The sequence below is a fragment of the Myotis yumanensis genome, unplaced genomic scaffold (genome assembly GCF_028538775.1).
Source record: "Myotis yumanensis isolate MYYU_CA2020_CCGP unplaced genomic scaffold, mMyoYum1.0.hap1 SCAF_13, whole genome shotgun sequence".
NCBI classification, from domain to species: Eukaryota; Metazoa; Chordata; class Mammalia; order Chiroptera; family Vespertilionidae; genus Myotis; species Myotis yumanensis.
The window spans coordinates 6,350,608-6,422,696 of record NW_027223764.1 but is presented as its reverse complement, the minus strand read 5'-3'; the positions used below and the strand labels follow the sequence as shown (position 1 = coordinate 6,422,696).

General features: G+C 41.3%; 1 protein-coding gene across 2 annotated transcripts; it reads right to left on the bottom strand.

The window, feature by feature from the left end:
* Window positions 1-12,622: 12,622 nt before the first annotated feature.
* CACUL1 (CDK2 associated cullin domain 1) lies at window positions 12,623-60,557 on the bottom strand. Of its 2 annotated transcripts, XM_070432175.1 has the most exons (9): window positions 60,000-60,557; window positions 48,660-48,786; window positions 47,689-47,791; window positions 33,800-33,895; window positions 31,689-31,791; window positions 29,692-29,781; window positions 24,232-24,370; window positions 17,431-17,474; window positions 12,623-17,023 (listed from the first exon to the last, which is right to left on the bottom strand). In XM_070432175.1, exons 1-9 carry the CDS (start codon window positions 60,352-60,354, stop codon window positions 16,983-16,985), a joined length of 1,098 nt encoding a protein of 365 aa, XP_070288276.1. In that variant the 5' UTR covers window positions 60,355-60,557; the 3' UTR covers window positions 12,623-16,982. The 2 variants fall into 2 exon arrangements, with proteins under 2 accessions (XP_070288276.1, XP_070288277.1); XM_070432176.1 differs by lacking the exon at window positions 33,800-33,895.
* Between the last annotated feature and the right edge of the window lie 11,532 nt (window positions 60,558-72,089).

Genomic DNA, 72,089 nt, shown 5'->3' with positions numbered 1-72,089 from the left:
GAAGGTGGGCTTCTAAAGACACGGTTGGGGTCACATGAGGTCATGCGGTGGTGCTCTGAGAGGACTGGCGTCCTTATAAGACGAGACAGCAGAAAGTACCCCTCCCTACACCCCCTCCCCCCACACAGAAGGAAGCCAGGTGAGGACCCAGCAGGAAAGCAGCTGTTTGTAAGCCAGGGAGTCCCCACCCGAACCGACCCTGCAGGCACCTAGGTCTGGACCATCCGGCCTCCAGAGTGAAGACAGTAAATGCCCGTGTTGAGGCCGCCCAGCCCGTGGTGCTCTGTGTGGCGGCCCGGGCAGACCAAGACGTCCTCCACCCGCTCATTTACAAATTCCTTTTCACCGACTAGTGTATCGCAGGCAGCTTTGGGGTCCTTCTGTGTCAGGGCTCCCTCGCCATGTTCAATGCCTACTTCCAGCTTCTGCAATGGAGGCTTCCGTGTCCGAGCCAGGCCTCCTCTGCGTCTGGGAGCAGGGACTCCGGAGAGCAGCAGCCTGAGCCCCGCAGCCCCTGCAGAGCCCACACCCTCGACAGCTTCGTGGGCAGAGAAGCGAAGGCGCCAGTCATCCCACCCGGGACAAGCCCCCTCTCACAGGGCACCTGCCAGGGGGCCAGGGCTGTGAGCTCCCCCTCCCCCAAGGGGGATCCAACTCAGAGGCGCTGCCACGGGAACTTGTAGGCAGAGGTTAATGCACTCTCAACGTGATTAGGGATAATGGCTCTGAGTCAGATGGGAGGTCTGACTTTTTCAGCTCAATTTTTCAAATTAGGGCTGGAAAAGCGTGACGACGCCACCCAGGCTGGCTGCCTGCAGCTCCCGCACCTCCACCCCCACCTCCTCCCGGGCACAGGATTCTCAGAAATAGGAAAATCCCACGTCTAATTAAAAGGCGCGAGACCCCCTCCCTTCACTAGTGCTGTTGACAAAAATCTGCCTGCGCTGAGCAGGATCGTTGAGCGCCCTGCCCACCAGCTTTCAAAGCCTGGGTGTCTGTGCCTGGCCCCAACTGGAGAGTGGGGGGGAGGAGGGGTGCTCTGGGTGGGGTCTCCTAGACAGGAGGGCAGGGCCAGCCTGGACAACCACGATGCAGGCCTCTTGCTACCCCCTCCAGCAGGTCCCTCAGTCCTCCGGATGTAGCTGAGACAGCAGCCCCAACCCCTCCCCTCCCCCGGGGCTGCCTCTAGGATCTCCCCTTCCTCCCCATTCCCAAGACCCTGTGATGGCAAAGAACCACTCTGTGTGCCAGGCCCGGTCCTGAGCCTCGTACTCAGACCATCTCACTTAATGCTCAGTCTGTCTGCGTGTGGCAGGTCCTAATACTGCCCCTCCTCAGACAAGGGGCAGAGAACTTAAGGAAACTCCGTGGGAAGCGGTGGCAGTGGGCTTTGGGCCCAGCCCGCCTGCTCTCCCAGACGGGTGGGTAAAGAGGAGGAGGTCCTAGGTTGTGGGGCAGCGCTCTCTGGGCTGGGAATGAGCAGCACCTAGATTAGATGCTGTTCTACTGTTCTCACGTCTGACACTTGGATGGGGTCAGTGGTCATAGGAGGGAGGAGCCTCGTTTTCAACTCTCAGAAGGCACAGGACGCCGGGCAGGCTCTACCTATAAGTTCTGACAAGGTAAGGCCTGGAGCACCTATCTGGTCTACGGCCTGGCTGTGCAACCTCAGGCAAGTTGCTTAACTTCTCTGAGCCTCATGTTTCTCAACTGTCAAAGGCAGCATTTAGATAAAATTAGATCCAGTTTTCAAACACTTTTAGCAGCAGATTCTTTTTTAAAATATATTTTTATTGATTTTTTACAGAAAGGAAGGGAGAGGTATAGAGAGTTAGAAACATCGATGAGAGAGAAACATCAATCAGCTGCCTCCTGCACACCCCCTACTGGGGAGGTGCCCGAAACCAAGGTACATGCCCTTGACCAGAATCGAACCTGGGACCCTTGAGTCCGCAGGCCGACGCTCTATCCACTGAGCCAAACCAGCGAGGGCTAGCAGTAGATTCTTGAACTGTAAGACAAGTAAAGGCCCAGCCTGATAAATTTGGGGGTTCTGGGATAGTCAGAATGCTCAGCCAAAGACCTAGCTGTGCGGTTCCTCTCCCAGGCTGGCCAAGACCCCTTCATGGACACCAAGTGCAGCCCATTCACCGACAATCATTTTGCAAAACAGAAATTTATTCAAAAGAACTGAAAACATACATGAAAAATTAGCATAAACACTAAAATTCTCTAATGAAATGCTGGTACTGTCTTTCTGTTGATGAAATATCTTAAGCAAAAGTGAACTTTCCCTTAATAGGATACTAAGTACTACATGGACCAAATCACACCAGAAATCGGTGATGTAGACAAATGGATCGGTGAGTATTTCAAACCCTAAAGCTCCATTCCACACCCACTGAGTCAGGGCCTGAACTGCCCACAAGCTCTCCAAGGGATTCCTAGCGCCCTTCAAGTGTGAGAAGAGCAATGGCTTCCGGTCTTGGCCACATTAGAATCATGGCGTCCCCATCTCCGGGATGTTCACAGCAGCATTAGTCACAACAGCCAGGACATGGAAACAACCTAAGTGTCCGTCAATGGAAGAACGGATAAAATATGGTGCGTGCGAGAGAGACAGAGAGAGAGAGAGAGAGTGTGTGTACACAGTGGAATGCTACTCCGCTATTTAAAAAATGGCAGGAAATCCTATCATTTGTGACAAGATGCATGAACCTTGGGGGCATTATGCTAAGTGACAATAAGTCAGAGAAAGATACATTCTGTAATATCTCACATGTGGAACCTATAAAAGCCAAACTCATAGAAACAGAGTAGATTGGTGGATGCCAGGGGCTAGGGGGAAAGGAAGAGATACAGCTCCAAGGGTGCAGACTTCCAGTTATAAGATGAGTAAGGTCTGGGACTTAGTGTACCCCATGATGACTGTAACGAACAATACTGTATTGTACATTGAACGTTGCTAAGAGACTAGGTCTTAAATGTTCTCACCGCCACCACCACAAAATGGCAACTGAGTGTTAGCCAGTCTTGTGGTAATTCCTTCGCAATGTATGCACACATCCAATCAACACAATATACCCCTTAAATTACACAATGTTAAATGTCAATTGTATCTCCATAAAGCTGGAGGGGGGAAGGAGAAAGAATCATCCAAGGAGCTTTTAAAAACCATCAGGGCCCAAGTGCCACCCGGGATCTGATTTCCATGGCTCGGGCTCCCTGAATCCAGGCTCCCAGGTGATGTCAGAAGCAGCCAGGGCCCTGAGCGCACACCTGTGCACAGCTGGTCTGCGGCTTACCTTTCCCCAAGGTCTCTTCCCCTTCGGTTCTCTTGGGGACCTGGGAGCTCCGGATGTGGCGGATGCTCTCGCTGATGGCTGTCATCCGAGGCTGACGACCAGTCACAACAAGCCATCAACCTGGGAGATGCATCCCTTTCAAAACAAGTGGGCAGCAGCATCCGGTCCACACCACTTTCCATGGGGCTCATTACTGGAAGGGTAACTGTCTGAAAGGCAACCCCCCGAGATTGCAGATTAATGATGCCCAACCGGGAGGCGGGCCAGCAGCAGGGCGACGGAGGCGGGCAGCCCTCACTGACCACGTGCTTCTTGGCCTACTCAGGTCACGAGCAGGTCTGGAGGGGAGGGCCCTGTCCAGGCCCAGACCACAGGGCGTCCAGGGCGGACGAAGGCTGCTGGGCTAGGGAGGGAGTTGTGTGGGGCCAGGACAGAGCAGGGGCTGCTCGAAGCTAATTCTGAAGGCCCTGCGAACTATGCTCCAAGCCCTCTCCTGCCCGAGAATCACCTGAAGGGCTCGTTACAACAAAGATTGCTGGCCTTACCCCCAGAGTTTCTCATTGTTGTTCCAGCGTGGGGCCCAAGAATGACACCCCTCTTCATGGCACCCCGTTCTCCACCCCCATGAACTCACAGACCGCAAAGTAGAGGGCAAGAAAGGAGATCCTATCATGTTCATGTCCTCCCCTGGATAATGAATGGAGCCAGGCCTGGTTGCCCCAGTAACCATTTAAAATCCATGTATTTGAGGAGATCAAGAATCCTGTCTGTGCCCATTAATCTAGATTAATAAGCTTTGACTGCAGCGGGCTCTGGGTGGGTCGGGGGTGGGGGGGGCTCCCTGTCCCCATCCCCTGCTGGCTGGATAATCAGTTCGCCCTAACTGGGCCAGCAGACAACGGCCCCCAAGAACCCTGCTCCTGACCAGGACTCAGTACCAAAGGTCGGGAAGAAAACCCAGCAGAGCTAACACAGCACCAGCTCGCACACTTGTCTGCCCAGCCACATGGAAGGGGACAGATGACAAGGCCTCGAATATCACCCCTCCCTCCAAGTGGACCCCATGGTGCCACCATGCCTGGGGCTGGCTGTGCAGAACCCAAGACCAAACCTCATGTGGAAAATGAGATGAGTAACAGTGTTCTCACAGGGCTGAGTGGGGCACCTGCCTGGCACTGCGTTGGCACAGAGCGAGGATCTCGCTAAGTGGCTATTCCTCAATGGCCTCGTTTAGCGGTGGGGGTCCTTCCAGGTATCATGTGCTGGATGAGAGGGCCACCCTCGCCCCTGCTCACCCCCAATCATTACAGCCGATATGTGTGGGGCCCACCCACTCCCTCCCTGTGCTCCCACTCGAAGCCCAGGAGACCAGCGCCGAGGACCAGGCTGTCAGGTTGGCCCTGGGAACTCCTGCTGCCTGGAGATTGTTAATGCATTTTCACTGTCGGCACCAGGGCCAGAGCTGTTTACAAATGGTCAGCCCGAAGCCACGGGGTTTTGCAGGTCATTAAACAGTGTTGGCCAGCGCTTCCTACGCACCAACGACCCTGCAGAGGCTGAGTAGAGGCCCGGCCGTGCCCGACAGGGCTGGGGTGAGCGGACCCCTGGCTTTCAATGCTGGTGGGTGAGCAAGGATGAAGCTTAGGGACTATTTCCTTGCTCCCGCCAACCTGGGAACCTTGGTTTGGGCAGAGAAGAAACCAGCTCGTCTCCATCTTTTAAATGTGTTAACTTATTGGTTCACTACCTTGTTTCAGAAAAGCTCGGAAGTGGGTAACAAAGATGCGATTTGTGAGGAAGGGGTCACAAGGAAGAGCCCTAGAGGTCTCGCAGGGGTCTTACAGCAATAAAGGGACCTTCACACTTCAACGTGAAGGAAAGGCCACGATGGGTGAAGGCAGAAGGCAGAGCTGAAGAGCCAGCCCTGAGGACAAGCACCTGCAGCTCCACAGTCTCTGCAGCAGGAACCCTGGCCCAGTCCCAGGTGTGTCTGCACCTGCCCGTCCTTTTCAGATTTCAAACTGCTTCACAGACAATTTCACCTCCAGGGGAGAGAGCCGGGTTGGCTTGGGTCCTGTGCCCATCGATCGGTGGGGCAGGTGAGACAACTTCACCAGCAGCGCCCCAAGACTGTCCAACAGGGAGGAGCAGTTCCCTGAAATAAATCCTGTGAAGAAGGGCACGGAGGCTGAGCACACAACAGTGTTCGCCACCATGGGCCACTATTTTGTTTTACAGACGAGGAGGCTGAAGGTCAGAGTGGTTCGGTGACTTGCCTGACGAGTTCATGGTGGAGCCTAAATGCCCAGTCCGGTGCAGATTCTAGGACAAGCTCTCCCTACAACTGGGTCAGCCTCCCCTGAGTATGTTTGGCCTTGGCCTACAGTAGTGGTCGGCAAACTGCAGCTTGCGAGCCACATGCGGCTCTTTGGCCCCTTGAGTGTGGCTCTTCCATAAAATACCAACTTCTGCGCATGGGCCACAAAGTTTCAATCGCACTGTACGTGCGTGCCCGCACGTGGTATTTTGTGGAAGAGCCATACTCAAGGGGCCAAAGAGCCACATGTGGCTCTCGAGCCACAGTTTGCTGACCACTGGCCTACAGCATCCTCCCTCCGAATCGCATACAATGATTAGCCACTCACTGTGCTTCCTTGATGTGCTGGCAGGACATTCGTTCTAGTTTGGGAGTCTCTGGCCCTGCTGGAAAGAGCCTACTCTTGACAGCCCTGCGGAGCACCCCTCTCTCCGTGTGCCCCGAAAGTCTGGTCTTCCCGTGCACTGGCAGAGCAGAAAGCTGGAAGAAACCGGGGCCCCTGCGGTGAAGGAGCTGCTGTATTTTTCAACCCTGGAACTGCTGTGAGACAATAAATTCCCCATAATGCTTAAACCAGTGGTCTCGAGCAAGCAAGATCCACAGAGGTGCAAGAAGGAAACATCCTATATAATAAAGAGCTAATATGCAAATGGTTGTCACCTTTTTGTGCCATAATGACTCAGACACTCAACACTGGGGAGAGAGGAATGGGGACCAGCCAGGCACAAATGAGCTCGCAAGAGGGATGAGGACTGGCCAGGCTGTGGCCTGGGAGAGGGACAAGCTGCCCACCCCATGGTCCCGGGCGTCTGCCGCTGCGGCCCAGGCGAAGTCGGCCCGGGTTCTGGGTGCCTGCGGCCGCCAGAGGGAGGGAAGCCTGGGTCCTGGGGGACTGCAACCGGCCGGAGGAGGGAATCCTGGGTCCCAGGTGCTGGGTGAGGCAGAGGTGGTTAGGGGTGATCAGGCCAGCAGGGGAGCAGTTAGGGGCGATCAGGCAGGCAGGCGAGCAGATAGGAGCCAGCGGTCCCGGATTGCAAGAGGCAGTCGGACATCTCCTGAGGAGTCCCAGATTGGAGAGGGTACAGGCCAGGCTGAGGGCCCCCCTGCCTGTGCACGAATTTTGTGCACTGGGCCTCTAGTGAGTTTTATATGTTCTTAAGAATAAAGAAGCGTGGCCCATCATACACACTGCACGTGGTCAGGTAGCACGTAGACCTGAGGGGTCCCGAAAGCACTGGGAGGGGGGACGCTGGTCCATTCTTTTAGGACACTGTCATTGGTGTGCCCCCCACAAGGCACTCTTTACAAGAGTTTATGCGACGGGAAAATTTAAACCCCAAAAGTGGTTTGCTGGTTATCTCAACACCAACATTCTTGGTGCTATTAAAGATGTATTTTTTATTGAAAAAAAGACAAATGTTTGCAATTTGCCAATCTTTCTGGTGGTGATGACAAGTGCTTAACAGAAATATGTAATCTGGAAAGTATTAAGAAAAAAAGAAAAGAACAGATTTTATCTGATGTTTCAAGGTAAAGATGATAGACTAACAGTAAGTAGCTGTTTCTAAAAAAACTCACGTTAAGTGCCTTGTGAAAAGGGTTAGCCATGCTTCAAGCTTTGTGAAAATGTCCTGCTAAAGATTGTTGCCTTCTCAAATTCCCCTAAGTGCACACTTAAGCTTGGGAAGTGAAATCCCAACATGATTTCGGTAGGTCCTGAACCCCTTCTTTACCAACAGTGAACATGCTGCACCCCAGTTACTGAGCAAGAACAAGGCCTGACCGTGAGAGAGATGGACATTTATTATAAGGATTTTAGCAAACACTTTATGAGACTAGCGGATGGAATTGGAAATGAGCTGTTTTTCAGCAGAGCAGTCATTTGGAACCACAGACTGTAATGAAGTCACTTTTTCAGCTACAACAGCCATGAAAATAAACTTACCTTGGAACCAGACATTAAATTGTCTTTCTCATAAAGTGTTAAAACCAGGAGTTGCAAAAATAATGAGGCATATACTAGTATATATTTGATTTCAGAGAGGAAGGGAGAGGGAGGAACAGCAATGAGAGAGAATCACTGATCAGCTGCCTCTCTTGCATACCCTCCAACTGGGGATCAAGCCCGCAACCTGGGCATACGCCCTTGACTGGAATCAAACCTGAGACCCTTCCGTCCACAGGCCGACATTCTATCCACTGAGCCAAACTGGCTAGAGCAATAATGAGACATTTTTAATCATAAGGCTCTCACTAAAAGGAAATTTTTTTATAAAGAGCAAAAGGTGCTTTTACAACCATAAATACACACAAAAATATTTTAAAACATTTAACCTCGTCCTTTTTCTATTTTCTTACATATATTAGCATAGTACGTAGACATTAATTTTAAAAGGTCCATGTACATGTTACATACACATACATACTGGGGGCGGCGCTCAGCGGCATGTGGTCAGGTGACTGGTTTACGCGGAGTTGTTTGTCATTGCGTGTATGCATGGAACAAACTTCTTCAGCCCCAAGAAAATATTAACTACATTGTCTCCTAGCTTTTTATAACTTAATTGGCTTTCGTGAATGGTGCAATAGGAAATCAATTTAATTTTCTCCAGTTCTACTAATGCCTTTTCCTGAATAATCCATCATGGCTGCAATTATTTCAAAAAGCCATCTTAAAAGTATTTGGGTCTATTTTTAAAACCGTTTTCCATTAACTTGTCTATTTTTGCACCAGTGTAAAAAATTAATGTTTCTTTTAAAAACATTATTCTTTTGTTTTTGGTACAGCTAAGTTCCTTTTATTCCCCTTTCAATGAAGGTTTTCCTACTTTTATGTTTATACTTCCATATGATTTTTAAAGTCATATATATTTGCTTAAAACACATAACAATGATCTATTTTTTTGAAGCCATTCTGTGCATTCCTTTCATAATATTCATCCGATAAGTTCATTATGCAATCTTCTACAAGACCATTTAATGCCACCATTATATGGGCACACTACAATCTAATCAATCCCTATTGTTGGGCATTTAGGTTTCTAATTTTTTTTTTGAGGTATAACTGACATATTACATTAGTTTCAAATGTACATGGTGGGTTTTAATTGATATTGAAATACTTGTTGGTATTTGTTTTGGCTCTGCACTGAATGCACCGCATTAACTCAAGAACTGACATGTCATAGTGTTCCAATTGTCAAGTGCTTAGAGGCCCCTGTGCTCTTCAGCTCACCCCTCACCCCCCACCCCTCAAGGAAACCAAGATCTTGAATGCTGTTCATTCTTTTCTTTACTTTTACTACAGTGGGGCCTTGACTTACGAGTGTCCTGACTAACGAGTTTTTCGAGATACGAGCCGTCTCTTGGCCGATTTTTTGCTTTGAGTTGCAAGCTAAAATTCGGGTTACGAGCCAGCTTCAGATACCCCACCGCTAGTTGGCGCAGCGAACGTCACAGTGAACGCCACAACATCAGCCCAGCATCACGTGTCTCACTCATTCACTTTAAGATTTGACATACGAGTTAATTTGAGTTAGGAGCTCCGTCATGAAGCGAATTAAACTCGTAAGTCAAGGCCCCACTGTATTTATGAATCCCGAAGCTGTAAGTTTCTCCTGTTTGGGAACTTGAAGCAAAGGTGCCCATGCTGGCTGTATTTCTCCGACATGATTCTTTTACTCAACGTGATCCGAGACTCACCTGTGCTCGTGTACAAAGCTCTCAGCTGCCCTGACTGCCCCATAGAGTTCCATTGCACGCATATACTTCATTCACTCATTATACTGTAGATGGCATTTGGCTTTCTCCTTCCCTTCTTTTTGGTTATTACAAATAATGGTGTTGTGACCACTCCCTACACGTGTCCTGGGTATATACACCACACAGGAGTTTCTCTAACAGCATAAATCCTGTACTGTAAGATATGCCTGTGTCCAATGTCATAGAAAATACTGTTTTCCAAAGCAGGTAGTGCCAATCGACACGCCCACAGTAGCAGATTAAAGTTCCTATTGGCACAATCTCTCCGATTGTTGGTATTTTCTAACATTTTAGTTGCTGCCAATTTGGTGGCTAGAAAATGGTATTTATGGCTTCAATATGCATTTCAATGTGCAACTAATGAAGCTGGACATCGTTTCCTGTTTAGGGGCCATTCCCTGTCTTCTATGAAATGCCTGGTGTTATTTGCTCATTTCTCTCCCACGCTGCTTACGTTAGATTTGCACTCAGGTGCTCTCTGTTATGTCCGTATGTGATGATCTGTCTCCTACTCCAGTGTGGGCTCATTTTTTCACTCTGTGGCATGTTTGGTAAACCAAAATACTATCAACGTAGCCCAAAAATTATCTTTGAGTTAACGATTTGCTTCTCTATTGCCTTGTAAAAGTTTTACAAATTTACGTTTCCTATGTAATCCTCTGATCCACCTGACTTTTGTCCCTGGTGGAAGGTCAAGGTCCAATTCGTTCTTTTCCTTTGTGAAGAATTTCCTTTCTTCCTCTTCATCTACTCATAATATCTGTGCCATCTCCATTGTTTTAACCACTATATTTGATGTTACGTTTTACTGTTGAGGGGAGAGCTAGTTTCCTTTCACTCTTTTTAAGGAATGTCCTGGATATCCTTGGTCCTTTGTCTTCCATTTATATTTTAGGAACAACTTGTCAAGTACCACAATGAAAACCGTTGGAATCACTTACGGAATTGCATTGATTTATTACCCAATTTGTAGACACAGGTGAGACCTACATGATCTTATCCACCACAGTCTCTCCATCCATTTAGGCCAGTAAAGGTGTTTTTTTTTTTTAAATAATCATTTTCATATTAAAAGGCTATACCTTTTATTAAAATTCATTCTTAGGTACTTTATATTTTGTTCCTACTGTAATTTTTATTAATTATGTTTAAAAAGTTTAAAGCCATTATTGCTTGTAGCTGGTACATGAAAACATAATTGCCATTTGCATGTTGCTTTTCTTCTAGCAACTTTGATAAAGTCTCAAGTCTTCTAATTTGCCTTGTAGGCTCTTTGGATTTTCATAGACAATCTGATCATGCAATGTTAATCCATTAATAGATGAGACACGTTAATTGATTTCCTAATACTAACCAATTTGCATTCCTGAGATAAATCCAATTTGGTTATATTTTAAATACAATGTTAGATTTGGTTTTCAAAAATGCTTATTTTCTTTTAGAGGGTACAATGGGATATATATAATATATGTATATATTATATATATATCAAATCAAATTTAATAACTATGCTATTTAAATCTATGCTTAAATCTATCTATTACCATTAATTTTATCTTCTGCGTGATCTATTAATTATAAGGATGTGTGTTAAAAACACCCTTTATGTTGGTAGATTACTCTATTTCTCCCTGTAGTTGTGGTCATTTTTTTCTTTATATGTATTTTGAGGTATATTATTAGTCACTTAGGTGCATACTTTAATAAGCTTAGAACTGTTATATCTTCTGGAAAATTAAGCCCATTGCCATATATAGAGGCGCTATCACTAGCAATCTGGGACGGGGGGGAGTGGACTTTATATAGAGAAAACTTAAGTTCAGAAAAATAACCTACCCAAGAACATACACAACTAGTTGAGACTAAACTCTTGTTCTCAGATTATATATGTGATATTCTTTCTACTATATCATGTTTTTTGAAATTCAAACATTTTAGAATTTTGGATTATTGAGAAATAGGCCAATTGAGAAAATAAACAAACATGAATATATACTAAAAACTGGTTCTAGTAGAAAAGTTTTATGCTCAGTTAAAAAAAGAATGCTCATAGAAGAGAGGACTTAAACAGCTCCCTATTTGGGGGGAAAAAACAAAACCTGAAGGAAAAATGTCAGGTGACTTAAATGTAGAGAAAAAGAAAATGTAAAGTCACCGAATCCAGCTCTGCGTGGCCATCAGAAGCAGATACCATTACAGCACAGCCTAGGTTATTCACAAAGAGGGCAAGAGTCGGCATCTGAGAAGACTAGGAAAGGACACTTGCAAAGGGACAGCGAGGGAAACAAAACTGTAAAGTAAGATTTCAAAAAACCTTAGGGGAAATAACTGATTTCATAGCAAGAAAACACAAAGGCTTATTTTTTAAAAAGCACGGTATAATCAATGCAAAAAAACCCAATCAGAAGTTTTGATTAAAAGTCCACAATGGATCCAGTGTCTAAAAAAGAAAAACTACATATATATATATATATATGCACATCTGTACATATACTATATATGTATATAGCTAAATACACACACACTGTTTTCCATCGCTGGTACGGAGGTCAAGATGGACACTCACTGCAGGCTAATGAACATGGCAGAACAGACGTGTGTTGAGTGTGGTTATCACTGAGGAGGCATGATGAATGTGCTGTGAGCAAAACCATGAAGTTCTATACTGTAACAAAGTTCCGGTGAACCAGGTATCAGTAGAACAAGGCCACGGACATCTGTACAAGATTTCATTAACCACAATGTTTTAGAGTGACAGTCTACACCCTAACACAGAAGGACTGATTCAAAGCAACCAAGAGTTAAAGGTCAGAACCCAGGTCAGTGGCTTTGAACCCCGGTCAACGGGAGCGTCACCCACCATTTCGTTTTGCTTGATCTATAAAGGAGCTGATGTGCAGGACATCTTGTTCTAAGCTCTACCACGTTTTCCAACCAACAAGCACCACCAGGGACTAGATGTCAATGCTTCACCCTCGCTCTGGCCATGCTGGTGGGCTGCACAGCCCCCTGTCTGCTTTGACCTTCCATTCATCATTAGCGTTCCCGTTTCCAGTCAGATCTCCCCACCACTTCACATGTGAATAATCTCCCCTGGACTGCATGGCTGCAACAGTGACAAACAGGACTAATGACCCAATTACACTGCCATCTGTTCAACAAAACGTGCCCTTCTAAGAGAATATCCGCAGTCTTACTGCGTTTAGTACACAGTCACGAAATTAAATGACATGTGGGAATCAATACAAAATATTTATTTTTTTCAAACCACAGAATCCACCCCAGAGCCACACCATAAATTTCCCAGAATTGAAAGCTGTTGACATGTCCCTAAACAATCCAGTCCAACCAGAAATGAAGATCATTCCCAACCAGCAGAGGTGCAGGGTCTTAATGTGCCTCTGATCAGCATTGTCTGTAATTCTCCCACAGCCACATCAACATAAGCAGAAATAGGGTATGCACTTATGCCACTCGGCTGTGGAGAGATTCAAAACAGGGGCTTGGGCCAGTGGAGGAGGGAACATGTCAATGACTTAGTTCATGAACAGTAGGGACAGATGAGGAATCATTTTCCTTGGAAAATAATAGGGGTTCTTTCACATACAGGTGGGGCAAAAGCAAGTTTACAGTTGTGAGTATGCGAAACAGAATTTATTTATAATTAATTATTGTAGTATTTACTAATTACTGTAGTATTTTACATACAAACAATGGTAAATCTACTTTTGTCCCATCCTATATTCTGGTGGCCAGAAACTGAGGCAAATGTCAACAAGGTAATAAAAATAATAAGAAATCCATTTCTCCATGAACTACTATGTTTAACTTCCAATAAACATAAACTTCATCTTATGCGATTATATTGAAAACAGTAACACAACGAAAAAGGTCCTATAAACCTCTTACAGGTGTCAGTCACGGAATTCACATTCTGACCTTAAACTTCAAAGTCCCCTTAAGAGGCCTAGACTTGGAGTAAAGTAAACATAATACTCTGAAGCTCAATGAGACACCATAAAAAAATCAACTGAAAACATCCTAACAGTGACTGGATAGCTAATGTGGGTTGTCTTGTGTTGGTTTTTTAGTTGTAAAGTTTTTTAATATCTCAGATTAGTGTACACTCCTAAAACAATGTTCAGTTATTTTAACAACAGCTGCTTACTAAACAATTTGGCTTAAGGGCAATAACTCTTGCATGATAATCACGAAAATAATTGTGATAAAACAGAATAAATACAGAAGAAATTACAGCCAGCCTCCATAAGATGATGACCAACCCGGGTGAGTAAAGGTTTTATTAAAGACTATGATACAAGTGCTCCTGCTCACTGCATACCTGCAGAAACCATCGTGTCCCCTGGGTTACCATACCTCTGGCTAGCGCGTGTGCACCGATCGCCACTCCCAAGTTCTCTTTGTGCTGAAGGACGTTCGAATCCCTGTGCAGTCAGTACAGAATATTGCAAGGTGATGTATGTGCAAACTCTTCCTGAGGAATTCTTTGTGTGTGCAAATCTGCAACCCGACGAGAAGCATGGAGCAAGAGGACCGGCAGCTTGAGGGGGCTGCAGTGCTGGGGACGCACGTGCAGTGGTCACCGCCTTGGGCGTCCATTCTTCTGCAATCTCTCTTACTCACAAATAGGTTTTCATCCTGTACCCCAAAGAAATGGAGGGGAGCTGCCTCAAACTTGTAAGAGGAATAGGAAAAATGTAAAATGTAGTAATGCACAACTCCTGCATCCAGGTTGGTGTTTCTTCTCACGGATTCTACATAAGAACTATGTATGTCAGGGTTTGCTTTCTGCCCCACAAAAAAAACAAAGTAGTTGCTGGGCTAGGGTACAGCTGTGACAACAGAGGGCATCGGGTGACACTGTTACTGAAGATTCAAGCCAACTTTAAAATAAGTACCGTCTCTCAAAACCATTATCATCTGTTCACACTTTTTCATGCCATTATGACTTCAATGTGATTGGACTGGCTTTCTTGTGGATGGTTTAGATTTAGGCTGCACACACACACACTAGTCAACTTAGCCAAATCAACTTGTTGACCATCGACCTGCATGTACAATTTTCTGACTTGGGCCCCACAAAAGTCAACTGGTGGAGAAACGATATACGATACTGGCAAGAATACAGGTAAACATGAGAAAATACTTTCTGGCAAACAATGCTTCGTCAAAACAAAAATGGAGGACAAATCTTATTTCTTCTCGTGTTGCAAACTAAGAATTTAGCTAAGAACTCCAATTAAATAAGCAAGGTCAACTTTGGCTTGAAATAAAGAAATGGGTTCTTCATCCTGCAATGTACCTCGGGAGTGAAAATGAGAAACCACAGGTCACGTGCACCAGGAGGACGTGTAGATTCCTCCTACAGCGCCTTCCTCCGGCTTTGCAGGACCAAGCCCTGACCCAGAGCTGGCTACAGTCACTGCCGAAAACTTTAGAGAAACTAAGTTTCGCAGACTTTACTCTGCCCACTTTTTGTTTACACATATATTATAATAAAAAGAAGACAATATAAAATATTTCTCCATTAACTTAATAATGCAAAAACATCCAACGGTTTTAATGCCAATTCACATCATAATACAATGCTTTTATAGGGAAAGTTCTGTTGTTGGCCAAACAATAGTCTCTCCCAGAAAAGCATTTGGGTATATTATTAAATTACTGAAGAACCTATCAACATTTTTCTTAAAAATCCAATTTTATTCCTGCAGAAATATTATTAAAACCACTCAGGAGAGACTTTAGTTGCAAGTGTTATTTATAGGCCTGCAGCAAGCAGTCCATTGAGAAAGTAAAATTTGGCCTTCATGGTAAAATGGAATTTTTCCTTGATACTAGAATGTTACTGGTGCAGCAAATCAAACTATTCAGGGCATAGGGAGAGCCCGTATATATTCTTACAGTAATTCAGTGTTCAGCAATACAATCCAAAATACTCACAGAATTGATGAGTCTAACTCAAGTCCTCCACAAAATCTATCAACTCTGGTGGACAAGTACTTAGAAAAATAAAATCTGACCACCTTTACTTTTACTTCTCTGAGTAATAACTTTACAAACAGAGGACTTCTATTAGATGACATACTTGCTCCTAAGATCACACTTCTAACTCTCCCACCCCCTAAAAAAAACAAAACTGAATTGGCAGAGGCAACTCTTAAAAAATCCTGCAAATCAGAAGTGTGACAGTATCCCTAATGCCTTCTTTTTCTGCTCCAAGTTCTCTGAAGAGGTGACCACTAGTCTGACACAGCCTAATAGACTCAAGCATAATGCTCAATTTAAAGTCAAGCAGAACTGAGAACAAAATTTTTTCCCGTTTGCCACATCTTTCTATTTTTCTTTGCCTTTCAAGAACAGCTAGAATAAGCTGCAGAGTCTAAACAACTAAATAGCACTGTGGGTGTAGAAAAACCAAACACAGCTTGGCCACAGCTGGAAGGGGGCCTCAAACACAGCAGTGCTACTTCTTAGATATAATGTTTACAAGATGCAGACTACAGACTTTTTAAAGAAAGTATTTATCCTGCCCATTTAAAATGAAATGGATCAGGAATCCCACACCACTGATTATATTGGGATGTAATAACCATCCGTTTCCTAGAGCATCACCGGAGCCAGCTTTTACTGTTGGATGATTCTCAGCATTGAAAGGGGAGCTTTATTGCTGAAGTGCTGGCCACACCTGGACCAGTGCGATGCCAATACTACAGCAGCTGGTGAAACCATGTTAAGTGGTAGAGGGAATGGAAAAGTTCTCTAAGAGTTGGTCCCTGACATTAACATGAATATGCCATGGTGAGGCGGGGGCAATCTGACCAATATGCGACGTTTCGTTTTCCCACTCACTCGGCATCCTGCTATCAAGCCACTCCTGGCATCTTGGAGGGTTAATCCATGATACCATAAGCTTTTTCAGGAAGCATCTGTGAGTTTGACAACATGGTCACAGAGTTGCAAAGTGCACAAAGCTCAAGGCACAGAGTAGAAAAAAGTTGTGAATTAATGGGGAAGAAGGTATAGCAAAAGCAGAACTAGCATTTTCCTTTCACAAGACTTTCTAAATCTAAACAAAGACCAACTCTTTTAAAGGAGTTTGTTTTGGTTAGGGGTGAAAAATACTGTATTGTAATGATCTGCTTGATTTTAAAGCTAAAGGTATCTTGATGTGTGAAACCAATATGCCGAGCGCCAAGTCCACAAATGAATAAAACAGTGCTTTAAAAAATTCTTCTGCTCTTATATTTTTGGAGGAAGCTGCTGATTCGGGCTGCCGGATTTCACTTAGCAACGGTCACTTTTCAAGATGCCTGTTCCTCATGGATTAATAGGTTTCATTAAAAGATTGTTCTATTTCAAAACCATCCCCAAGTCTAGCAGCAACTGACAGTTATTTTGTTAGTTAAAATTTTGTTTTGTTTTTTAAAATTACAAATCAAAGTAAGAAGTCCGACATCCTCTTCTGAGAGCAGCCTTGTGAGAGCGCCTGAGTGCAGGACCCGCTGTGCTCGGAAAAGTCTCTGCAGCTCCAGTGTGTCCTTGTGGCAGGAAGGAAAGTACATTCAACACAGTCACTATCTGTACCCTCTGGAACTCGCACATGCTGATGAGTTGTCTGCAAAAAATCATCGGAACAGGAAAAAGTATGAATGGCAGAGAGCACTTAATAATGGTAGGTACCTGCCTATACACATATTCCTCACCCCTCTCCCCATCGCCCAAAAGGAGGTTTTTAAAAAAGTGACTGAGTTGAGTGAAAGGGGAGCTAGATCATCAGGAGCTGAAGCTGGGTCACTGTCCCACTCTAGGCCACTACAGAATCTGGAGGCCTCTTGACAAATGCCTGAGAACCACCACCAGCAGCTGGACCTCATCTGGGCACAGCTTGCAGAATAGTCTGTCCTTGGTCACATTCCGAGCCTAATGAGCCCCCTATGGGTATCATTATTCTCACTGCATGGCCACTGCCAGTGGCTATCTACATCACAAAACATCCAAGATGGTAAGGAACACACTACTTACTATAAGCCAGCTCATCCCCAGCTCTCTTCCGGGACTGGTCACCTCTGGGGGTTAAAAAAGGAAGAGTGAGTCAGCAGAACTGAATGACATCTTCACATACCAACAGGAGAAATAGATTGACATAATTAATAATGAAAGTACAGCAGACATTTCAACTCTAAACCAACAACCTGCCGAAACCGGTTTGGCTCAGTGGATAGAGCATCGGCCTGCGGACTGAAAGGTCCCAGGTTCGATTCCGGTCAAGGGCATGTACCTGGGCTGCGGGCACATCTCCAGTGGGAGATGTGCAGGAGGCGGCTGGTCGATGTTTCTCTCTCATCGATGTTTCTAGCTCTCTATCTCTCTCCCTTCCTCTCTGTAAAAAATCAATAAAATATATTAAAAAAACAAAACAAAACAAAAAACCAACAACCTATTTTAACACATATCAAACTTACACAGTAACTGAGTCATTTATAAACTGAATATTCTTAGCTAAAGGGTGCTGCTGTCTTTTAAATATAGAAGGCTATTAAATGAAGAAGAGATTATCTACAAAGATGGTTTATACTGGGTTCTAAAAGTTCAGACTAAAATGTCTTTGAAGACTAAATGGGTTTATCAACATCCCTCGTGACCTTATACTAGGGCAAATTTCAAATATGAAATGCAAAGGATAAATCAAAATCTTACCCTAAAAAGCTCTATTATGAAACTGAAAACTGCTTAAAGCTTTTGAAAAATCTCAGAATCTCATTAATAATGAATATGAATACCCTTCTAGCAATAGAAGAACATGAACCTTTACACACATTAACCAGTTCATCTTCAAACGCTGAAGAAATTCTAGTTCCACTTTAGAGATTAAAAAACAGAGGTTCTCATCGGGTCCTGTGCTACCCATAAATGCTATTTTCGTCTCTCTAGTTTCTCAGACAATAATTCAGACAAATGACTAAAATATCAAAGCAATGAGTATAATGACCAATTCACCAGCTTTTAGCTCTGGCCAATTCTCTGTCCTTGGCCACTTTTCTTTTCCTTGTATATTCTCCTTAGTCTAGAACAGTGGTTCTCAACCTTCCTAATGCCGCAACCCTTTAATACAGTTCCTCATGTTGTGATGACCCCCAATTTCATTGTTACAAACTGAACATAATTAAAACATTGTGATTAATCACAAAAACAATATGTAATTATATATGTGTTTTCCAATGGTCTTAGGCGACCCCTGTGAAAGGGCCGTTCAACCCCCAAAGGGGTCGCGACCCACAGGTTGAGAAACGCTGGTCTAGAACAATCATCATACAGGTGCTGTGACTTGAAATACTACCTATACCCAATGGGTCCCAGATTTCTATCTCCAGCTCTGATATTTCCCCCTGCACGTCGGATGCAGTTCCAAGGGCCTCATCATCACCAATAATTTACACATACTGCCAATGTACATGGCCAAAACAAACGCTGCTGACTCCACTCCTTCCTCAGTCTTCCTCAATAAATGAACCCAATTCCTCAGGCCAGAATCCAGCTCATCCTTGATTCCCCTCTTTCCTTTACTTTGGAAACATAATCCAAAACAAACCAACCCTCATCCACTCTACAGCGACAACACCAATCCAAGACACTATCATCTCTCCCCTACACAACCGCAAGTCTTTCTATTAGTCCAGACAAGAGCCAGAGTGATCTTATGTAAAAGCATACATAAGATTTCATGACTCTGATTAAAGCCCTTCAGTAGGTTTCCATTACAGTTAAAAATCAATTCACATTCACTTCCCCAGTCCTGTGAGATCTGGCTACTGTCTACCTCTCCATCCTCCTTACCGAGCTCTGGTCACTTCAGCCACTCTGGTTCTCTTTCTGCCCCTTAGACACGTTAGCACTGTTGTACGTACTATTTTCTTTGCCTGCAATACTCTCCCCTAGTTAGCCAATGGCTAGCTCCTGATCACCTCTTCCCTAGCGGGAATGTCTCCTCCCTGGAAGGCATGACATTACCAGGTGAGCTGAAATGCCCCTCACACATGCCCTGATCACTCATTCTCTATCCCACACTTGGTTTCATTTTCTTCATAACACTTATTATTATTTGAAATAAACTGTTTACATGTTTATTATTTATCTCTTACATTGAAGCACAAACTCTGTAGAAACAGGAACTTTGTTGCCTTGTTCACCAGTACCCAGAACAGTGTCTAGCGCACAGCAGAAAATAAGTATCTGCTGAATTAACAAGTTAGTAAATTATTCATAAATAGCCTCTACAGATTATTAAAATGCTAGCTCAAGTTAATTATTTTCTGCTTCTGAACAATCTTAGTCCAGACAAGAGCCAGAGTGATCTTATGTAAAAGCAAAAATAATTTCCCATTTTCTTTCTCTGGTTTTTGTCAAGACTCAGAAAAGAAAACCTCCTGCGGGGCTGTGTGAGACGCCTTAATGACTGGCAGAAAGAGAGCCCATGAAAGGCCCCTTGTTTTTCTCCGGGTTGAGCATTGAGAGAAAAATGTGCATACGTTTAGCATGAACTAGCCTCAGGCAGCTTAGAGAACTCTGGATGTTAGAACATGAAAACAGATAATTTAATGCCACTTTTCAAAGATCTCTGTTGTGAACACTATACAAACCAGCTGAGTGTCTTACATCATTACTATTTACACTGGTATTGTCACAGCAGCATTCACCAAATATTCTTCAAACAAACAGTTAATGCTGATCAAAAGGAAAATGTAGAATTTCATATCTGGAACCTCACATTCCCAACCCCCAAATGCCAAATAAAAACTGAACATGCAGAAAATAACAGGAGAAAAATACAGATGTGAGAATGACAGGAGAAAAAAAGGTAGCAGAAAGGCTACCAAAGACATTATCTAATGTGGCAAGCAGGGAAAGCTGTAAGCTGCGCTCCGAACCAGACCCCTTCTACTAAAGGGAAAAGCTCCAATCTAGAGTAACCCTCTCAGCTAAAAGACCAATACCCCTACCTGCCAGGCTCTATTTGATTTCAGAAATCCAGGTACCAATTAATCAGAAAGAACATTTTATTTGCCCTTAAAAGCTATCGAGTAGCCACTTTGAGGAGGACCACAGGCTGGTTTGAATGAGATACTCCATCTCGGGGCATGCACGTTAGATGTTCCCAAATGAGCTTATCTTCTATAATGCAATGTGACAACAGCAGATACCAATCGGTCTTCCCTGACAATCACCAATGCAATTATGCAGGTAACAGATAAAAAGAAAATGTTGCTCTTAGCTTATTTGTTCATTCTAGCTTTGAAATAAGTCCACATTGTATTTCCATGCACCTGAATATCTTTCACATAACTCCAGCTCAAATGAGAATCTGCCCATTAAATGCAAAAGAGGATATATTTACAACACTCACACATTATTTCAAAATATTTCAAAGACTTACTCTGTGCCATCCACATTAAAGCTGTGTACTGCCTATTCAGGACTCCATACATCATGTAAGTGGAACATAATCTTAAATGAAAAAATAGTTCGCAAAGCTGAACAGGAATTGTGGTTGATAAGGCATCCTATCCTATATTATGAAGAGCTAATATGCTAATTAGACCAGAAGGCAGAATGACCTTCCGGAAGGACCAATGGGTGGGGCTGAGGGGCCGTGAGGCAGCCAGGGCTGCGATGGGCCGAGCCCCTTGCACAAATTTTGTGTATCAGGCCTCTAATAAACCATAAAATGACTGCTCATATCAGAATAGCCAGTAACAGAATTCTTGTTAAGATAGCCTGTACTATATTCTTTGTTTTTTTGCATTGATAGGTACAATTTCTTCTAAAACAATTCTAGCCAAATACTGATCAAGGAAGGCATCACAGCTGGCGAGGCAAAACGTGGAACAAGAGCTGGAAGTGCAGGCAGACTCCCTCCCAGCGGCTACGTGTAGGGTGCTGCACATCCTTTCTGCCGGGCTGGGCCAGCTCAGCAGTGGGGCAGAGCGAGTCCAAGAAGGTCAGCTTGGGCAGGGCCTACTCTGTGATAGGCACTCCTCAGAATAATTTATGAGGCAAACCTTAATTCTCATAGTAAATGTGTAACGAATTGCTAACTTAATTCTAGAAATGGCCCAATTCAGTCTGTGAAATAAAGCATTTTAATTTTGTCACCTCTTGGAAAACTAACATTTAAAAATTTCAGGCAGAAGGTGTATGAAAGAATTCCACTAAGAGAAACAAAAAATCCAAACTCAACTCCAAGGCACTTCCCTGGATATGATCAACTTGGCCTTGGCCAATAGTGTCATGTTAGTCCATGTACAAGGGCAATGTTCCATGAAGCTATTTATGGAGTCAGTTACTCATCCCCAGCAAATTTTACAGTCCAGCAACCTATTGTCTTATACCAGTTCCAAAATTAGGGTTAGGAAATGTCTCTGGATGTGTTTAAATAGTTGCCCACACTGCTCGGAAAGGTAAATTCAAGGTGCTCAGAGAAGTCCACAAGAGCTTACTTCCTAAACTGCTTCATAGAGATAAAAGTTTTCAGAAGGCTATTTGTTAAAGACACCAATAAGTTCATCTCTAAAATTAAAAGCAAACACTCACATAAAACATGAATATAAGCATAAAAGACTTCAAATTTATGGTGATTTCCCCCCACATATTATGGGAGGAGAAGGGGGAACATAAAAGGTATACTCAGATTATTCTGCATTTATTTTTAAATATGTAAGGAAAAACTTTAAACTAGAATTCAAAACACATGAGCCAGAAAAAGACAAAACCTGACAAAGTTAGCTACACAAAAATAAATAAAAACTTCTACATAACTTAAAATTAAGAAAAACAACAACAACACCATAAGTAAATCAAAAGACAAACAAGAAAATAAAGTCTTATCTCAGGCAAAGAATCAATCTTTTCACTATAGAAAGAGCTTCTAGAAACAAAAAAAACAACAACTAATAATCAAATAGAAAAATGAAAAAAGGACATGAACAGGCAGTTTACAGAAAAGGAAATACAAACATGAAACTATGCTCAGCCTCACCCTGAACAAGAAATGCAAATTACCAACCCTGTGAGGCTGGCAAAAATGCCAAAGTTTAACAACATACTTCCCATGCAAGGCCATGAAGAACAGGCACTTTCAAACTCAGCTGGTACATATGCAAAACAGACAATCCCCTATGGAGGGCAATTTGGCAATATTAATCAAAATTACAACTGCTTTTACTCTTGACCCAGCAATCCCACTTATGGAAATTTACTCTCCAGATATACCTGCAACAGGTATAGAATTATACATGAACAAGGCTATTCATTGCAGCATTCTTTGTAATAGCAAAAGGCTGGAAATGACTCAAGTGGCCATCTACTGGGGACTGGTTAAATAAGTTGGAGTTCAGTTACATAATCGAACATGTAAGAAATGAATAAAAATCAAAACCATTTTATATTTTTTGTACATTAAGAAAAACACTGGAAGGAATCATAAGAAATTTTAAAAAATGATTACCTAATGGGATGGGAGTAGATAGGGAGACAGGTGGGGACAAACCGCTCAGTGTGTATTTTTTATTCTCATTTTGATTTTTGAACCACACAAACATATTAGCTCTTTGAAAATGAATAAGTAAAACTACTATGGCATTAAATGGCCTCATTCTGTGTATGAAAATAATACTGCTGTTAGAAATGTTACAGTCAATGTCAGGAAACACGTAACCACTGAACATCAGAGAGAGAAACTAGCTGTTTACGTTCTACTAGTATTTCCCACTGGCCTTTCCTTCTCTAACTTGCTCTAAGAAAGTAGTGTTTAGAGGCGTATCTAGCCATACAGCTTCATTGAGCCTTTCCAGTGAGAACTGACAGTGGTTACTCAGTGCCCCCACTACCATATGGGCATAGATGCCACCAGGACAAAATGGGGGAAAATGCCAACCCCTGGGTCAACAAATTATCTGCTTTATTTCCTAACCTGTGCTGAAACCACAGACTTGGTAACAGTGGTCTTGGTCAAGACCAATATTCTGAGATATAATTTGGCCTCAATGATCAACTTACTACTACGTGTGGGCACCGCTATGCCTAACGAGGGAACCAGCTGTCTTCCTTCCCACAACTTTCTTCCTTTAATGCCATGGATCCAAATAAAAGAAGATAAATAAAAATGTAAGTAAAGAATAAGGATACTGAAAATACAAGGTATTATGCACCCTTCAGTGATGTGGTGACATATAGGGTATTTTCCCATGGGGAATCACAAAGTTTTTATATAATTTATTTTAGTTGAAAAGATGCACTTTGCAAGATTTTCTGGGCTATAGTCATGATACGGAACTGTAAATTAGTGAAGTGTATATGTCAAAACCAAGGAAGGCAAACATCTGGCAACATTAAAGAGATACCTTCTTTTTTAAGAAGAAACAACTAGAATTTAGGGCAAAAGTGAAAATAAGAAAAAGAGAATCTAAAGCCTCTTTACACTAGTTTAGTCATAAAAGTACCTATAACTGATCATAAAATTTCTATAATGCTTTTCCAAATGTTCAGAACTAATATGAGGATCAAAGTTTGAAGAGCTCCTGGAGGCTGCCCAGGTAACTGCCCACCCAGTGAGAAATTGCTTCTTCAAAATCCATTTAGTGAAGAGCAGCTTCCATAAAATCAAAACACAGCCTCAACATTCCACAGACGTAGGCAGCCTACCTCTCCCGGGAACAGCTTGACTCTTAGACAGTTATTTCCGTCTAAGAACCTTGGCATCCCTCCCCTGCCAAGCCAAACTGGCCTAAGGAAACTGATGTTATTTTGTCACAAAGGGGAAAAACTTGCCTCATAAAACCATTCTGCATAAGTTCTCTTTGAAGTTTCTGATCTTGAGCAGCATATTCAGAAAGTTCAGATTCCACCGCCGGAGGGAGAATATTTGGAATAAATTTAGAAAATAGAGTTGGAGCCATCTGAACCCACTCTGTGAGGGAAGGAAACAATTCATTAAGAAAATCATAGAGGCAAATTAAGGTAAATATATATTAAACCAAACTTAGGTGCAATCCCATTCTGATAAAGAACATACAAGAGGTTAAATTTCCTTTCTAAAAAGAATTTACAGTGTAAAGAAAGCAGATGTTTTTACATTTTGCCACTATAACAAAATTTAATGAAAATCTCTAGAGAATTTTAAATGATCCTTATCAAAACTTCTAAATGTGAAGGAAAACATGAACGAGATAACTGAAGAATTCTGAGTGGGGGGCAATTAGAGGGAAGAGACTTGGTGGGAATCAGCCCTAGAAAGCATTTGTTAAGATGGCACACTGGACCAAGAAGAGAATTGTGTGGATAGTATAAGTAGACATTCAGAATAAATAGACATAGAGAAGTCTAAGGAAATATCTGCATTGATGATTAATTCATTTTTTTATTATGGAGCATTTTTACAAATCAGTTAAGACCAGATAAATGTAAGACAGGAATGAAAATAATTTACAATAAAAAATAATAGAATAAAAGCCTTGTTAATATTCACAAAAACTCAAGTAAAATAAACACAATCTCCTCCCACTGCTCACTGAACTCTAACTCTAAGTAATGAGCACCTGTGGCAGGTGTGATGAAACCAGCACTCCTTGTTGGTGGCCCTAACTGAGCATTGTTACCCTTTTGGGTTCTTTTAATCTGACCTCTTCAAATGTTCCCTCTTGGGAAACATCTTAGCTGTGTACCTCAAGAACCATAAAATGTCAAAGCTCTATTTCTTCCAGTGAGTTCAATTTAAAAATAATAATCTGAGTAAATGTAATTCTAAATTTGCCAAAAATTACACTACTGCTGTGCAATGCTGAGTCACTGATAAGTAAAAAATTCAGCAGAACAGGCAAGTTAGAGATGGTAAAAAAAAACCACCAAATAAATAAGGACCACAAATTACACAGGGGCCAATCCACTCATCCCCTGTTCAAACTCATGGCAAAATGTTCTCAATCATTTCCTTCCATCTAGCTCATCTCAAACATGGTTTAGAAAGTCTCAATACAGTGCTCAGGGGAACACTAACCAATCAGGGTGAGCTGGCAGGAGTCAAACAGACCTGCCCTTTTATGGAACTCCACGTAGTCATTAAAATATATATGAACAAAAAAAGTGTGTGTATAAATGAAGAAGGGCAGGATGGCACGGCTACAACTATTTTAAAGCTGAGCTTCTAAAGACCAAATGAAAACACACTTAAAAGGATAATAGTCATCAGAATCTCCAAGGATTAGGGCCCAGGAATCTAGAGTTTAGAAAACCTTCTTGGTTGATCCAGATACATTCATTATACAAAGATCAGCATGTGAGAACCACCGTAGTAAAAGAAACTTTTACATTTAAAATTCAACTTTTACTGACGATTCTCAGAGGGAAGGGGAAGAGGGCAGGAAGAGATTAACCAAAGAACTTATATGCATATTAGAGGCCCAGTGCACGAATTCATGCACCAGTGGGGTTGGTCTGGCCTGTGGGATCAGGCCGAAACCAGCTCTCTGACATCCCCCAAGGGGTCCCAGATTGCAAGAGGGAGCAGGCCAGGCCAAAGGACCCCCACCAGTGCATGATCGGGGCTGGGGAGGGACACAGGAGGGCTCCAGGGCATGTACGGCTGGTCTCACTCAGTCCCAATTGGCCAGATCCCAGCAGCAAGCTAACCTGCCAATTGGAGCGTCTACCCCCTGGTGGTCAGTGCACGTCATAGTGAGCGGTTGAGCGGCCTTAGCATATCATTAGCATATTAGGCTTTTATTATATAGGATATGCATAACCCATGGGCACAGACAATAGTGCGGTGAGGACCTGGGAAGGGGGTCAATGGGGGCAGGGAACATCTGTAATACTTTAAAAAATAAAGATAAATTAAAAACTCAAAAATAGAGAGAGGAGACCAAGATGGCGGCATAGGTAAACACCTGAGATTGCTGCCGCAAACAACCACTTCAAAAATACAACTAAAAGACGGAACGGACATCACCCAGAACCACAGGAAGGCTGGCTGAGGAGAGACTCTTCAACTAGAAGGAAAGACAACAGCATACCAAGGCTCAGAGGAGGCGCAGTGTGGAAAATAAAAAGGTACCGAGGTGTGTGCACAAAGCAGGCTGGTGGCTGAGGGCGCAGTTGTCGTTTTCAATCAGGAGGGAGTCTCAGACTCTGAGCTCCAGATCCGGGCGAGTCTCTAGGGACTCAGACTCAAACGGGAGAAGCGGGATTGTCTGGCATCAGTTGAAACGTGAGGGCAGCTTTCTCTCCGAGGTTTGCAGCGGTTGCCGGGGTTCTGAGAAGCAGAGCCACTGGGAACCAGACTGAGAGCAGCCATAACTGCTCCCTCCCCCGCCCTGTTGATCCCGCCCCGCCCAAGCCCTGCGCAGAGCCATTTGCTGGATAGCCTCAGGCAAAGGCTAGATTAGCACCTCTCCAGAGGACAGAAGTTTTCCCACAGCTGATTCTCACAGCCAGTCTGCCTGGTGGTCAAATCCCTCTAGTATTAACTACAACAATCAAGGCTCAACTAGAACAAGACTGCGCACAAAGACCACAAGGGGGTGCACCAAGAAAGCATAAAAAAATTCGGAGACAAAAAAACATGACAGAAATGGAGACTATAGAGCTAAAAAACGCAATTTTGAGGGCTTGCAATAATGTGCTAGAAGCAGCCAATAAACTTGATGAGAGCCTCACAAAAACTAATGAGACCCTCGATGCTATGATAAAGAACCAACTAGAAATTAAGCATACACGGACTGAAATAAAGAATATTATACAGACACCCAATAGCAGACCAGAGGAGCGCAAGAATCAAGTCAAAGATTTGAAATGCGAAGAAGCCAAAAACACCCAACTGGAAAAGCAAAATGAAAAAAGAATCCGAAAATATGAAGATAGTGTAAGGAGCCTCTGGGACAGCTTCAAGCGTACAAATATCAGAATTATAGGGGTGCCAGAAGATGAGAGACAGCAAGATATTGAAAACCTATTTGAAGAAATAATGGCAGAAAACTTCCCCCACCTGGTGAAAGAAATGGACTTACAGGTCCAAGAAGCGCAGAGAACCCCAAACAAAAGGAATCCAAAGAGGACCACACCAAGACACATCATAATTAAAATACCAAGAGCAAAAGACAAAGAGAGAATCTTAAAAGCAGCAAGAGAAAGAGACTCAATTACCTACAAGGGAATACCCATACGACTGTCAGCTGATTTCTCAACAGAAACTTTGCAGGCCAGAAGGGAATGGCAAGAAATATTCAAAGTGCTGAATACCAAGAACCTACAACCAAGATTACTTTATCCAGCAAAGCTATCATTCAGAATTGAAGGTCAGATAAAGAGCTTCACAGATAAGGAAAAGGTAAAGGAGTTCATCACCACTAAACCAGTATTATACGAAATGCTGAACGGAATCCTTTAAGAAGAGGAAGAAGAAAAAGGTAAAGATACAAATTGTGAACAACAAACATGCATCTATCAACAAGTGAATCTAAGACTCAAGTGAATAAATAATCTGATGTACAGAATGAACTGGTGATTATAATGAATCAGGGACATAGAAAGGGAATGGACTGACTATTCTTGGGGGGGAAAGGGGAATGGGAGATGCGGGAAGAGACTGGACAAAAATCGTGCACCTATGGATGAGGACAGTGGGTGGGGAGTGAGGGCGGAGGGTGGGGCGGGAACTGGGAGGAGGGGAGTTATGGGGGGGAAAAAAAGAGGAACAAATGTAATCTGAACAATAAAGATTTAATTAAAAAAAAAAGAAAGAAAAAAAACCTCAAAAATAAATAAATAAATAGATAGATAGATAGATAGATAGATAGATAAAATTCCACTTTTAAAATATTTTAACCTTAATCCGTCAGGTGAATAAAACTACTTTAATAAATCAGGAACAAGTATTTTCAATAAAGAATTATTTTTTAAAATAAAATAAACCATGAACACAATAGGCAAGACATGTAAATGTCAAAATATGTTTAATTGTATCTCAGAAAATGCCTAGGGTTACAAAAGGCTAGTCTGTGATACAATTCACCTTTTGAAAAGGACAATTCTCAAATACAGAATTCTCCTCATAAATAGTATGAATCCTATTATTAGAGCTCAAACTTAGATAAAACTGCATTTAGATGAACATGTATCTATGAGTCTTTCTACCCATAGTGATTACTTTCATTCTGCAACTTGTTACTCTTGCTAAAAGCCAGAGCTTTTATGATAAAGCTACCTACTTAAGAAGGAGAATTTAGAAATTTGTCAAACTGCACTTGGATGCCTTCCAAACTAAAATAAAATAAATCATTCATAACCTAGTGCTAAAGGACAAATCCATGAGCCATTTCATCACATTTAATAAAATGAAATTCAAAATTCTGAGAAACTACAAAAAGAAAAACATCAGTTTATTGGACACATGAAATAATATATTTTTGCTACTTTATATAAGTACTTTATACACATACTTTGTTTAAAAATTATGGAGAATGGAGCAAGACCTGGTCAAATTTAAGTAACATTAAATTTGAATACTGTAGAAGTCACTGTTTAGAGTAGAAAGAAGTATTTGACATCATACTCTACCTCTAGTATAATTTTCACCAAGTTTCCATTTTTAGCAAGCTAAATTCTGACCTATCTTTTAAATTAAGCAAACAATCAAGCCACCAATTAAAACAACCACTGAATCCAACTGAATAGTAATAACAGTTCATGTTAGTATGCTTATTATATTATCAGGTACTGTGTTAAGCAATTTAGATCAGGTCTTATTTCATTGAATCTTCAAACGATAAAAGAATTTCACAAAAAGGTAATTAAAGCAGTCCCTCTTTCCCCAGGGGAATACCTTCTAAAACCCCCAACTGATTGCTTGCAAGTTATATAAGAGGCCAAAGAAGACGGAGTTATGAATTTATATGTCTATGCATAGTATCTGAAGTGTGGGACAGAAGTGAAGGAGAAACTCCCTAACAAAAAAGACAAAGATTAATGCCAGACAGGAGAATCAATTTTATCTAAAGTGTCTCCTACAAATTATTTCTTGTACTTCCGTTGGCTTTCACTAGAATAGAGATAACTGCAACTGAGTCCTGAGTTTACATTTCACAATGATGAGTATCTACTCAATATTTTTTGCCATAACAATCCAAATACCATTAGGCCTCAGAAAACACAGGGAGAAACAACACTGTCCTGCTGGATAGGCATGGAACTACCACAAACAAGTCCAACCCCAAAAGAAATGATGCATGAGTTTACCTGGTCGGAGGGTGTACAGGCCTTTCACAATATTTGCCATAGTTGAAGGTGTGACCTGAAATGGTGTTGACTGGGCTTCTAAAAGTAAAGCTGAAATAAAAAGACAAAATGGGATATAAAAATGATGTAACACTTATTGTCAAGGTTTCTCTTTCTATTACTATTTCTCCCAAAGATGAAAGAGTAAACAAGTGCAAGAAAAGAACAGCCCAAGAGGACAAACCGAGAGTTTATACATTAACGATTGTTTTTAAACCCAATGCAACAGAGCTCGAACAAGTAAATATGTACAGGTCTGTTGAAATACTAATGGAAATTACTCAACTCATGGAGGTTCTGAAACAAGTAAACCTTTCTAAAAGCACTGGTATTCATGGTACTTAGTAAGCTGAAAGTGCTTCCTATTATGTTCCTGATTCAAAAAATTTACACTTGGGGGATGAAGTGTTCTGTAATTCTCTCAATCATTTCTCTTTCCCCCAAAATTACCATAGTTGAGGCTCTTGGAATTTTCCTGAAAGACATATTATTGGTAATTTCAGTAACTACAATCACAGGGTCAGACTGACCTTCTGAGTCAGTCTGACTTCCCCAAATGCTACAGCTGTATGTACATTTTTCTTTTTTTTAACTAAAGGTAATGGCAAGAGAGATCACGCTTGCTCATCCTTCTCACTTTCATAACTCTAGTAACCATAAAACCCTGACTGAACATGACAACAGAGTCAGTTTCCTTTCAGGTTATCCACTGCAGGACAAAGATTTTATTAGAACATTTTTAAATGGATAGAAATAATTCTTCTAGGTAACATCATTAACAGACACAAATGAATTCCATTATTTAGTGGATACAAAAGATACTCCTGACACAGAACAGTTCATTTTTAATTTGTCTAAGACCTGCAATTTACTAACCAAAATACTCCATAAAACATGGCATAATTTTACTGTATGCCAGGGTTGTAAAATTGGACAAGCTGTTTCCTTCTATTCTTGCCTTTTTTATTTATTTTTTTTGCTAAAAGTATTACAAAGGGTATTACATAAGTGTCCTTTTTTCCCCCCACCCTTGACAATCCCCTGCCCTCCCTTACCCCCCAGTGTCTTATGTCCATTAGTTATGTTCTTGCCTTTTTTAAAATGGAAAAGCCATCTCACTTGGCCAACAATGACCTCACAGTTTCAAACAGATGTGAGTTACACTGAATTTATATGAAGGCCAAAGGTGCATTGTTGAAGTTTATCCTTCGAATTTTATCATCAGTAGACAGTTATAATTTTGAATGGCATAGATAAATTTTAAAGAGACAAATGTTAATTTAAGCACTACAGGAAATGTTTTCAAAATATAATGTTTAAAACTGAAATTCTAGCCTGGCCAGAATGGCTCAGTGGTTGAGCACTGACCTATGAACCAGGAAGTCACGGTTTGATTCCCAGTCAGGGCACATGCCTGGGTTGTGGACTTGATCCCCAGTTGGGGATGTGCAGGAGTCAGCCAATCAATGATTCTCTCTCATCATTCATGTATCTATCTCTCTCTCTCTCTCTCTCTCTCTCTCCCTTCATCTCTTAAATCAATAAAAATACATATTTTTTTAAAAATTAAAAAAAATGACAGAGCTAGATGAGGGAAGGGTTTTTGCACTAAAGAGTAAAAATCAGGGAGGATTCTGTGCTACACCTCATAGATATCACACCGAGCTCCTTCTAGAGTTACCAGTAACAAAGTCAGGGGTGAACCCCTTGATAATATTTACTCCATTGTCGGAAGGGGGAGAGGTAGCAAGTGTCAGGCCAGATATGAAGGCACTGTCCAGTAACGGGGTCAAGCAGCTCCCAGCTCACTGGGTGATCTTCAACTCACATTTTCAATTCCTCATGCCTCTCTCTAGAGAACTGGGCTTCAACACCTTCTGCTGTGCCAGTGCTCTCTGATCAAAAATTATGTATATCATTGCTAGTGTTATCTCACCCCTATAAGCTAAAGTACTTACGCATTAGGCTGTAAATGTGCTTTTCTGCAACATGTTCCGTAAACAGCTTTATAAGGTCATCTTTTAAGTCTCTGTTAAGTTTTGTTTCGATGTAAAACTTATTCTGAAAGGGAAAATAAATTACTTTTCAGTACATCATTAAGGGAAATGATCAGTCTAAAACTGAAACACTAAAAATAAATTATTTTAGAAAACAATTCATAAAAGCATCAAGCAAAACATAAAAATGCAACATCAAACAACAGATAGAAAGCCCTGCCCTATTCATATGTCTTTCTGGCATGGGGGTAAAAGCACATAAAGACGAAATGCAATGAACCATACATCTCCAAAAGAACATGGGCGATACCTGACACGACCTAGACAGAGATGATGTACAGACACATGGAACCACTGTGTGACAAGCACTTAGTATGCCTTTTGAAAGGTCCCCATTTATTAGTGACCTACGCTGAAAGCAGGTATTGAACGTGCACTGTTGACTCCCCAACATACGCTCCATTCAATGCTTAGTCTAAGCCATTCAGCCTATGGCATTCCTTAGAGATGGTCTCTGGTTCAAAGATAGACACATGACCCAAGATAGCCCAATAACTGAGAGAAACCCAGGCTCGAGTGAAAAGTATCTTACAGTCATCTTACCACCATGAGGAGAACATGGTGTGTTCCAAGATGTTGTGTACAAAAGAAAGAAAAAAGAACCTGAGTCCTTGGTGACACTTAAACCACAGATTCAGCCAACCCTGGAGACTGCCTTATATCTGGATTTCATTACAAAAGCTAATTCTTTCCCTTATTTAAATCACTTTGAATCAGGCCTTCTATTTCTGGCAGCCAGAAGCATCCTGATTAGAATGACTGACAAATCACAAAAGATTGAATTTTTTCATGTGTAAATGTTAACTCAATGTCGAGGAATGGAAAATGCAAAGAGGAACATTAACAACGTGCTGATTCTCTCAATTCTTAACACAAGTTTTATTTTTCTCTTTAAAAAATTATAAAAATAATATGCACATGGTTAAAAATTAAAACCATGCAAAAGGTTACACAATAAAAAGAACTGTCCCACAGCAGACTCTCTGTCCCCTTCCCAAAGGTCCCTTCCTACAGTAGGGACGACACTTTGTATAATCTTTCTAAAATACGGCTTGCGTAATATGGGGATATACTTTTTTCCCTAATAAAGAAGAAAACACTTGCTAATGGAGAAATATTACACACTGCTTTGTATCTTGCTTTGTCACCTAATGTCTCTTGGGGAAGATTTTTCTCTAAAATAACATGGACATGTCGTTATTTTTAACTGCATATTTTTCAACTGTAATTATCTTCAATAAATTACTTAAATAATAGTCCCTGTTGATCATAGAAATTCCTCCCAGTGTTCTGTTTTGGGGTTTTTTCTAGTTGTTAATTTGTGGTGTTTTGTTTTTGTTTTTTTCAGTAAAGTATATCTTATGGAGAGTAAATAATAATTTTGAAGACTGGTATAAAACATGCACTCTCTATGCTATAGAAAATAGGATCAACCTAAACATCCCATTCCTTAATCTAATAAACAAAGAGGAATTGGGATAATGATTTTACTCCACTGAGATAATGAGCCCCTCCATCCAATAGGAACACTAACATTAAGATTCTACAACTTTAAATATTTAAAGAGGGGAAGGACTAATCAACAGAGTCAACAGACTACAAATTATACTCAAGGCATAATTTTCCAAATGAAAGAGATCATCAGAATGGAAGCAAATTTTATTGTTCTATTTTTTTATAGAATGACTTACTTGGCATTCATGATTTTAGATACATGTCTTAATTCTCTTTTTTCCTCAGGATAAAAAATCTTTCTTATACATATTTATTTTCCAAGCACAATATCTTCCATTATGGCAGAAATAAAATAAATGCTAATTGGGTGGTTATTGATATTAATGCCTAATTATCTTCATAGCAATGTTTTCTATGTAATTTTAAAACGGAAAATTCTTCTATGCCAACATTCCTAAAATAGATTATTTTCCATTTCTACCATAATATATAGTAAAAGAAAAATAGAACATGCTTCACTCTCGATACTCAGACCAGTAAACCAAGCTCTAACTTACCATATATATGAAAAGAGGCACAATGCTCTGCAATGCTCCCATATACTGTCCAAGAGCTATATTAAATCTTTCAATATAGAGATCTGGAGGGCTGGCCTGTGAGAAAGAACAGAAATGTGACCATTCTGGGGAAACAGGTTTAAAGACCTTCTGTCACAATCTAAAATGCAAAGGGCTCTTCTTACAAGCTTAGAATATGTATAGGGATCTCTCCTTCTAATTCAGCTTCCATTATGAACTACTTAAACGTTTGGTGCACACTAGTGCTTTTTTAACACATTGCGTACCGCTCAGGAGTTTTCTCGTGTTTCGCACGCCATCTGTTAAGGACCGCTCACGAGTGTTCTCGTTTTCCACGCGCCATCTGTTAATGGACCTTAGATGTCAACACACTGTCTTGTCCACTGTGGGGCGCGGTTACAGTGTTTTGGCCAGGTTCAAGCCTCGGACTAATGAAAGGACAGGGTCCTCTCACTGCCACATGAAAGTCCCAGCTGGAGGGCAGGGCCCTCCCAGCACAATCATAGCCAACGGCTGTGGTTGTAAGCTTGAACCTATGGTCCGAACATGTGGCCCCACGTGCCTCTGTACACCCAAAAAGTTGTCAGGTGATATGAAGCAGCATGAACCTACGTGTATTCCAGCGAGTGGAAAGAAAAAATTTCCTACGAGAGCCTGCAGAGTTTGTGCCGCCCATGGAAAAAGGAGCGAATCTAGATACTTAAGTAAATTTTGTTTGGTCCCTCTTCATAGAGGAAAATGTTTTACGCAGTACCATACGTTAAAAAAGTACTAGGAACTTTAATTGTTTAATTGTTTGTTTTTGTAAATAAAAATGTTATAATTATTGAAAAACAACAGCTAAAGTGCATTATGATCCATAGTTATAATGATTTAAATAACGTGCAGTTTGCCCAAAAATGTGCGGTCCCTGGCGTATGTCTTAGAGATTTCTATGCGGTACGCAATGTGTTTTAACATTTTCTTAGTCTTCCTAACTGTCTGCAAATTGAATGTTATCTCCACTTTACATATGAAGCAACTGGGGCTCAAAATATTTAGTCCCTTGACTATGGTCCCACAGCTAAGAAGCCCAAGAGCTAAGTCTCAAACTTTGGTCAATCTAAGTCCTTCCATCTACTTACATTCATTCCTACAACCTTTAGAAAAAAGTTCACATTTCCAATTTAGGGCACACTGTTTACCTCCTTCTGTTCATATTCTGCTCTTCCTCTTGCACAGCCCAGCACAGCAAACATGGAACTGCTAGCAGTTACCAAGTATCAGTGTGCTGTCAGGCTTCCTTGAGTATTTTCTACTTGAACAAAGTCTTTAACACACCCCTCAACAGATTCACCTGGCTACTTCCATTTATCCTTCAAGATTTATCAGTTCCTCATAAATATCTGGGATATATGGCCTCTCAACAAGGCACCATCACACTTAGTCACTTCTCCCACTGTCCCTAAACTTCCAAGTCCTATGAGGGCAGGATTTATGTCTTATCTTTATATCTTCAGTGCTGACCGCAGAGCCTGGAACATAGTAGGTATACATAAAGGCATGTCTTACAAGAACAGAGCTTTACTTAAATATAAGTAAAGTTTTACTTAACTTGTTGAAATCTAACCTAGCCTTTTTAAAATCTAAATTATTTTACTTTGTAACAAGGCTGTATGACATTACACAATGCATTTAGTACTCTGAATTTCAATTTCAATACATATAAAATTAAAAAATACTAATTATGCTACTTCTAAGATGTGCTTAGATTTAAAAAAAATACTGTGTAAATATTACATGCATATGCTATATTTGCATGTGCAAATATTATATATGCATATGCAACTAATAAGTAAACTTAATGAATTAACTACCCATTTGTCAAGTACTTCATAATAACCCATTAACATTATTAAAAGCATTCCTTATTAACTAAAGAAACTGGGGAAATGGTCCTACATTATGGGCAAACTTTTAACTATAACTAATGAACAGAAACACATGCGGTACCTTTCTCTAAAGTGCTTCAAAGAACTCTAGAAATGGTACTTCAGTATTCAAAGATATAAATTTTAGATTATTTGAAAAAAAATCTGAAGAGTTTTTGCATTAAAATAATTTTCCCTTTCCATGAAAGGACACTATTTCAAAGTTAAAAGCATGAACATTGATCAAAAGCCATACTTAATAGCAGACAGAATAAATAAAATTGAATTCCTTAGCTATTCTTTTCAAGAATCCCCAAAGGTTATGAGTAATAAAAAGCACTTTTTGTACTGAATCAAATGTCAGAACATTTACTTAGCTTCCACATTTCATGCAGCACTTATTCAAAACCTTTTAAATGACAGGACTATAAATTATAACAATCTCCTAAAATAAATTTAATCTCTTTACTAGGAACCTAGAAAAAAAACTATTTTTAAAAACTAATCAAATAGTTCGTCCTTAAAACTTAAATTCAGTATACTTTGGGCCCTACTGGGAAAATTGCTACCTATTTGATTTACGTTATTTCAACATGAATATATTTGGCTTGGACATAAAATGAAATTTTTTACCCTTGAAACAAGCAAGCTTCATTTTCTTCTCAAACAAGAAAAAAGCAAGCTGCCAGAAAAATAACTGCTTCTCCAAACTTGCTCCAACTTTTCCTAACAGACCTAGATTCCCGGAAATGTATAACATGGGCTGGTAGGAGGGGTGTTTTAAAATTTGTTTTAAGGAGTAATATAGTCATCTGGTTTAAAATTCAAATGAGTTCAAAAAGGTTTAGAGAATGTACCTTTCAACTCCTTCCTCACTGAGCCAACACTTAATTCCTCTATATCCTTCCAGAAGAATTTTATGTATATACAAAAAAACAAGTATCCCATTTATACCCCTTTTCACATAAATGCTAACATACAATCACACTGACCTGCAATTGTTCTAAAAATGTACCTTGGAAACTGTTCTATCCTAGTGGTTCTCACATATTTTGGTCTCAGGACTCTTTACACTCTTTTTTTTTTTTTTAAATATATTTTATTGATTTTTTACAGAGAGGAAGGGAGAGAGAGAGAGAGAGTTAGAAACATCGATGAGAGAGAAACATCGACCAGCTGCCTCCTGCACATCTCCCACTGGGGATGTGCCCACAACCCAGGTACATGCCCTTGACCGGAATGGAACCTGGGACCTTTCAGTCCGCAGGCCGACGCTCTATCCACTGAGCCAAACCGGTTTCGGCTCTTTAAACTCTTAATTGTTACATATGGCTAGAGGCTACCGAATTGGACACCACAGATATAAAATGCAAACAAGTTCTACAATTTCTTATTTATATCCCTCCTCTACCTACACCCCATCCCCATCCCACCAAAATGAAACAGGAAAAAATAAGAATATGTGCTTTTAAGTTCACAAAAACATTCTTGTTTTCTTTAAATAATGACTTTCCCATGTTAAAATGAAATAGGGGGAAAAAGGGTGGGAAGGATCTAACAAACACTACAAGGGCACTAACATCTATCTTTACAGAAGTAATGCATGTTCGCTAAAATTTTTTAAAGTTAAAAATGCAGTTATAGGAAAATAAAATAACCACTACTAACATTAGATAGATAATTACCATTAACGTGTTCTTCTATTCTTGTGTCAGTGCATGTAACCAATATGGAACTCCATTATTTTGTAATCTGCTTTTATCACTCAGCTACATACCATCATTTACCAGGTCAAGTATATTTCTACAACATAATTTTAGTAACTGTCTGGACACACCATTGTCTATTTCATCAGTCCCTCTTCATTAGATTCTTAAACTGTGATTTGCTGTTTGTGTTACCCAGGTTTACCTGGATACTTCTAGCCCAGAACACTTAAGGGGTGCATATGTGAGTAGCTTCAGCAACAACAGTCTTATACTTAAACATAAGATGGCACCACTCCGAGCTTAAGAGCAGACCAGCTTCGGGATCAATGGTTCTTCGATAGCCCAGTGACTCTCAAAGACTGCAGCTCTTAGCTCTCCAAATCGTCTGAAGAACTTGTAAATGACAGATTCCTTTACCACACTCCAAAGTCCTGACTCAGAAACTTTCCAGAAGGTATATTTTTAATGAGAACTTCAGGGGATTCTTTAAACAGCTGCTCTGGCAGCTGTTCAGCATTTAGAAATGTCCACTTCAAAGGAAAGAGGAGCTCTAAGGGAAGGAAGTCTAGAGAATTCAAAAAAAGGTTGAGCAGCAATTACCATGCAACACAAGGCATTGACTGCATGACAATAGTGACAATTTAGCTGCCAATTATACTGAAATCAGTAAAAATACGATACACTAACATTTCAACATTAGTATTAAGACTATAGGTGAATTTTTTCTATAAATTTAACCATTTCTTGACTTATCAAATTCAGTGATTATAAAGTTATTAAAATAGAACAGTGAAGTGTCTCCTCCACTTAGAATGCAAAAATTCATGAGAGAACATCAGTCCCACACTTATGATTATACTAGAGACCCAGTGCACAAAATCCAGCCTGCACCCTCTCCAATCCAGGACCCCTTGACATCCCTCTCGCAATCCGGGACCACTGACTCCTAACTGCTTGCCTACCTGCCTGCCTGATTGCCCCTAACTACCTCTGCCTGCCGATCTGATGCCCCTAACTGCTCCCCTACCAGCCTGATAGCCCCTAACTGCCTCTGCCTGCTGGCCTGATTGCCCCTAACTGCCCTCTGCTGCCAGCCTGATCACCCCCAACTGCCCTCCCCTGCCAGCCTGATCGCCCCTAACTGCCTTCTGCTGCCAGCCTGATCACCCCTAACTGCCCTATGCTGCCAGCATGATCGCCCCTAACTGCTCTCCCCTGCTGACCTGATCACCCCTAACCACCTCTGCCTAGGCCCCTGCCACTGTGACAACCCCTGCCACTGTGACAACCGGAAGATGTCTGGTCTAATTAGCATATTACCCTCTTATTAGTATAGATTTTTAAAAAAGTCTTGTTAACCTACTACAGAAATCTATTTTTTGACCTGAAGTCTCTGTATTTTCCATACGCCCAACCAAGTGAAATGAATTCTAAAGAGTGACAAGTTCCTCTAAGGAAAGAAAAAATACCTGAACTGCTTGGTGATGGCAGCCATAAAAGCTGGTGATGGCAGCCATAAAAGCTGGCAAGAAAACCACAGGAGTTGAATGAATCATTAACCCCTAGAGTGCCGGGGAGCGGTCTTTCGCCAAAAGTGCCGGGAGCGCTATCACGCTCCTCCTGCAGTGTCCAGTTCTAAGTCTGCTTTTATTAGTGATGATGATATTGCTAAATATGTCAATTCTTGCTGTGAAGATGACGATTTTGTGGAAGATATTGAATATGTAACTTCATTTACTTGCGATTCATAATTTTTTTCCTAAACTGCTGTAAAATCAGCAAAAATGCCTTGGCAATTTTAGCATAGTTCCTAGGATATTGGTTGGCACTCAAAGGGTTAAAGGCCAAGTGTGAGCTAACAGCACAGAATCCCCCAGAGCCTCACACAAGGGCAGTCCCCACCTAGTCGCCAGCTCTTTTCCATGGGTTTCCACTGGGTCTTTGAGAGAAGAGTGAAGGCAGTGAAAGAGATGTGAGAGCCACCCTCTGTGGCACAGAGGTGCCAAGGTTTGAGGATGGGGCAGAAGTACCTGAAGAAGCCCATGCATGCTCTGCACCCTACTGGAGTTGAAAAGGTGGTGATTAGCTGCCAATGGAAGACATAGACAAAAGCTGCAGGTACCCTGGACCCTATTCAGATACAAAGCAAAAGTCATTTGCTGAAGGGAAGAGGTGACCCACCTACACCTGGTGACCCTCCTCTGATCTAAGGCAAAAACAGTCTACTGCTGGAGATCCTCCAGCCCTCCTGTCACCAGCAAAGGTCAGTTACCAAAAATTAAGCAACACTGAAAAATCGCCCTAGCCAGTTTGGCTCAGTGGATAGAGCGTCAGTCTACAAACTGAAGGGTCCCGGGTTCAATTCTGGTCAAGGGCACATGCCCAGTTGTGGGTTCAATCCCCAGTAGGGGACATGCAGGAGGCAGCCAATCCATGATTCTCTCTCATCATGGATGTTTCTATCTCTCTCTCCTTTCCTCTCTCTGAAATCAATAAAATTATATTTATAAAAAGAAAAAAAAACACACTGAAAAATCAAGAAACTATAACCCAATGTCAAGAATGAAAGAGTCAACAAAGCCCAGATGCAGAGGCCCACATCTGTCTTTAAATTAACTCTGATTAATATATGTAATGACCTGGCAGAAAAGGTGTACAACATGCACAAAAAGGTGGGGAATTTCAGCAAATTGAAGGTTGTTTTTTTTTAAAAGTCAAATGGAAATGCTAAAAATTCTCGAATTTTATTTTAAATCTTTTAACATTAATTCCTATATTACCAAATATGACTTTGGCATTTTGGACACACAACTGAACCTGATTGCTCTCTCAAGGATCCTTAATATTATTTTCTGAGTCAAACTAGAAATTCCTTTTTTAAAAACCTGCCTCTACATGACTAACTTTAGCAAAACAATGTGTAATATGCTTTTAGTCTAACTGGCTTATTCCATGACTTTCCAGAACAAGAGCATTCTGCCAATGGACAGATGTGTCAAGGCTCCAGAAGCAACATAAATTACACCTAAGGCTGACAAAGATGCTACATAAAAATGGAATTCCCTCCCAGATACATCTGACATTCCATTCTCATTCCTGCTGTGAAGATAGTGTTTCCATAGTAGACTACCCAAAAAATGGTAAATTCTATAGAAGGTAAATGAACCACAGGAGCCTTAAGCTATAACATACATATTAGATGCTCCTCAGATAAGTTGTAAGAATGCGTTTCTAATTAAAGGTAACAATAAAGAAGTCAAAGGGAGTCCAGAAGGCACTTCTCTCTTAACTCTCAAAGTTAACTGCTCCTATTATTACTACTAGTATGATATGGACATTTCTTCCTCATTTATTTCTAAAATACGACTTTCCTCAGTTTCCAAATAGCTTAAACAATAAACTGAATTAAAGTCTAGCCTCTGTAATCCAGGATTCCTTCAGCTTACCCATATAACAATGACATAAATCTAGGTTCTAATCCTAGTTTTTAAACTGACTGGCTAGATGACATAGAGCGGTTACAAAAGGCCCAAGAATTACTTAATACAGAAAATATCCAAAGAAGTCGGGTGGACGAGGATAACTTCTCACTTTCCTATATACTTCATCTCTTAACACTTGGCAAAATTTACCACCTTAACCCTATTTGCTTATTTTTTAAAGAAAACTTTTTCCTTATACCTTTTCCAATTTAGGAATATAACTGTCTCAAAACAAAAAGTTTTAGAAAGAGCACAACTCATAATTGTATTGTGTTCACTGTGACAATAAAAAAAACAGCAAATAACTGTTCTTTAAATGATCTGACTCTCTTGCTCATCCCAAATTTCATTTTCTGAGTTCAGGATGCGTTTGAACTAACCAAGTAGAAGGTTCTAGTAATCTCAGCTGTAAAGCTAACAAATGACATATATCAACTAGTAAGTACTTTTATAGACTTCTCCTTGGGATCTGGCATTATGTTAAGCCTATGAGGAGAAAACACCATCCCTTCCTTCAAAAGATAGTAAACTTATAGGGTGCCTCGCTGGCAAATTTTGAGACAAGAATAATTTTGCTGTAACAACTGCTTTTAATCAAAGGCTAGTTTTGATTAATAAATAGATCTCCAAATAACTTACTCAGAAAAAAATTTCAGTAGAACATGCCTGTGAAGAGTTGGCAACAATGTTTATTTTACTAGAAATCTATGTAAAAAGGATAACAGGCAACTTTCTTATTATCTAAAATCTCCCTCACTCTAGCAAGGCATAAATACCATATTTGGGGGAATGAACGTTTTTAAAAATACTCTTTAGTTCAACAGGTATAAATATTATAGCCTTTAAAAAATATACAAGTTGAGTTATGCTGCCACCCACCGGACAAAACACAAATAGCAAAGCAACCCTTGCTCTGATTTTAAACACCTAGAGAATCTGGCTCAGTTTGTTGGCAATTTGGAGGTGTTTCTGAATAGTGAATCAAAGTTAACTAATACTGACTGATTGTGGTTTATTTTCTATTAATTTCCATTAATATAATAAATAATAAACTGGTTTGAGAGTCAAATTACATTTAATTCAATCAAGATATATTTATCTTTAAACACATAAAAATACTCCAATTTTTTTTATTAAATGAGAGGTTAACATGTAATTAGTTAACTTCTTTTTCATTAAAATAGTTGACAAATACTCATTTAAACTATTCTAAATTCAGCCCTATTTGAGAATAAAAATTGCAACGTTTTCCTTTCCCACCTGTGATTGTGGTCTGTCCCCCTCAGGATCCTGAACTCAGGTTAGTCCTACTGGTGCTATTCCTAACACTTTAATGTTACCATCCCGGCCCGGGAACCAAATCTCTGAACATTGCTTATTGGGGATAAACTATTGACAAAGAAACTGTTGCTAGTGGATTCCTAACTATAAAGCTACTGGATCAAAACATCAGAACATTTTCATTTGGTAAAAGTAAAAATATAGTCTCAATTCAATAAAATGCATTAACATACACCATAGATTTATCAACATTATATGGGGAGAGTTGGTCTCACAACTGCTCTAGTGACTTCCAAATTCAGATGTATGCAAAAATAATAAAAATGTGGAAGTGGCATTTAAGATAGTTTTAAGAGTGCAGGATGCTATTTATAGTCATCAAATTCAATTATCCAAATGATAGTTGGGTAAAACAAGATATTCTAAATATTGTAAATTCTAATATTTATTATGTCAATCAAAAACAACCCCCAAAATCTCAGTGACTTAAAATAACATAGCCTGGATAAACAAGATGTGGTATGTATAATAATAAAAGCATAATATGCTAATTAGACCAGACATCCTTCCGGACAACCTTCCGGAACTCGCAGCGGGCAGGGTTGAGGCAGAGGGGGCTGCCGCAGGGGCGGGGGCTGAGCCCCCTTGCACAAATCTCATGCATCAGGCCTCTAGTAACTATATAATGGAATGCTATTCAGCCATAAAAAGAAATGAAGTATTAATCATGCCATAAACATGAATGAACCTTGAAAAGTTAATTAAGCCAGACACAAAAGGCTACATATTGTCTAATTCTTTTTCTATGAAATGTCCAGAATAAGCAAATCCAGAGACAGAAAGAAGATTAGTGGTTGTCAGTGGCTATGAGGAGGAAAAATAGGGAGTGACTGCTAATGAGTACTGGGCTGTTAGTCAGGGGTGACTAAAATGTTCTGAAATTAGTGGTGATGGTTGCACAACTTTGTGACCATATTAAAAACTAATACTGACTGACTGTACACTTTAAAAAGGTGAATGTGTCCTGGCTGATGTGGCTCAGCTGGGTGAGTCGTCCCATGCACCAAGAGGCTGAGGTTCAATTCCCAATCAAGGCCTATGCCCAAGTTGCGGGCTCGATCCCTGGTAGAGGGTGTGCAGGAGGCAGCCGATCAGTGTTTCTCTCTCATATGAATGTTACTCTCTCTTTCCCTCTCCCTTTCTCTCTCTCTAAAATCAATAAAAACTTACTTTACAAAACAAAAAAGGTGAATGTCAGGGCATGTGGATTATACCTCAATTAAAATAAAAATTTTAAATGAACTAAAAAATTAAGAGAAAATGTATAGCAAATCTTTCTTTCCCACTCATGTTACATGCCCATCTTGAGGGTCTGCTCCATGTCAGACTTATTACTCAGAGATTCAGGTTAAGGGAGACTCTACCAACTAGAACACTTGGGAGGTTATGGAAAATTGCACAGCCGAACTCAAAGGCTTCAGATTTTGGGATATATACTTCCCTTTCACTCACAATTCATAGACAAAGTAAGTCACTTGGCCAAGTTTAAATTCAATGGGATAGAGAAGTACTCTTGTCATGTATCCAGAAGGAAGAGAATTAGAAGCATCTGATCAATAGTATCTTAACTTGGCTCAAAACTACAACAGACCAAGGGAAAACTATAGAGTAAGTCAGGATTCTTACCCTCGAGAAGCTCAGTGTGGCAAAGGTGACATCCTGCTTGATAACTAAATATATGCCAAAGTGCTAAACTAAGGACTATAGTAGCAATACAAATAAAGTAATACAGAAGCAAAAAGGAGAAGGTGATTAATTAAGCCTATCAGGAATAGTGAAGTTAAAAGTTGGGCAAACCCTAACAGACAAGTAGAATGTCCCCTCTTCGGAGAGGGAAGGGAGGAAAAGTAGAGGCAAAAGAAACCACTGTTTCCAGTGGCTATTCCATGCAAACAGCCTGTCTTGGCACATGCTTCAGACTTTCCTAAAACTTCTCAATCAAGCAACACCTGGCCTCAGCAAGCCAAATACCTCTTGTCAACGGGCCCAGTCCCAGCACTAGTGGCAGTTGGCCTCCGTTTGCAGCTTGATCTCTCCTTAGCACCTCAGAGCCAAGCACAAGCAGCAGCCATCCGGAGATCACTTTGTAGCTCATGCCAGGTGGATCCTATAGATGACCTTGGCCTGAACCTACCAGGAAGCCCCAGAACCAGCACAACTGATGGATAGCTTCAGACCACCTTCCAACCTCCTCCACAAGGGACACGCTCAAAGGGTGGACGCAACAGGAAACAGAGCTCCAATGAAGCTCCATGGGTTTGACCCCTGCACAGCTGACCCTCCATGGTGGTTGTAGTCAGTCCTGGGAGCCAATCTAGCCCAAGGGAAAAGTCCTCCCACTGAGATGCCAACAGCAATCAAGGCTTAACTTCAACAGGAGAGTGTACATAGTGTACAGTGGGACGGGGGAGGTAGGGGACTTGGAGTGCCCAGCTCAGGTGACTGGGGAGGCTGTGCTACTAGACCCTATAGGACAACTACTATATAAAGCCACACTACCAAGCACAGGAGACATAGCAAGTCTACCTAATACATAGAAACAAACCCAGGGAGTCAAAATAAGGAAACAAAGAAACATGTCCCAAATGAAAAAATAAAACAAAACTCCAGGGGGAAAAAACTAAACAAAATGTAAACAAGCAATCTACTAGATGCAAAGTTCAAAAACACTGGTTATAAGGATGGTCAAAGAACTTCGTAAGAACTGCAATAAAGATAGGAAACATAAAAACGGAAATAGAACACATAAAGAACCAGTCAGAAATAAAGAATACACTAACTGAAATAAAAAATACATTACAGAGAATCAACAGTGGATCAAATCAGAGATTTGGAAGGAAACAGAAAACATCCAATAAGGATAACAAAAAGAAAAAAATAATCCCAAAAAGTAGATAGTATAATGAGCCTCTGGGACAACTTTAAGCATACCAATATTTGCATAATGGGGATGCAGGAAGGAAAAGAGAGCAAGACACTGAAAACTTATGTGAAAAAATCATGATGAAAAACTCCCCTAACCTGGTGAAGGAAATACACATTACAAGTACAGGAAGCACAGAGAGTCCCAAACAAGATAAACCAAAGAGGCCCACACCAAGAGACATCATAATTATAATGCCAAAAGTTAACGACAAAGAGAGACTCTTAAAAGCAGCAAGAGAAAAGCAGTTATTTACAAGAGAGCTCCCATGAGACTGACAGCTGATATCTTAACAGAAACTTTGCAGGACAGAAGGGATTGGCACAAAATATTCAAAGGGATGAAAAGTAAAGACCTACAACCAAGATTACCCAGCAAAGCTATCCTTTAAAATGGAAGGACAGTTAAGAGCTTCCCAGACAAGAAAAAACTAAAGGAGTTCATCACCACCAAACCAGTATTACAAGAAATTTTAAAGGGTCTTCTTTAAGAAGATGAAGAAAGAATATAAAAAATATGAATAAAAAATATATATATATGAATAATAAAATGGCAATAAATACATATCTATCAACAATTACTTTAAATGCAAATAGGCTAAATGCTCCAATCAAAAATACCTATGGAGGCTGAATGGATAACAAACAAGACCTTTACATATGCTGTCTACAAGAGACTCACTTCAAAAGGGATGGAAAAAGATATTTCATGAAAATGGAAACAAAAAAAAGCTGGGGTAGCAATACTTAGGCCAAAATAGATCTAAAAAACAAATTAAATGAACAAGCATAACAGAAACAGAGTCAGAGAGAGAGAACATTTTGACAGTTGCCAGAGAGGAGGGAGTTGGGGATGATGGGTGAAAAGGGTGAAGGCATTAAGAAGTACAAATTGGTAATTACAGAATAGTTATGAGGATGTAAAGCACAGCACAGGGAATACAGTCAATAATCTTAAGAGGTAATATGCAAATAGACCATCACACCCTCACAAGATAGCTGCCTACAACCAGGCCGGGAGGGGGGTTAGTGAGGGACGACCTAATGACTGAACAAGCAGGCTGCGTGCGGCAACCAGGCCAGCAGGGGCGTTAGTGAGGGACGACCAAACGAATGAACAGTAGGCTGTGTGGGCAACCAGGCCGGCGGGGGAGCAGTTAGGGGGCAACCAGGCTGGCAGAGGGGGGTAGTAAGGGGTGACCAGGCCAGCGGGGGGTGGGGGGGTGGGGGGGGGGGTAGCAAGGCAGTTAGGGCGTGAGGAACCCCCCTTCCCATGCATGAATTTCATGCACCGGGCCTCTAGTATTGTAATAACTATGTATGGTGTCAGATCAGTACTAGATTTATAAGGGTGATCACTTCTTAAGTTATATAATGTCTATTCCCTAGGTTGTATGCCTGAAACTAATATAATAGTATATGTCAACTGTAACTGAAAAATATAAAATTATTTAAAGTAAAAAAAGAATTAGTAGGTAAACCTTTCAAAGCTATAATGCACAGATCAGGGGTTTCATCTGCAATTTATATACAATACCTAGGTACTAAATATATTTGTTAAATGAATAAAGATCTTGTATTTAGTGGCAAAAAGATGAAGAAAACACTTTACACTAACAACAGGAAAAGTACATATTTGGCTATGATAAACAATGCTCTGGCTATAATTAAAAAAAAAAAAGAAAAGAAAGCTACTTAGTACAACAGTTTGGGCTAAATAAGACTAAGATAACTCAGCACACAGGTAAGTAAAGAACAATATCTAAGCCCAGAGCACACCCCAGCACTTTCTAGAAACTGTAGCTATTTCAGAATTGCTGGAGTACTTCCCAACTGTGGTGTGGACCCATAATTTATTGCTGAATGACTTTCCTATACATCATGTTACTTCTACTCCAGAACTAAAATGTGATCTGGCCCTGGCATAAAAATAGTACTTGACCTTCAAGCACTGGAAACCTTACTGAGGCAGAGAGGGATGTTGGGGGGATCAAGAGGCCAAGTGTTTTTAAGCAGAGTATTTTCTACAACCTGCCCCAGATTTTACAGCCAGGATGATGTTTGTCTAAAGAGGGTTTATCAGCAAAATTCTGACTTCAGTTGCTCATAATTAGCAAATTTTAGAAACTGGTAGGCAAATCACTCTTCAAAGATAATTTTTTGAAAGTTTCAGAAAAAAATTAACATATACACATTTATATTATAAATGCCACCAAATACCAAAGTGCACCAGAAAAAAAATAAGGTTTTAAATAAATATTCACATGGTAATAAATGAATCAGTTAAAGTCTGAAATACATTCAATCTAAAAAATTTCCACAATTTATGTCAAAATTTTTAAATAATAATCTATTACAAAGTTAGCTGCTTTGGTCAATATCCATCTGTTTATAAATTTATCTCATACTCAAATTAACAAGCCTCCAGAGGTATATTATACAGGCTAATTGCAACCAGTCAGAAAATCCCAAGGAAGCAGAAAGCAATACAATCAGTTCTTTACCTGCAGCTCCTTTGAGACTCTCTCTAAGTGATTAGTTATCTTCTTAATCAGATCACTATACATCTGTTCTGAGTGCTGCTGGCATACACATTTATACACACAACTGTGGGGGAAACAAAACAGAAAAACCAGGTTAATGATGAAGCATGTAATTCAGCCTAAGGTTAAAGCATACTCTGTATATACAGCCACTGGTCAAATAACCAATTCAGGCCTAAAAACAGTGACCAATCACAACTTTTAAATAAAAAATTTACCCTGCTCCAATCAGTGTTCAGATGGGAGAAGTATTACCTCCAGCAACAAACAAATCTTTATGAGTACTCTACTACACATTTTATCAAAACTAGAAAATCTAATACGTGGTGATAATCTGAGAGTCTGACTATGGTAACTACTTATAGACCAGCTTCTCTCTCATTTTAATGAATGTCAAAATAAGGAAGAGAGAGTGATAATGGGTAGAAAGTTTCTAACTCACAAAAACATGTGCAGTGTAACCTCTTTGTGCCTCACTTGTGTGGAACAACCCAGTTGTCACTTCCTCCTCTTGTGACTGGGTTGATCTCATACCCACCCCAGTTCCTCACTAATTTGCTGCTTCCATTTACCAGGAGCTGGGAAACAAAATAACCAGAGTGTTAGAAGTGTGTGTCAATAAACATGGACAGATTAAGCTAAAGTCTCCCTGTGAGACTAAAAATATATATTTTTGCTGACCTCCATCATTTCTGCATTATATATGGCACGGATGGCAGGCTGAGGTGGAGTTAACTCTATCCTGATTTGAAAACCAAGTCTGAAGCAAAAAGTATAAAGCAAACCTCCAATCCACATGTGTGTAACATATAAATAACTTAGAGCCTCATCTTATATATTATATATATTATATGCATATATACTATCATAATCAAGTTGCCATGAACCTCAATATACCCTCTCAAACCCAGGCAAATTAAATCCCGACTTACCTGTATATCTGTTCATAGGATATGGGGATATAGTCACCAGGACTCTGGGTTAAAAGCTGATCTATGGCACCATCCAATTTTGGCCAGTATGTGCTCTTATAATCTTCAATAGTTATAACATTCATTACTAAAAGTAAAAAGTAAAGTAAATATTACTATTACCACACGTAAAGTAAACAGGAACTATAGCAATTTTGTATCCTCAGTCAAATTCCTTTTAGATTTCACAAAGACACTTTATCACCTAAATACAACTCAATTACTATCCCATTTCAAAAAAAAAAAACACCAAAACAGCCTGGTCAGGGATTCTAAGCAACCATTAATGATGATTTTAAAAGGAATTACTATGAATTTGTCCATCTTTAAAAATAAAAACAAAACAAGCAAATATCACTGGTTTCCCTTCCTGGTTTCTGTAAGCTTCCGTTATCAGTGGAGCCACTCAAACTTGCACTGACCTTCAAATACCCATTTGTCAATGATGTAAAAAGATATCCTACCTGTGAACCACAATAAGGTTATGGAACACCCCTAGGAAAAATCTACCTAAGCATGACTATGAAAATTAAAGTCCAAATTTTACAGTAATGCCCGGTCAGCTTGGCTCAGTGGTTGAGTTTTGACCTATGAACCAGGAGGTCCCGGTTCAATTCCCAGTCAGGGTATATATGCCTGGGTTGTAAACTCGATCCCCAGTGGGGGGCGTGCAGGAGGCAGCTGATGATCAATGATTCTTTCTCATCATTGATGTTCTATCTCTCCCCCTCTCCCTTCCTCTCTGAAATCAATAAAATCATTTTTTTAAATGCTATAGTAACAAAAGAAGTTACTGAAAACCTGCAGAGACTTACTAGTGCCTCCTAGACATTACTATAACTCTAGTGGGCTCTTGCTACCTTACACTTTGGATGAGCCCAACAGAAAAAAGCATCGATGAACTAGAGCCTTACACTGAGGCTTACCTCATTCCCAGTGGCTAGCTTACTCCTTCACTCCAGGTTTAATAAAGCATTTATCACGGTGTCCTAACAACTTTGATATCCATGGTGACCGCTATTTCACAACAATGAAATGAAGCTAGTGTTAAAAAGAACTACCCAAAGCCTCTAAGACAGCGGTTCTCAACCTGTGGGTCGAGACCCCTTTGGGGATCAAACGACCCTTTCACAGGGGTCACCTAAGACCATCGGAAAACACATATATAATTACGTATTGTTCTTGTGATTAATCACTATGCTCTAATTATGTTCAATTTGTAACAATGAAATTGGGGGTCACCACAACATGAGGAACTGTATTAAAGGGTCCCGGCATTAGGAAGGTTGAGAACCACTGCTCTAAGACATCTTATGTCTTGTGAACTACCTCAGAAGATCGGAGCTAACAACTACATCCAGTATTTTATTGTTTTACCAGAAACTGGGGCGCTCAGGGGTTGACTTCCCCAAGGGTTCATGGCTAATTACTGGCAGAGATACCAGGGAAAACAAAGCCTTTACCTAGCTTCTTTCTATCACATCAATGATTTCTAAATATTAGTCACTGAGGTTCAAGATGCTTCTCCTCCATTATTCTCCAACTCTGACCTATCTAAATATTCAAATCAGAAGTATCTGCTCAGTTGAGATGACACAGGTGTAAACCACACTAACTGCATGCAGGTCTGCCATAGTTTTAAAATTCTGTGATTTCCTGCAAGATTTAAAAACAAGTCATCTTTCCATGGCATTAAGACCAGGAAAGTTTAACTTTGAAGCAGCAGCGTAAGGTAGGTGTGCTGAGGTAGAAACACCAGTAAGTGCACTAACAGGTGTCCTGCAGGCCTCTGAGAAGTTCAGGACTTGGGGATAGGATACAGTGAGTGTGGACTAAAGGCAGAGAGCTGGTGGGTGAGAGGTAAAGATTGACTGGAAGACTAAACAGTAAAAAAGAGAAGTATTGTTAGTGCAAACACTGAAAGATAAAAGCTTCAGACTCTAAGACAGATTCATAGTAGGTGTGTGGGGGGGGGGGGTGTCATAGGGCTTGTGGATTTTAAGTCAACAGTCAACATTAGAAATGCTCAAATATCTAACCCTGCTCTTCTCTTTAATTCTAGAATGCCATCAGCCAGAAAAAATGTACTTTTTTTCCTGCTCCACCTATCCACCCCATCCTTCTCCCTTCGAATGGAAGATCCTTCTTTATGGAAACTGAACAATCCCAGAGAAAAGACATTCACATACTATTTGGCACTTCCTGCACAAAATAGCAGTTCTGCAGAGAAGCCCACACTTTTACTTGAAAAGGCCCCCCTCAAACACAGAACTACCAATTAGCCTTTTTCACTTTTAAATATGAATAGAGCTAAAGATCATCAAGATTTGCAAAATCTCAGACAGGAAAGATCAAAACAAACAAAAATTGATATGATAAAAACAAAGATAATTAAGAAAATAAAACTCTCAGAACAAAGCGAAAACTAATGAACAAACTTAGAGAATCAAAACAGGAAATCAACATTTGACTAACAGTAACAATTCCAGAGAAAAGGGAAAATAGAGAAAATGTAAAGGGAGAAAAATATTGACAAATATAATATCCCAGAAATGTTCAAGGGAAAAAAAGTCACATGGCATCTGAACTCTCCATGCTAACACTGCAAGCTTAAAGTCAATGAAGCAACACTAGAAAAGTACAAGGAAGAAAGATTTTCAGTTAAGAATTCTATACACATACTGTCAATCAAGTGTGAAAGCAGCACTTTTATATATACAAACTTATCCACACACACATTTTCTCAGAAGATATGTTCTAAATACAACACACACACACACAGAGAATACACCAATAAAAAGGAAGACATCAAGTAACTATTTGGGAAGTCCCTGAGAAGCAACTGTGCAGAGACCCTAAAGAATAAATAGGAACAGGAAGACTAACAGCTTCACAAGCAGACAAGAAAAAATACTGATTAACTGAGCATTGTGAAAGCACCAGTGACAGATATATGGTGAATCTGAGGAAGCTGTTGCAACATTTTTAAGATGAGTTTAACAAAAATCATGGAAGTATAAATAAGGCAACTAATACCAAAATTCTTTCTATGTGAAAGAACGTGTAATCTGAGTATATCCTGGCCCTTGAGTGACTATTTACATAGTCATAATGTAAATATGGTCTATTGACTGAACCAAAAATTGTGTTATTAACTGAAGAGATGAGGTATGTGAGAACTAAATCCTCACCTTAATGGGAAGTCAATAGGTAATATAAAAGTGATAAATTGAAGAATAACAATATTAACACATTAAAATGAGTGGATAAATATCAAAAGAAACATCTAAATGCATTGAGTAAAAAGTCCAGGAATGAAAGAGGCAGGGGAGGGAACCACTGATTTTAATTATGTGTCTTTTCACAGTTTGAGTTTTCAAATTACAAACTTTTAATAAGAGCAAAGTTTTGGTTTAAGTCCAAAGAGTTTGCTGAATCTTAAATCCTCAGAAATGGAAAAATAAATCTAATGAAATTAAATTTTCATCTCAGTATTTCCAATATTCTAAAGCACAGAATGAGAAAGCTCAGATTGACTGATTGCCTACTAATTCTCACTACCTTAATGGTCCATAGACATCTTTTAAAAAGAGACAGACACACACACACAGACCTACCTATACTCCTCCCACATTCAGGTCAAAGTAGTGCCAGCTCCCAGTCATCCAAACCCTCAATCTTGAGTCTTCATCCTCCCTCCTTGACCCATAAATTTTGTAGAGTCTAGTCCCCATATATTTCCAAAATCTGAAACAACCTCTTCCAATGCTGTATGTCAAGCACGTCAAACTCGCAGCCCACAGGCTGCATGCGGCCCACAATGAATATTTTTGCAGCCCAGTCAATATAACGGTATGTAAGAAATGTTTTAATAAAAATCAATTTTTACAATATCCTGTTATACATAACTAGAGGCTCAGTGCACGAAATTCATGCACAGGGAGTGTGTGGGGGGGGGGGGGGGCGGGGGTAGGAATCCCTCAGCCCAGCCTGCACCCTCTCCAATCCAGGACCCCTCGGGGGATGTCCAACAGCCTCTCGCAATCCGGGACCGCTGGCTCCTAACCACTCACCTGCCTGCCTGATCACCCCTAACCATCTCTGCCTGCCTGCCTGATTGCCCCTAACTGCTCCCCTGCTGGCCTGATCGCACCTAACCGCCTCTGCCTCGCCCCGCATCCGGGACCCAGGATTCCCTCCTCCGGCCGGTCGCAGGCAGCCAGGACTCGGGCCGGCTTCGCCCGGGCAGGTCACAGCTGCAGGGGACAGTAGGCAGGGGGGCCTTCACCCGGGCCACAGGCACTGGCGCCTGGGACCACGGGGCATGCAGCTTGTCCCTCTCCTGGGCCGCAGGCACAGGTGCAGCCACTGGTGCCCAGAACCGCAGGGCGAGCAGCTTGCCCCTCTCCCAGGCCACAGCCTAGCTGGTCCCCATTCCCCTCTCGTGAGCTCATTTGTGCCTGGCTGGTCCCCATTCCTCTCTCCCCAGTGTTGAGTGTCTGAGCCGTTAAGGCATTACGGTGTGAGGGACTGATGACTATTTGCATATTAGCTCCTTATTATATAGGAGGATTATTATTAACAAACTACAACATTCACTAATGACTGATTACTATAATCGTGTTGCATTCATTTCCCTTATGCGCCCACTAACACTAGCAGCGAATATTTTAGCAGGCAATTGCCACGTCATTAGTTTGTACTGACTTGTTTAGTGTGCACAACAGGAAATATTTCACTTTCAGAGAACAAGAAAAATAGGTTTATTTGTGTTATGCTTATTAATTTGTGCAGTTATTCAGTGTCTGGTAAGTTAATGTTCAAGAAAATATATTAATTTTTATTAAAATGTTCTATTATTTTATGTTAACGATTACTCATTTATTTCAGCCCTTTGTATTCAGCATGTCTCTATCAAAATAAACCTACGTTTCTATGAAAATTGAAGCTTTTGTTTTTTTGCGGCCCACACAAACTTAAACCTTGTTTATTTGGCCCATGTTAGCCTTTGAGTTTGACATGTTTGCTGTATGTGTTCAAGCCTTCAGCTCTTGTCTAGACGATAATAATTACAACCCACTAACTAGTCTTTAGGTCTCCAATCTCTCTCTTTTCTCATCTAAACTAACACACTAAGACAAATTTCACTAGGTTGACTCCCTTGACATCCTTCAGTGGCTCCTATAGAAGAAAATCCTACCTCTAACATGGAACGTATGCCTGTCACTCTCTAGACCTTTTTTATTGTTGTTAATACACACCAAAGGATTTCGATTCCCTTTCAAAGAGAGAGGGAGGGAGGGAGGGAGAGAGGGAGGGAGAGAGGGAGGGAGGGAGAGACAGAGAGATACATCGATGTGAGAAAGACACACTGACTGTTGCCTCCCGCACACACACCCCTGACTAGGAGACAGGGAGCAAACCCAAAACCCAGGCACGTGCCCTTGACCAGGAACAAACCCACGACCCTTTGGTGCATGGGCCCACGCTCAAACCACTGAGCAACACTGGTCAGGCCTCTCTCTAGACCAGAGGTTCTCAACCTGTGGGTCGTGAACAATGAAAATACATCCTGCATATCAGATATTTACATTACGATTCTTAACAGTAGCAAAATTACAGTTATGAAGTAGCAACGAAAATAATTTTATGGTTGGGGGTCACCACAACATGAGGAACTGTAGTAAAGTGTGGCGGCATTAGGAAGGTTGAGAACCACTGCTCTAGACCTTTCTATCTATCCACGTTTAATTGTGCCACTCCCTATGTGCCTCACAGCCTATGTTCCAACAATAATTTCAACTCTGGGTCTTAAGCACAGCCTGCTTCCTCTGCAAGAAAGTCTCTTCAAGTGATCCTCAATTCTCCTGACAAACTTCTATTCATTTTTATAAACGTTCTGTTTCCTCTATGCTACCATATACATACATAACTTTACCATTTAATTATAATTACCTGTCCATCATCTCCTACACTAAACTGTGTCTCCATTCATCACCAGAGGCTATTCTGTTACCTTGGCATACAGAATAAATATTTGTTGAGTAAAATGCCATTCAGATGTCTAGACAGCACATCTGCAACTACAAATTACATATCTCTGTAAGTCTATCTACAGAGGTTAATAGCCAAATGTCCACAAAAGTGAGAGAAAAATTAAAGGCCAGCTTGCCCTGTCAAGACATATTACAGAAGGCTATCAACAGTATTTTTTTATATAACACTTAACAGTTTAAAATGTGATTACAATGGTCTACAACTTATAGTGTGACAGTTTAAAGGGGAAGTAAACAGCATTCACTCTCTTTAGGGATTTGAGACTGGCACTTACATAAACGTTACAATGTCTTTCTCTTACAGTTTCATCAATGCCACTTTGTGTAATACATATCAAAAAAATGGCAAGACAAGATGCCCTGTAAGATTCCAGAATGCAGCCAGTCGATCAATAGCATCGGGATGCTTGCTGCAGCACAACTCCCACTAACCCGGAAGGCAAGATGCCGAATAACCACCACAGATGCTGCAAACAGTGTGTATTTTAAGACCTGAATATATTAACTGATCCATTGTAAAACAATCTACCAATATGAAAACTGGCAGGGCCTGATCAAGTAAAGGGCAAATTTATTTATGATGTAATAAAAATCAGTTAATTTCATTCAATTCAACAGTCAATATTGAACACATTTTTGAACCACAAATTTAAAGAAATAATAATTTCACTGAGTTCAATTTAAAATACTGGAGAATAGAAATTTTTGGTGCACTGAGTTAATAATTCTCAAGAGATCACGGCACAGTATGATCGATCAATCAACGCAAGATCCTTCCTTCCTTCCCACCCTTGCTCCCTCCATCCATCCATTCTTTGCCTTTTATCCTCATACCCTAGTCCCATTGCCCCCACCCCCCAACACATTCAGACGGAACCATTCTATTCTGTTTCATGTTTGGACAAGAGCACATGTGACATTTGCTACATTTGAGCAGAAGCTGTAAAACCCATTGTGTTTCTGGCCACTCTTCTTTGCCTCTGCCAAGAATGACAGGACCCAGAAAAGAGCTGCTCTTCAGAATGAGATGACTTGTGAGGAGCCACAGTCAACTGTCAGCCACTAACATAACATGAGCAAGAAATAAACTTTTGTTGTTCTGTACGCTCCTGAGATTTGGTGATTATTATCATAGAAAACTGACTAACATAGAATGGAAAGTTAAACTAAATAATTACACCTGAGTGAGATTTGGAAGGTCACAGCAAGGAAAGGATATACTACTACTGCTGCTGCTGCTGCTGCTGCTGCTGCTGGTTCTGGAAAGTCAGGTTAGAGGTGTGAGAGCTTGTAGGAGCCAAACCCCAAGTTCCAGGTCTCATCTCCAACTTCAGGGGTGAGTTAGGGCCATCAGTATAGGAAGGGACAAGTAAACCCCCCCAGATGTGCCCCCTCCTACCAAATAATAAACCTAAAGTATATCCCTGAGGAAACTGCAGAGGAACCATCTTCCCAAGACTTGGAAGATACAGGGGTGGTGACTGTATGTCATTCTGATTTCACTAGCCTATTTGGCCAGTGCAGAGGAGACAGATCTTGAAGGATGAATCGTGAATCAAATCAGGTGACTACAATTGTAGCTGCCGTTCCAGGTATGATCTCTTTACAGAAACAAAACACAGTAACTGGCATCTAGTCAGCATCGACCAAGCTAACACATTTTTTAAAAATCTATTCCAAAACAGACCACCAGAAGCTGTCTTCACCTAACAGCCCAAAAGTACACTTTCACCATCATAGCTCACAGCTACACCGGCACTCCAGCGATCTTTCATGACCTAGTCCACAGTGACTCTGGCCACCTCAACACCTCACAGGTCCACTACCCTGTATCTCCTCTACCCCCATTACCCACCCCCCCTGCCGCCCACACTTGATATTATGTAGCTTTCTCATTGGTGCCAACCTAATAGGTGAAAAAAAGACATGGCGTTACTATTTCTGTTTGCATTATTTGATTAATAATTTCAAACATCTCTTTCTATGCTTGTTAGGATTTTCTATTCTGGAATCTACTTATTAACAGCCTTTGCCCATTTTTCTACAGGTGTCACTGCCCTCCTTTTATTGACCCCCTTGTTAACTTTAGACACTGCTAATATGTTCTCTCACTCTCTCACCTCTTTTGCTGAATGAAAATCCTTAATTTTTATATAATCCAAGTCATTACTTTTTCACTTATTATAAGTCTGTAAGGTTTAAGAAGTCCTACTCTGTCATTGGGTAAAGACCTTCAGCATTGTCTTCTATTAATTTTACAGTTGTTCCTTTCGCATTTAGATCTTTAATTTATCCAGAATTCATCCTTTTGTGGTGGTAGGTTTGTTCTGCATGTAGTGAACCACTCTCCCTAACAACACTCCTCTCTCCAGTGACTTACGATGCCACCTTTAAGTTCTGAACATATATATACAGGAAGTCTCCACTGTTCCCCCAGTCCATTTTGTTGTTGTTGTTGTTTTGTTCTTACACTAGTTTTTATTGCTACAGCTTTGAAAGAGTATTTTAAATTCTGCTAGGCAAGTCCAATTAAAGCACACCTTTAAGACTGATTTAGCTATTCACAAGCTTTATCCTGCCTGCCATATAAATTTTAGATTTGGAGGACTGAGTTTGTCAGATAAACCAACTGGAATTTTGACAGCATTTTAAATTTGTTAAAAATATGTTAAAAATTTTTAAATATGTTAAAAGTGGAGAAAACTGACATTCTTATAAGTAATCTTATCTCAAGAATATGTAAAGTTTTTCTATTTATTTAGGTCCTTTTCTAGTTCCTTATTAAAGTTTCTCCTTAAAAGTTTTATGTATTCTTGGGTTAATTCCTAGAGACTTTATAATTTTGTTCATAATATTTTATACTGTATTTACCTTTGATTGCTAGTGTAGTAAATGCTATTAACTTTTGTAGGCTAATCTTTAATCCACCAACCCTGCTAAACTCCTAATAGTTTCTCTCTTGATTTTAACTCTTCTGGGTGATATTATCTGCAAATAATGAGTTTCATTATTTCCCTTCCTATTCTTATACCTATTTTTCCCTTTATAATAGTGTTAACCAGGACCTTTCTTATCATGCTAAACAGTAATAGTGATGGAGGTATCCTTATTACCCACCTTGAAGTGAATGTATCTAAAATTTCTCTATTAAGTATTATTTGTTGTAGCTTTTTGGTAATGACATTTACACAGTTATCTTGTATTTTGAGCTGGATCTTATTAAATAATTTTATGGTATCAACATAATCATGATTTTTCTCTTTTGGCCTATTAATGAGATAAATTACATTAATAGATAAATGTTAAACCATGCTTACATTTCTAAAACAAACTCTATAAATTATTTTTTTAACACACTGTGGACCTCAACAGTGTTGAAAGCTAGTATATTGTGTAGGATTTTCATATCTTTGCTAATAAGTGCAACAGATCTCTAATTTTCTCATACTATCCTTATCTAATTTTAGAACCAAGATTTCACTAACCTCATAAAATGAACTTGGCATCTCCCTTTTTTTTTCTATTTCCCAGAACAACTTGTAAAAATGAATTAAGTATTAGTATCTAAAAGTTCAATGCAACTCACTTATAACATTACCTGGGTCCAGAGTTTTTGAAAGGGGAGGTCTTTAGCTACCATTTCAGTTTGTTAAATATTTATTAAGCAGTTCAAGCTATCTTTTTCTTCTGTTACCAACTTTCAGAGTTTATAGTTTTCTACGTATTTATACATTTCATCTAGGCTTTCAAATTTATTAACCTATAGAAATTCATAAAATTATGTTTTAAATCTGTTTGTAGTTATTTCCACTTTCACTTACTTTATTTGCAATCTATTTTCCTTGATCAATCTTGTTAAACACAGGTCTGTCTAAGCTTATTAATCTTCAAAGAACAATCTTTTGGTTTGGCAAGTCATTTGTTCCTTAATTTCACTAATTTCTGCTTTTTTTATGTTGTTTTCTGAACTCTTCATAGAACTCTGTGTTCGCACCAAAGCAAGCTTCCTCCAGCATTTAGGTAAGTCACCCTGCCACTCTGTCCAAGGTCTACTTTCACCACACAGATTTCAACACACAAACTGTACATAAAAGTATTGTTCTCGTGCATGCACAACAGGGAAACATCAAACACAGATCTTACCAACCATACCTACACATGAATGCCTTTGATTAAAGCAGTATCTTGAAGAGGCAAGGTTATGAGCTGTTCACACACACACACACACACACACACACAAGTGTAAGGCAGTGATCATCAATCTGAATCAAGGCAATCCTTGTCTGCAAGGCTACCTGGACAATTCCTGGTGCAGTTTGATAAAATTAGTAACTAGAAACGCAATCTCCGGTTGCTTTACCAGATGCCATTCAAAAACTGCAGTTGTTAATAGAAGAGAAAAACCTGCCTGTGATGGTCAATTTTCACATTGACCCTCTCAAAGCAAAAACACTTCCCCCCAACTCTGTAAGTACACCTCCCGACTGGGGGCAGTTTCGGATTCCAGACTTTGGTCTTAAGGTTTTCTGCCTGCAACAGCACGGGAAGGCACATCGCTACCACAGAAGTCCAACACGCAACCGAAGTTTGGATCTGGACACATGCTGGGCGGCTACCTCTTACCAGTGCGGACTCGGGCCATAACGCTATCGATTACCAGCGGCGGGACGGATGCCACCGCGCCCGCTGCCCGCGCTCACTCCTGGAGCACCTCCCGCATCTCCTCCTCGGATGCAGAAGGTGCACAGACACCGGAGGGGAGAGGACGGGCGCGGATACGGGCCGCTTCCTAACCCCCAACTTGTTTAACGCAGACTGGCTACCAGCACAAGAACACAAGGTGCCAGATTTTCCTCTCTGGCTGCAAAAATAATAATAATAATAATAATAATAATAATAATAATACGGAAGGCCTCCCCCTACGGAAACTCAAGCTGCCTGATCTTCCTCTCCCGTTTGAGGGTGAAACTTCGAGGGGGTGCGGAGGAGAGAAGAGCTTCCTCGCGCTGAGTGACAGCCGGCGGCGGGAGGCTCGCGTCCGTGGAAGTCGGGCTGCGCGCACCGGGCTCCGCTCTCGGCCAGGTAACCCTAGACGCCGGGGCCGCAGGCACCCAACGGGGGAGGCGGGGAGGCGGGGACGGGAGGGGAGGGGAGGGGAGGCCCGGGCCTGAAACAAAGGAAGCGGGGCTGCTTCGACGAGGGTGGGCGCGGCGTCCGGGGGGGGGGGTGGGGCGGCGGGACTCACAGAACTTGGAGGTGGAGGTGTTGATGTTGATGGTGGAGCTGGGGGTGGGGGCGGGCACCGCCTTGGCCGTGGCGGCGGCGGCCGCGTCGCAGCTCTTCACCATCATGATCACCCCATTGGCCTCCGGCGGCGGCCCCAACGGGAGCCCCTCCTTGGGGCCTTTCCTGTCCGCCGAGACCGCCGGCACCGCCAGCAGCTGTCCCCCGGGCGGCTCGCGGGCCGGGGCCGGGATCGACGAGGGGGGCGGCGGGGGCTGCCGGAAGCCGTCCACCGCAGCCTCCCAGTTGTTGTGGTTCTGGTCGTCCATCATTGCCTCGTAGCTGCCCCCCTCCTCCTCTTCCATGCTTTCCTCCATCCTGCCGGCCCCCAGCACCCGCCCGCCTCACAGGCACCTGCCGCCCGTCTCGACCCCCGGGCCAGGGGGCAGCGCCGCCTCCTCGCGGTCACATCGCCGGGGGCCGGAACGGGCGCGGCGGGGAGGGCGGCGGGGCGCTGAGTCGCTCACTCTCCGCGGGGCTGGCTCTGGGAGACGGGGCTGCCGGCGGTGGGCGCTCCCGGGCTCTCGTCTGGGAGAGGCAGCCGTAAAGCAGCAGCGCGCCTCACGACATTTTGCAGCAGCTTCCAACAGGCAGTTAGGGAGGGCAGCTGGAGGCGCGGCCCGGAGAGCACGTGGTGCGAGAAAGCAAAGCGAAAAGGGGCGGGGGCTGTGAGCCACCCCCGAGCAACAGGGCAGAGGTTCGCCCCGCCCCCGCCGGGCTGCTCTCGGAGGGGCGACGGGTCGGGGAGAGCATTCGTCCGCCCCGCCCCCGGCCCCGCCCCCGCCCCCGCCCGGCCTCTCGTCATAAGGGAGTCTGGCTGCGCACGCGCGTTCGCCGTCTGGTTGCCCTGACGACCGAGAGCCGGGCCGCCTCCTACAGCTGAATGCCAACCCCAGCCGGCTGTCTGGTGCCGTCCGCCACCCTCTCGGTGGTGGTTTTGGGGGGCTCAGCGGGTTTCCCGGGCCCTCGCACGTCCAGGGCCTCGCAGCCCGGCCTTGGTTTGGGGACGGAGCTAGGGAGCCACCACAGTGCTCGAGTCGCACATTGACAACGTTCTTTTATGGGAGTGCTCGCGGCCTTAGCCCACACCACGCAAACCTCAAAACCGAGAATAAAAGCTGAAACTTAGCGGGGTGACTAAAAAAAAATGCATGCGTTTGAAATATTCATGGATTTTTTTTTAAGTTTCTAACTCCTCCATACATTGAAGCCAGAAATTTTAGCGAACTTAAAATACCAAGCTTCGTGCACTATTTCACAAATCAGACTACAAGTTTGAGAGTAAGTGTTTTGAGGGTCAGAGAAAGATTATGTAACTCCATTTTTTTTTTTATTCCTCTACATTCTCAAATTATAGTAATAGCAGTAATATCAAAATATGTTACAATTGCTTATTGTGGAATTTGTTCTAACTACTGGTGCTAAGAAGGAGTGCCTAGAAAAACCCTTTAATACATTTAAGCTAGCAGATACTCTTTATTTCCACAAATATGTAATTAATGTGAAGTGAAGAATCACTTCAGCCACTAAGAAACTGTCTAATGTACTTCAGTGTCCACATTTGTTTCAGCTTCTTTCCATATAGTTTCCCATATATTCTGCACAATCCTAATGGAATGCTTTTTTTTTTATCAATAACTTAGAATGAATTTCAGACAATGCTCCCCTATATGAAGACATTTTTTTAAAATTAGCACATGTTTTTAATTCTCTGGGCCTGGACATTTTGGGAATACAAAATAAGGGGGGACATTTTTAAGTAAAAGACAATTGACTGGAATACTAAGGGGGGAAATGTAAAATTCTATGCCCAGCAACAACAACAAAAATACTAGAGGGAGAATTAGTCTTTTCAGACTAATAGCTGAGTTTGTCACCAATAGACTTTCTAGGTAGGTGGATGGTTATGTGACTGGAGATGGAGGTCTTCACATAATAAAAGATTCAATACACAAGGAAGATAAAAGGCATAAAGGTGTCTCTGATAACGTTCACAAAAGACATAAAACAAAAATTGGCAAGTACAAGAATAAAGAGAAATCTACCATCACAGCAGGTGATTTTTCACACCTCTCTCTAGTAGATTGCAGTGGGTTAATAGTCACCCTGCATAAGATAAATTCACGTCTTAATCCCTGGAACCTGTGAATGTTACTCCATTTGGAAACAGGTTCTTTGCAGATGTAATTAAAGATGTTGAGAAGATCATTCTGGATTATCCAATGACAGGAGTCCTCAAAAGAGGAAGGCAGAGGGAGATCTGAGACAGAAGGTGAGACAGAGAAGAGGAGGAGGCAATGTGACTACAGAAGCAGAGCTTGGAGTGATGAAGCCACACACACACACACACACACACACACACACACACACACACACAAATGCTGACCGCCACTAAAAGCTGGGAGAAACAAAGAATGGAGTCTTCTCTAGAGACTCCAGAGAGAATGCAACTCTGCTGATACCTTGATTTCGGACTTCTAGCTTCCAGAATTGTCAGAGAATACATTTCTGTTGTTCAAAGCCACCCTTTTGAATTAATACATGGATCAAGAGCACCAAAAAATCTTTAAGGGATTTAGAAGATTTAAATAACAATACAATTACCAAGCTTGATTTGATGAATACATGTAAAACATTTCACTCAATAACTGCAGATATATACATTCCTTTCAAGAATATGTGAAACATTCACAAAAGTTAAACATAGTGAGTCATAAAGCAAGTCTCTCTACATGACTAAGTACTGGCATCATTATTCTCTGACCACTAGGTAGTTTAGTTAGAAATCAACAACCAAAAGATAATAAGTAAACTCCCATATTTCTACTCTTCCAATCAACTCATGGGTCAAAACATCAAAATGGAAATTAGAAGACATTTAGAACTGAAGGGATTGGTACTACTATAGCAATTCGTGCACAGGTGGGGTCCCTCAGCCTGGCCAGCGATCGAAGCCTATCGGGGGGCTGGCCACCCAGGGTGACGGGCCACGGGAGGTTGGCCGGCCACCCCCTGCATCGGGACTGATGGGGGGGGCGGCCAGGCAGGGGAAGAGCCACAGGAGGTGAGCATTTCCCCCCTGGTGATCAGTGCGCATCATAGCAGCTGGTTGACCAGTTGTTCTGGTCCTGATGGTCACTTAGGCATATATATATGTATATATATATATATATATATATATATATATATATGTATATATATATGGACTGGAGGCCTAGTGCACAAAATTCGTGCACGGTTAGGGTCCCTAGGCCTGGCCAGCGAATGCGGCTGGGGCCTTCCTTCATTACGCACCACCCGCTGGCGGTCAGCGCACATCATAGCCAGCGATTGAACTCCCAGTCTCTTGGTCAAACTCCTGAGGAAACAATTTGCATATTAGGCTTTTATATAGATAGATAGATAGATAGATAGATAGATAGATAACTTCCATTCTAGTAAGGCCCTACTTTAGCACACTAGTGAATGCTAAACCCTTCACATGTGTACTACCAAAATGATCAATATAAGACATTCATTTTTACTATAATTGGTTAGATACACCACTATGGTGTCAGAGTTCAGAACAAGTCACCCTAAGATGTCTCTTTGTGGTAAGTGGATTATTTTGAGCTAAAGCAACTGAAATACTGTAGGCTCATAAGAAACTTCTGAAAAAAAAAATAAAGAAACTTTGCCCCCCCCCTTTAACCACCTAGAATAATTAAAATTAGGGCCTTGCCCATAATAAGAGTTATTAATCAAAAATAACTTTCTATGAACTATCCATAGGGCAGGGCAAATTACTAATTACTGAACATCTGCTCTTATCATTTTGCATATTACCTTACTCCCCTCTGAAGCCACAAGGCATCTTCATCCTCAGCTCAGGGACTTTCTGTCCCTGAACCTCTCATGTATGTGGTGTCTCTGACTCTCTTGTGTGTACGTATGTAATTAAATTTGATTATTTTCTCTTGTTAATCTGTCTCATGTATATTTCATTATTAGATGAGCGGAAAGAACATTGAAGGATAGAGGAAAGTGTCTTTCTCCTGCACAATGAAAAAAAAATCTAATGATGATTGGGTCAAAGCAGTGACTGACAGGGTGCAACCTGCCATAAGTAAGAAAAAACACCATCTACTGAAGGGAAATCAAATGAACATATTGATAACTGGTTGATTTTATGGACATTCTGAGACTTTATTATTTTACACTTAAAAACATAATATATCTTAATAGTTATTATTTAAAATCTTTGATGATTTTTTTCTGGTATGTGGAGATACGGAATAGCATTACCAGCAGTCATTGACTCAACAACACAGGTAATAACTGTGCATAGTCACAGATATTAATCTGTTTGGCTTTTTGTTTTGTTTCCCACTTCCCACTAGGCTATGAGTTCCTCTAAAGCAGGATAAATGTATATGTAAAATATATATGTAAGTTTGTTTATTTAAAGAAAAGACTAATCCCAAACATTAATAGCAGGTACTAGGGTAAGGAGATGCTGAGTGGATTTAATGGTTCTTGGTATCTGTCAACATTTTCTATGCTCTCTACAATGAGCATGTATGTATTAGTTTTACAACCAGAAAAATATTCCAAACCTTATAGTTTAAAAAAACAAACCATAAACAACATTAAGGAAGTATAAATTGGAATCTTACACGGCAAGACGTTTGTTTTGGCTTCCAGAAATAGAAATCTCAAGTAAGAATTGCTTTTAAATCAAGGCTAGTCGTTGGCTCAGTAGTAAGGTGTAGGAAGGGCAAAGGGGAGGGCGTAGTTCAGTCAGGGCTCCAGCTCTGTTCTCTGTCCCCATCTCCCCTTTTGCAGGCCTTATCCTCAGACTGCCAGCAAAATAGCCGCATAGCCCCAGGCCTCTTGTACCTAGTCAACAATGTCAAGATGAAGTTCTTTCCCAAAAACTCTCAGTGAACTTCCTCTCAATGTCTCAGTGGCCCGTTCCTAAACCAATATTTAGACCTGTGTTCCAGAGCCATTTACTGGCAAGAGCTGGGATTGATTCCAATAAGGCCGACCCCTGGAATCCAGGGCAGGATCAGCTTCTCCTTAAGGACACTGGCTGAGCAGGGAAGATGCAAGAACAAAAACTGGGGTTAAGTTGGGAGGTTTAAATGAGTGCTGGGTAGGCAACAATGCCCATTATAAGCCCAAGTACCTAATCGGTTGGAGCCTGTCCATTACACAACCCCATGCCAACCTCTCCACTCCCTCCCCTTCAGAAATACCTCCCTAATCAATATATTCATGCAAAATTATGAATCATCAATTGGTAATTATGAATTATCAATACATTTATGCAAAATTAGAATCAAGAAAGACATAACTTGTGGGTTTTTTAAAAATATATTTTATTGATTTCAGACAGGAAGGGAGAATGAGAGAGAGATAGAAACATCAATGATGAGGGAGAATCATTGACTGGCTGCCTCCTGCATGCCCCCTACTGGGAATCAAGCCTGCAACCCGGGCATGTGCCCTGACAGGGAATGGAACCGTGACCTCCCAGGTCAATGTTCAACTACTGAACCACACCAGCCGGGCAACTTATGTTTATTTAACTACAAAATATATATGGGGTTAATTGTCTAAAAATAGTTAAAACTTGGGGTGAGGTGTGGCACAAAGACTTTGTCACTAAGAATTAGTCTTTGTATGGCTTTAAATGCCTTAATGTCACCTTTCCCACAGAATATTTCATTGCAACTGTTCAATACTTTTAAATGAATAAATGCATAACTAACTCAAATCTACCTTAAATCTTATTTCACATCAACAGTCCTTTTTTCTTTCATCAGCTCTTAAAACATAGCCTGTACTATGAGATACGTTTTTCCTTAAGGAAAAGCAAAGTTTATTATTGCCATTTTTAAATCTTTTCAACTCTCCAACCCTATCCCACATAATTCTTTTCATCTCTCCTATCCTATCTCACATAATTCTTAGTAAAGTGCAATTGCTCAGAGGAGAGCGAGAAGAGGAAAGAAGAGAAGAAAAATGTTATGAAAAGATCCAAAAACTGTACATGCCTCTTCTAAGTAGTCAAGTAAAAACTAATTAAATCAGAGAAGATTATGATAGACAACATTCATACATATAGGTGATTTATTTTCATTACTATTTCATTTTAAATTTACTATTAATTGCATGAAGGCATTAGCATGGAAGACTTAAAAATGTAGCTCTGATAGAGCTGAACCATATTAGACGTTTGAAGAATGAATACTTGTTTAATCCCTAGGAGATTATAATGGTACCAATGCAGCACCTGACAAAGACATGCCTGTGAATGCATAACACAATTGAAAGTCTAAATGAAAAGCTATTGGAATGATCTTGATTAGAAGGTAAGAGGATTAGAAACATGTAAATAACTCTAGTCTCAATAGCTGAACACAGAGATTACTGCGTACAGTGAGGATGTGTAGCCACTCGGGGGAGTATTCTCTATTTGGTATTTCTTTACATCTTGGATTTTGTTCCTTCCTTTTATAGCTTATCGTTCGAATCCTAAATTCCATCCTAGCTGGGGAACAGAGATAATGATGCAGATTTTCTCCAAAACTAATGAAGTTAGGCGCTGAAGGAAATGATTTTAGGCTGAAGGAGGCTATAGAACAAAAGCTTTTCCCACCAGCACCCTGTTGCAGGCCTGTCCCTTTCACTCTGTCATTCACAAATATTTGTGCAGGCACTGTGCTGGGGCTGCAGGAGTAAACAGACAAAAGGGCTTCTGCCCCTCATGGAGTTTCCATTCCACTGAAGTACCAAGTATTAAGCAACTAGAGGCCCAGTGCACAAAATTCATGCACGGAGGGGGGAGTCCCTCAGCCCGGCCTGCACCCTCTCCAATCCAGGACTCCTCGGGGGATATCTGACTGCCTATCACAATCTGAGACCACTGGCTCCTAACCGCTCGCCTGCCTTCCTGCCTGATTGCCCCAACCCCTCTGCCTGCCTGCCTGATCACCCCTAACTGCTCCCCTGCTGGCCTGATCTCCCCTAACTGCCTCTGTCTCACCTCGCACCCAGGAACCAGGATTCCCTTCTCTGGCCAGTCGCAGGCACCTGGGACCCAGGCTTCCCTCCCTCTGGCCAGCTGCAGGCATCCAGGACCCAGGCTGGCTTCGCCCAGGCTGGCCGCAGGCGCTGGCACCCAGGACCGCAGGGCGGGCGGCTTGTCCCTCTCCTGGGTCGCACCCTGGCTGGTCCCCATTCCTCTCTCTCGAGCTCATTTGTGCCTGGCTGGTCCCCATTCTTCTCTCGCAAGCTCATTTGTGTCTAGCTGGTCCCCATTCCTCTCTCCCCAGTGTTGAGTGTCTGAGCTGTTAAGGTGTGATGACCATTTACATATTAGCTATTTATTATATAGGATTAACCACATTAGGCAAACCCATGACAAGCATGATGAAGGAAATTACTATTGAGAGGGCATAACAGAGAAAATTATTTTACTTTGAGTGACCAAGGAGAAACTTTCTAAAAAGTATATTTCTGCTAAGATGAAAGGATGGTTTGTAAGTTAGCCAGTCAGCAAGTTAGACGGAGAACTTTTCATGCAGAAGAAACATGACAGAAGGCATGTGGCATCCCCTAGCAACTGCAAGAAAGATAATGAGACTGGAATGGAGTGAAGGAGAGGGGAAGGGGCATGGCTTATGAAGGAAAGGCAGGTAAGAGCCAGGTCATGCATGTCCTTGTAAGTCCAGTTGAGGATTCAGTGTTTCTGTTTGAATGGAAAAGAGGTCAGGAAGATGTGACTTACAATTTATAAGGGCAACCAACTGCCCCAAGGAAAGTAATCTGCAGGAAAGAAAAAGTAAAAAGAAAGACCAATGTGAGAGTTATGGCAATACTTCAGTCAAGAGATGATGGTGGTGTGGACTAGTGGGCTGGTAGCGGGGACAGAAAGAAGCAGTAGAATGCAACTTCATTTGGGCGTTAGGGTGGGCAGGACTTGATGCCCTAAATATTGAAGGTGAGGGAAAGAAAGGGTTAAAGGATGACTCAGCTGCTCTGATATAGACCGGAATAGATGATCATGTTCATACAAAGCTGGAGTTTTATCAGATGGCGCAATGGAAGGAGAGGTGGACGAGTGATGGAAATAATGAATCTGCCATGAACTCCAAGCTGGATAAGAAAGTAAAGGCATATGGGGCAGAAGGCTAGAGAAAAGGTAGGGTTGTTTATGGGTGAGAAGCCTCCATGAGGTTGAAGAGCTATTGCAAGGACGGCTGTCCTTAATCAAGAAACCAACAGGATAGGCCCACACCAAAAGGTAGAATGTTTGAGTTAGCGACCAGGATTGCTTCTCTACATCCCAGGTCCTCACAGCAACCAGGTTTCTGGGTGGCGTCTGCCACCCACACACAAGACAGTGGCATATCAGAGGGCAGGGAGGATCTGAGCACAAAAGCACTTAACTGAAAGAGAAAACAAATTACCTTCTGAGATCCTTTCCACTTGGCATTAATGCAATAGATTCTCGCATAACGAAGTATCACTTCCCAGTTGTGCCAAGTGTCCATTTGCATGTTCTAATTCATGGTCTTGGAGCTACTCTCTGTGTTAAAGCAATTTGATTTCATTTAAACAAGATAGATGGAATGCACTTGAAGAGTTAAGTGAAACATTAGAAGATCCTCAGACACAGTGAGTTATAGTCTTCTGCAGAAAATGGAATTACTTTTATATTTGCACTATCCACCGCTAGTTAGTATGAACTGTTGCTTCCAAAAGAAAACCATATAGAGTTAAGTTTGTCTATTTCACTTTTTAAAGCATAATTTTTTAATATTAAAATTTTAAAGGAAACAAAAATGTTTGCATAACTATGAAGAAGACTCATACAAAATTTCTCAAAATTAATTTCTATAGAGACTATTTTTGGCCGGTATAGATCAAAACCATGATGCTGTTGTCAATTTTCTTATTGTATTTCTTCACTGAAGGATTTAAAAGGAAAATCATTTAAAATACTGTATGGATCTTGATAATGCTTTTAAGAGACAGTGAAACTCCTGATATTGGTGATAGCAATTTATATAATAAAATAAAAATATTTTATACTATTTTCTGTGGCAATACTTGATTATTACAACCTAACCCCATCAAAATGTGATATATTAAACATGATATATTAAACTCATGATGTATCATGATCATATGAGCATGATATATTAAATTCATGGTTCGTTTCCAATGTAAGAATTTAATTGGCAATTTCAGTTGTTGCAACCTCAGCCAAACACAGTTTTTCCTTTTTTTTTAAATCCTCACCTGAGGATATGTTGAGAAAGAGAGAGAGAGAGAGAGAGAGAGAGAGAGAGAGAGAGAGAGACCTAACTGAGAGAGAAACACCAAGGTTGCCTCCTGTTTGCGCCCAGACTGGGGATCAAACCCACAACCAAGGCATGTGCCCTGACTTGGAATCAAACCTGAAACCTTTTGGTGTACGGGATGACACTTCAAACAACTGAGCCACCCAGCCAAGGCAGTTTCTCCATTTTGAAATGAAGGAAAAACACCTAGGAACCACAATATCCCCAGAAGTTTCTCTAATTCATCCTTACTCTCAAAAGAACAGAAATGATGTGCAAGTCTTGATTGTAACAACATAATTAGTAACTTACTTAAATGAATCTTTAAAAATTACCTTTTATGGAGTAAGTATAATTTATTAATTATGCATGACTTTATTTTATTACTTATCCTGATAATAAACTCATGGAAAGAGCACCCAGACACACAAAAACAATTAAATTCAGTCATCTTTGACATTTTACCCTAACTTGACATATATTTTGTCATCATATAAAGGTATATTTAGCAAGAAAGTGGAAGAGGATACGTGCTATTTAATAGTTTGTTAGCTGGATGTATAACATTCACATAGTCAGACACACAGATGCCTCCCTTTGTATCTTGCTGCAAATATGAGAACTGGGCCTGGTGAGGAGACCAGGGACACGGAGTTCAGAGGACTGAAGGGCCATCCACAGGGATGTTGAAGTTTCCCTCGTGGCAGGAGTGGACGTGAAGATAAAGGTTATCCAGAAGTGAACGTGAGAAGGTAGCAGGACCCAGGAGATGGTCACCATGAGGAGGTATGGTGGGAAAATCCAACGGTGTGAGCCTCAGTGGAGCCCACAGAGAGCGGGGGGCGGGGGGGGGGGGGGGGGGGGAGGAATGGAATGGAACAAGGACAGCAAGACCCCTCCCCATTGAAGGAATCCAGGGTATGAGGAATAAGTGTCCCCTCCAGAGGCCACAGGGAAGCTGTGCTCAGGGGAATAGCTAAGTCTGGAATTAAGGCAAAGACCTGGAGAGAGTATTTGAGGAAACAATACAAAGAATGTGCTGACCACAGAGCAAGAGTTCTAGAAGGTGCAGCAAAAGGGATTATAAAGGGAAAAAAAAGGGCTACAGGATTGTGCCAGGGAAGACTACAGAGAAGTTTGGAAATGAGAATTCAGGCTATTAAAAGTAATTGTTTGCACTTTGGGTGATAAAACAGCATTGAACGATCCAGTGCATCCAATCCCAATGGAGTCCTAGGGGAAGGGAACACCTGGGCCTCACACAGCTGTGGTCTGAAAGTGAAGCCCTCCCTGGGATTGACATTCAGGACTGGCCTCTGCCATCAGCCGGCACTGCCAGGTGCTGTGGGCATATCCGTGGTTGGCACCGGTGAGCACAAAACACCTGGTTTTTCATGGCCAGTCAATCCAGGAAATTCTCATTGGCATTCCAGGAGGTGGGACCAAGATGCTTCATGATCTTGGGGCCAACACTCTCAACGGATTGGCCCTGGGTAGAGGCCAGAAGCTTTTAGAGGCCACACCAATCACTGATGGGAGTTAGTCTCTATCTTGTCATATTTAAGAAGGGGCAGGAACCAACTCCTTGTTTCACACACAGTCACATTTCCTTAATTTTTTTTGAAGATCTAATTGGTTTCATTGAATGATTCATGTATCAGGCAGCAGCCCATCCAGCAAAGAGAAGGGAGTTCCCACAATCGACATTTTCATACATTACACCCCAAACTGCCTTTCATACTCTAAACCCAAACATTTTGGCTTTGGCACAGGGGTGCCTCTTGCCAGTCAACAGGTCAATTTTGGCAGCTCCCTTTGATTACCTGGAAAACACTGTATGTTTATGAAAATTGCATGTTTCTGCCTTATTGTTTTGTAAAAATGAGTAGAAAATGGAAAACTGGACGCACTGATACCAGTGATTTTAAAAAGCAATAAAGTGAATCCCACTTAGACACAGATGGAAACCATTAAAAGTGCTGCAAACAGGGACTCTAATCACTATCAGCCATGCACTGGACTTGGTTACTCACGTGTTTAATTGCAAAGTACAAGAACAAAATTAAGTTCAAAAGGCAACAAGATACTATCAAGACCTGTCGATAAAAACAGTTGTGATCGAGGATTTTATCAAATGGTTAGCTTTCTGAGAATGGAACAGCCTTTTACTAGTATAACCAGGTGGCTCCATTGTTCACTTGCACGCGTTCAGTTGTCCCAACGTTCTGAGGAATGTGTTTTATAAGGAAGCAGAGGCTGCCTGTGCAGAGATTCAAAATGGAACCCTCTCTTCTGAAAGACAATGTCCCCAAGGGGACGGGAGAGAAAATGGGAAGACCGCCGAGCTGGTAAACAATCCTTGGGCAGGAAGGCAGCTGGCAGTTGCCATGCATTTGCTAGGTGTGAGGCCCATACCAGGAGCTGCCCTTCCTCTGGCCTCAGAGCTTCCCTCAAAACCAATCGTGAAAAGGAGGCTGGCCGTCATGACAGCCACAGCCTTAGCCAACTTGTCCATGTGGCCCAGAGCACCATGAATAATAATAATAATAATAATATTAGTAACAATAAGGTTACCAATAACAGTGATAAAAACAACAAATACTCATGGCTTGTTAACTATCTGGTAGACACTGTGCTAAGCATTTTCTATGGATTACCTCATTTCATCCTCACTAGAATCCTATGAGCTAGAGTTTGACAGATGAGGAAGCTGAGGC

Coding starts and splice junctions, on each gene's coding strand:
- CACUL1 (XM_070432175.1), bottom strand. CDS start 60,354: ATGGAGGAAAGCATGGAAGAGGAGGAGGGGGGCAGCTACGAGGCAATG. Junction 17,475..24,231: donor ATGCAGAATGGTTTTATGAG/GCAAGTTTTTCC, acceptor TTTAACCCCCAG/AGGTGACCAGTCCCGGAAGA. Junction 17,024..17,430: donor TGGGGATGAGCTGGCTTATA/GTAAGTAGTGTG, acceptor GATTTTTTGCAG/ACAACTCATCAGCATGTGCG.